Source organism: Pantherophis guttatus, chromosome 4 (assembly GCF_059756535.1).
Source record: "Pantherophis guttatus breed Tessera chromosome 4, ASM5975653v1, whole genome shotgun sequence".
In the NCBI taxonomy this organism is placed as follows: Eukaryota; Metazoa; Chordata; class Lepidosauria; order Squamata; family Colubridae; genus Pantherophis; species Pantherophis guttatus.
The window spans coordinates 5,879,509-5,951,597 of NC_142066.1; the positions used below are offsets into that span (position 1 = coordinate 5,879,509).

At 44.0% G+C, this 72,089-nt stretch overlaps 2 gene segments (V, D, J or C); both read left to right on the plus strand.

Annotated features, from left to right (window-relative positions):
* Positions 1-6,833: 6,833 nt before the first annotated feature.
* LOC148113617 (immunoglobulin heavy constant epsilon-like) lies at positions 6,834-17,764 on the plus strand. The segment is given in 3 exon segments: positions 6,834-7,016; positions 15,755-16,084; positions 17,409-17,764. Coding segments are annotated over 3 exon segments (594 nt in total).
* Positions 17,765-47,976: 30,212 nt separating this feature from the next.
* On the plus strand, positions 47,977-59,378 carry LOC117659247 (immunoglobulin heavy constant epsilon-like). The segment is given in 3 exon segments: positions 47,977-48,159; positions 57,352-57,681; positions 59,023-59,378. Coding segments are annotated over 3 exon segments (594 nt in total).
* The last annotated feature ends 12,711 nt before the right edge of the window (positions 59,379-72,089 follow it).

The following is a 72,089-nucleotide window of genomic DNA, read 5'->3' on the forward strand; positions in this document are numbered from 1 at the left end:
GCTCACGAGGGCTGTGGGTGGCCCTCCTGAGCTCTGTTTTCACCGACAGAGGGATGCAGAAGGCTGTCGCAGCTGAAAACGGAGTTTGAAAGGGCCAGGGGCAGCACACCCAAACTCCATTTTTCCTGGCAGAGGGTTGCAGGAGGCCATTGCAGCCAAAAATAGAGCTCAGGAGCTTGTTTTTGCTGGGAGACTGCTCGGGCCACCACAGGTGCCCCCGACACGAGTGATGTCAAAGTGGCCACACCCACCCTGACCACATCCACCCCGGTCCCCCAAGATCAAAATCAACCCTGATGCAGCCTTCCATGAAATCGAGTTCTAGGAAGAAGACACAAAAGATGTACTCAGATGATACACTGACTGATTGATTATGTATTGTATGTTTGTTTGTTTATAAAATAAAAAACAACTTTTATATATATATATAAAATGAAATCGAGTTTGAAACCCCTGGTCTAAGACATCCAATCAGTATTATGCCAACAGCAGGTTGACCATCACTAAACAGGAATGGAATTCTGGAGATCCCTTCACTTGCCTGGTGAGCCATGAAGCCTTGCCCTACCACTCAATTCAGAAGACTATAAGTAAGAACATGGGTAAAGTAAGAACATAGTAAGTAAGAACATGGGTTAACCATTTGTGGTTGACCTCCCCTTCGCCTTCTCTGACACCAACAACATTTGCTTCTAACGGTCAACCTAATTTCTTTTGTGAAACCTTAATTCGGTCTGTTCCCACCAGTGCCTGTTTCCTCTGCTTATTTGTTGTAGCGCGGGAATAACGAGAGGCCCAAACAAGCTAGTGACAACAGCTCTTTAATTCAGGGTGAGACTTCAGCAAAGAAACACAGGCAACAATCCTCCTTATATACAGTTCTGAAATAACCGTTAACCAATCACAAGTATTCCTGCATTTGAATTTCCCGCACAAAATAGATACATACATAACACCCCTCCATTCCCAGAAGGCACTTATCCTATCTATTTACATATTTACATACAAAATCATGCAGGTGACCAGGGCATGACTTCACTCTGGTAGACCTGCGCAGTTCAGTTGTAGGCGAGGTGTCGAGCTGGTCAGAGGGACCTCTCATCTCTCCTGGCTCCGCCAATGGAACCTCCTGGATTTCTCCAGAGGTGTGGCCATCCCCGGCTGGGAGTGTCGACTCGTTGGGGCTGCTCTGGAACTCAGGCTTACCCGATGAGTAATCCGGGTTACTCGGGCTTGAGATAGCTGTTTCAGGGAAACTTTGGAAGTTAGGGCTAACAATATCTGGACTAGTACAGGCTTCACTATTCAAATGTTTACGCAATTGATCTATGTGCCTTCTCCAAATTTTGCCTTGCCCTACGTCCACTGTGTATGATTTCGGGCCAGTGATTCCAACAATAATTCCCCCTATCCACAGCGGACCGCTAGCATAATTCCTTGCAAATACCGGGGTCCCGATTTGGAATTGTCTTAATCCTCCCTCTTCCCCCTTAAAATTATCTGTGGAATAGTTCGGATGTAAGCAATCAAGAGTGCACCTGAGTTTACGGCCCATTAAAAGCTCAGCTGGGCTGCGCCCCGTGGCAGTGCACGGGGTTGCATGCTGTATTGCTAAGAATTGATCAACCCTAGCTTGCCAGTCCCCTGCATCGAGTCGGGACAGGGCTTCTTTGGTCATTCGTATGAATCTCTCTACAAGGCCATTAGAAGCCGGATGGAATGGAGCAGATAATGCATATCTTATTCCTAACTCGGCCAGGTAGCCTTCAAACTGAGTTGCCGTGAATTGGGGCCCGTTATCTGATACCAGAATGTCTGGCAACCTGTGGGTAGCGAATAGCTTTCTGAGGACCTTGATTACTGCCTCGGAAGTGGTTGATGGCATTAGGGCTATTTCCAGCCATTTGGAAAAGGCGTCAACAATTATTAGAAAATTCTGGCCGTGGAAAGGCCCTGCAAAATCTATATGAATCCTCCCCCATGGGCCTTTAGGTTTTTCCCATTCCCTAATGGGAGCTACAGGAGGATTGGGGCTGGATTCCTGGCAAGGCCTGCACTTTCCCACCCACTCTGTGACATCTCAGTCAAGTTGTGGCCACCACACATAACTTCGAGCCAAACTCTTCATTCTGACAATACCAGGGTGCCCCTCATGTAGCAATTCCTATACCCGATACCTTAACCGGGAGGGGATAACCATCCTATTGCCCCACAATAAACAGCCCCCCAACATAGACAACTCATTCTTTTTGTTAAAGAACACTTGAAAATCCCCACTGTCCACCTTAGTTGGCCATCCCCTCATGACCCAGCCCATAACAGTGTCTTTGGCAGAAGCCCTTGCCACCTCGCCAAACGAGAGGGGACCCAGGGACACAACATTGATTAACAATACAGGGGCTTCTGGAGTCGGATTTTCCAATAGATTGGGCAAGGGGCATCGGCTGAGGGTGTCAGCATGGCCCAGAGTCTGGCCCGGTCGGTGGATTAGTCTATATGAGTAAGCGGCCAGGAAAATAGACCACCTGGTCATCCGGGAGGAGAGAGTGGCCAGGGTAGGTTTGTCACCAGCCAAAAGTCCCAACAATGGCTGATGGTCCGTTATAAGTTCAAAAGTCCAGCCAAACAAATATTCGTGAATTTTTTTGACTCCCGCCACAGCTGCTAAGGCTTCCCTGTCCAGCTGGCTATAATTTTGTTCTGCAGTGGACAGGGTACTAGAGTAATAGGCAATGAGCGCCTCTAATCCATTCGGTAGTCTATGGCTCAACACAGCGCCCACTCCAAAAGGGGACGCATCGCAGACAAGTACAAGCGGCAATTCCGAGTTGTATTGGATAAGGAAACTGTCTTCAGACAAAAGTTTTTTAGCAGCCTTAAATGCGGCCACTTCAGTTTTGCCCCAAACCCAAGGAACGTTTTTTCCTAGCTGTCTTTGTAATGGTTCCGCAATGGTGGCTTTGTCTTTGAGAAACATGGTGTAAAAGTTTAGAAGTCCAAGGAAGACCTGCAGTTCAGCCTTCGACTTTGTTGTGGGTGCATTTTGGATGGCCCTTACTTTGCTTTCTGTGGGGTGAATGCCTGTGCCGTCAATTCGGTAGCCCCAAAATTCTACGGAGGGTACCACAATTTTACATTTGGACTTCTTGAGCTTAAGTCTCGCCTCTCTAAACTTGGTGAGCACTTGTCTAACTCTGTTTCCAAGCTGCGCCTCATTCTGGCCACTAATGAGGACATCGTCAAAATAGGGTACAACCCCCGGGAGTCCTTGTAGTAGGCGCTCCATAGTGCTTTGGAAAAGCCCTGGTGCAATGCTAACCCCAAACTGCAGTCTAGTGCATTTGAACGCACCTCTGTGCGTTACTATAGTTTGTGATTCTGCCGTAGCGTCATCTACTGGCAGCTACTGGTATGCCTGCGCAAGGTCTAATTTAGCAAATATCTTGCAAGGGCCCAGGGAGTGAAGTAGATGGTGGACGATCAGAACTGGATAGGCGCTCTGCTGCAATGCCTTATTAATCGTGCATTTATAACCAGCGCAGATTCTGATTCATCCATCTGACTTTACTGGCGTGACTATTGGGGTTTACCACCTAGCGTCATCTACAGGAACTAACACCCCTTGTTTGATCAGTTTGTCAAGTTCTGTGTCTATTTTTGGTTTTAGGGCAAATGGTACTCGTCTTGCCTTTAACCTAATCTGGGCTACATTAGGGTCTAAATTAAAAGAAATAGGGGTCCCCACGTACTTGCCTAGCGTCTCTTCAAAAACTTCCTGGAACTCATGCAGGAGGCTTTCCTTTAGAGATGGTCCGCCGAGGCTGTGGACACCCGTGGAGCCCATGCCGAGGGCTCGAAACCAGGCTAGGCCCAGGAGGCTTGGTAGCGACTTGCTTATGATGGCCAGGGGAAGCTCTTTCTGGAACTCGCTGTAGGTGACCCGAAACATGCCTATGCCTTCCACAGGAACTCGGTTCCCTTCGTAGTCAAGAAGGTGAACACGTTGCCATGAAAGCTGGTTTCTCTGGAACTTCGGTAGAAGCGATTTAAGCGTTGCCCAGGACATGATTGACAGGGCAGACCCGGTGTCGATTTCCATGTCGCATGGTCTCCCTTCAATTTATACTCTCGTGTAGACCTGTTCCTTTACAGACTTGCTGGCTTGGCCGATTCTCGTGCTGTAGGTTTCTCACTTTTGATTCTCACGCTGTTTTCTCACGCCGCCATCTCTGGTTGGCCGATTTGAACGCGTCGGTTTTGGTTGGTCGTGATAGTCACGTGACTTGTTATTTCGAGGAAATTGAGCTCTACAGACTCTAGCCAAATGGCCCTTCTTTTCACAGCACCTTCAAATGGCGTCTCGGTATTTGCAGGACTATCTCTCGTGATTTCCACTGCAACTCGAGCAGTTCTCACGGCGATGACTTTGCTCGCCCTTCTTCTTGTCCGTGTGGAAGACGTCCTCATCTGACTCTTCCTCCGTGCTGGTCTGCGCCTCCTTTCGATGAACAGGGGCTGACTTCGGGCCTTCTTTGCTCGGCTGTGGATGTTGTAGCGCTTCGGAAGCCTTAGTGGACGCTTCGTGTGCTCTAGCTTCATTGAGCGCGCCGGCTAATGTCAAATCTGGCTTCGGGAGTAAGCGCCTCTGTAATCGAGTGTCTCTCACGCCACAAAACAACTGTTTGAGGAATGCTTCATCTAGATCCCGGTAGTTGCAATGCGTTGTGGCTTTTCGAAGGGCAGCCACATATGTGCTGACCGGTTCTCCTTCTGTTTGTTGCCAGAGGTCGTAGCGTTGTACAAACTTAGAAGGAACGGGAGAGTCGTGAGCTCTCAGGTTTGCTTGTAGGATGTCCCAGGGGACCGTCTGAACTGCAGTTGGCTCGCAGAGGGACTCGGCCATCTCAAAAACGTCTGGCCCTCAGTGGCTCAAGAAGAGGGCTCTTTTTCGGTTTGCAGAGAGTCCTTGCATCTCACTTGCTTCCAGGGAACACTCGAATCTGGTCAGGTACGATCCCCACTTCTCTCGGGTTGGATCGAAGGGTTTTGGCGGGACGTAGGCAGACATCGCAGTATGTCTCCGTAGTCCGCTCGTCACCCTGGCTGAAAGTCAGAGCTCTTTTTTATTTGCTTCTTGTGGCCTCATTCCCATTCTCGTCGCCAATGTTGTAGCACGGGAATAACGAGAGGCCCAAGCAAGCTAGTGACAACAGTTCTTTAATTCAGGGTGAGACTTCAGCAAAGAAACACAGGCAACAGCCCTCCTTATATACAGTTCTGAAATAACCGTTAACCAATCACAAGTATTCCTGCATTTGAATTTCCCGCACAAAATAGATACATATATAACATTATTATTGATACTTGATAAATATTTTACAATAAAACATTTTCCCAAAAACAAAAACAAAATCTGGCTTATTGTGAGAACTAATGATGATGCACGGACTACATTGGAATTTCTGACTTCCTCTGGCATCTCTATTCCTTAAGAGCTGTGGTGGCGCAGTGGTTCGAGTGCTGTACTGCAGCCTCTGGGAGGGCGAAAACAGCCTCCCCAGGCTCTGGAGGCCCTCTGGAGGCTAGAAACAGGCCCATTTCCGGACTTCCTGAACTTTTGGTAGGTCTGTTTTTGCCCTCCCTGAGCCTCTGCGCACACCCTGCTCTTACCTGCATCCAAAACTGGCTGTGTGGGGACTCCCTGGAGTGCGTGGCAGGGTGGGTAGGGCAGGATATTTGGGGGTTCTCCAAACTGCACAGAATTTTAGCCAGAGGTTCTCCCGAACCCCTGAGAACCCTCAGCAGCCCACCCCTGCACCCATCTCAGCAAATGAATCTGGGCAGATCACCGTTCTGAGAATACAACAAAATGGAGTTGATCATGTTTCTGTATGAATCCCACAGAAGGCCAATGGATTTAGCTGAGTTATTCATGGATACTCCAAATTAGCCTCACTGCAGCCCTGTGATGTGAGAAATGAATGGACATAGATGCATCTCCTCCAACCTGATGAGCTTCAGGCTTCAGTGTAGATTTGAACCCATCACGTTCAAGGACAATGATCCTTTACTGTCTGCTCCGTATCCACTTTCCTCTATTCTTAAATGCCCTTCTCTGTAGGTTGCCCACTTAGCCTAAGAGCAAAAAGTCAAAGTATTTGCAATAGTTCCACTTTCTCCCATTCCTACTTGCCCCCACCAGCTCGGCTCCCAATCAAAAACTTCTGTTCACAAATTAAAGCCATTGCATCATGTCCAGAATGTGTTGAGTAGAATTGTTTCAGGAAGGACAAAGAGGTCAGGTCTGTAAAAGGGGATTATTCATTTCTCAACACAAATGATGTTTACCGATAAATATCTGCAGCACATCACATCTTCTCTCTGAATCGCACACTGTACTTTTGTTCTGTCACTAAGGCCCTCAGGCCAAATGTCTCCAGGAAGAAGCAAGACACGAAGGAGGAGACACGTTTGTTTTGCTGGCACAACTTAACAGTTGACGTGTCGCTATTTCATGTATTAATGATCATTTAACAAAATGGCCCAGAGGAATTTCCCAATCTTCTCTTCTGCTTTGTGCTCCCTGGATAGATGACCTTCAGATGACCTACGTGGAGGTTTAGGTGAAACAGAAATCAGAGTGTCAGCAGTTGCCAACATTGGGTGGCATGTGGCCACTCAAGTCAATATTGTTCCGGGATCAACCTTAGTCAAATGGGATTGGAGGAGAACCAAATGAATAGGGCCAATGAGGAAACAGAACCAACAGCATGTGACGCCAAGACTCTCTTCGGATTATGTTTAAATTCCCCCCTCTGAGTCAGCTTGCTCACTTTCTCCTGAAGCTCTGGACAGGTGCTTGGAAGCTCAATTCTCTCATCTTGCTGGAATTGTATAACTGCACAAGGACCCTTTGTGAGACTTCAGTCTGACTTTCACAATGGGGTCCACCATCTACTTTCTCCTGTTGGGGTTCGTCTTCCCTGGACACAGCGTCCCTCTGAGCCCTCAAAAAGGTGAGTTCTCCCCTCTTTCTTTGCACTTTCTTTGGTTGAGTATGGAGATTTTTTTCCTTAGGATTAGAGGTTTCTCAACAATTCTTTTTCTTTCATATATATATGTGTGTGTGTGTCTGTATACACCTCTGTCTGGTTGACAATCTTAACTGGGGCTTCTTTTTGGGGTAGGGCTTATATTACAAGCATCCTGAAAAATCATGCTAGGACAGTGCTCACCTCTGTTTTAAAGCCGAAGAGCCAGTGCTGTCCGAAGACGTCTCCGTAGTCATGTGGCCAGCATGACTAAATGCCAAAGGCCCACGGAACGCTGTTAGCTTTCCACCAAAGGTGGTCCCTATTTTTCTACTTGTATTTTTTACGTGCTTTCGAACTGCTAGGTTGGCAGAAGCTGGGACATTTAATGGGAGCTGACCCCATTACGTGGCACTAGGGATTCAAACCGCTGAACTGCCGACCTTTCGATTGACAAACTCAGCATCTTAGCCACTGAGCCACCACATCCCTTACACACACACACACACACACACACACACACACACACACACATTGTCAGCGTTTCAGAAAATCCCAACTCCAAGTAAAGACATGGAAGCAAGGATTTTCCAAAGTTCTTTTTACTAGAATAGATAAACTGGCACATCGGAAGTGTGGAAAGGAGGTTGGCACCTTCTTTCATATGTGGTGGTCCTGCTCAGAGACAAAAAGTTCTGGACAAAAATACGAACTTAGCTGTGGGAAATAGTGGAAGAAGATATAAAATTATCTCCAGAAATTTTCTTACTAGGAATGATGGGAGATGGACTCTCTAAGGACAAGACACAATTGATTACACATATTATAACAGTGGCCAGATTAACTTTTGCAAAATACTGGAAAGATAAACAAATACCTCCAGAGATGACAATAATAAATAAAATGTTGGAATGTGCAGAAATGGCAAAATTAACCAGTATGCTTAAAGATGATGAGAATTCAAAATTTAAGGCAGTATGGGAAAGGTGGTATAAATGGTGGAATAATAGAACAAGACTATAAGGATATGCCTATTTCTAATAATGATAGATTTGAAGATACTTGTTGTGTATATACTGTATATATGTAATCGCACAATACCTCAGATGTTACCTGAGATTTGATATTTTCTTTTTAAAAAAACCTTTTTTTAAAAAATCAATAAAGTATATTTAAAAAAAAAAAGATAAACTGGCACATCTGGGAAAACCCGAATCTGAAAGGTCTGGGTTTTCCCTCAGTAAATCAAAAAACCCCAAACCATCCCCTCACTCCTCAGTCGATCACATGCTCCAATCAACATCCATCCCATCTCGACTCAGCACTCCGACCACTCCTTCTCCAGATGCCGGATCACCTTAACCAACAGGAAGAATGCTATTATGTCTACAGTCAACCCCTCTACTAAATCCTCCTTCTTACTTTCCCAGACAAGAGAAGGTGGCAGCCTGGAAGCTTCCCACCTAATATGGCTTCCAAAGCTGACATATATACAAACACACACACACATATCTATACATATCTATACATACATTTACATTTACATTTACATTTACATTTACATTTACATTTACATATACATATACATATACATATACATATACATATACATATACATATACATATACATATACATATACATATACATATACATATCTATTTTCTTACTTCTTTGTAGGATTTATGTGTGTTTTTCCTCTAGCCAGGAAAAACCTGCGGATCAAATCTCACCGTCTCAAGGTTGACTCAGCCTTCCATTCTTCCTAGGTGGATAAAATGAGGACCCAGATTGCTGGGGGCAATATGCTATTTAGTATACTGTCTTTGTTGTAAGCCGCCCAGAGTCCTCGGAGAGTGGGCAGCATAGAAATTCGAAAAATAAACAAATAAACAAATAAATAAATACATACATATACGTACGTACGTACGTACGTACATACATACCAGTGGTGGGTTCCTCCTGGTTCGGTCCGGTTCGGCCGAGCCGGTAGCGGTGACGATATGACGTCACCGAACCGGTTTTCCCCCCCGCCCTCCCCTCCACCCCCACCCATGTTATTCTTACTTTTTATTTGGTCCCACCCCCAATCTATTGCTGCCTCCTGAGTCCCAGCTGATGACTAGAGGGAAAAAAACTGTTTAAACTCTTGCTATGGGGCTTCAAAGGGCCGTCCTACAGCTGATCAGTGTTAAAAGCAAACAAATGAGTCAGGTCGTAAGTGCGAGGACCTTCCAGAAATGACTCTGACCAGCTAGCCATGCCTACCTAGTCACATGACCTCCAAGCCACACCCACAAAATAAGCCACGCCCACAGAACCGGTAGTAAAAAAATTTAGAACCCACCCCTGATACATACATACATACATACATACATATATTGCGAACTATCCTAAAAATACGAATTCCAGGTGTAGCCATAAAAGAAGAGACAGACATCGCGATCTCTGGAACTTAAAATATATTAACCACTGACCTTTCGTTAGCCTCTGCTAACAATGTTAGAGTGTAAAAACTACCATTGAGGAGATATTAGCCATTATACATCATTGATCAATTTGGCCATTGTGCCCGTGATCGGCTCATCTACCCGCCTCCCACCTATAATTAACTCTGTCGGTTTTACTTCAGGCATGTTAATCGATGGAGGCTTAGCTGCTGTTGCTTCCTCCCCTTATTGTGCACCGCTTGGGTTGCCCATCCCTAGGGAATAACGCTGAGCTGGCAGCTATTGCGTTAATGGCATTCTATTCTATTCTATTCTATTCTATTCTATTCTATTCTATTCTATTCTATTCTATTCTATTCTATTCTATTCTATTCTATTCTATTCTATTCTCTGCTCTGCTCTGCTCTGCTCTGCTCTGCTCTGCTCTGCTCTGCTCTATTCTACTCCAATTCCAGTTGACGAATATACTCTGACATTCTCTTCACTAGACTAGCCAGGCCCACTTCCTGCAACCATTCATCGTATGTTTTAGCCTCCGGTCCCCTCATCATCCTGGTTGTTCTTCTCTGCACTCTTTCTAGAGCCTCAACATCTTTTTTTATAGCGTGGTGACCAAAACTGGATGCAGTACTTTAGGTGTGATTTTACTAAGGCTTTATAGAGTAGTGTTAGTACCTCACTATCACAGTTGTTGAGGTTGAAGGAAAACGCAAATGATGGAACTGCATGGTTCAGAATTAGAAAGATGCCAATTTGGAAATAACTTATTTTCCAAAGCTCCAGAAGGCAAGAGAAGAAACAATGGATGGAAACTCATCAAGGAGAGAAGCAACCTGGAATTGAGGAGAACCTTTCCTTCCAATTCAATTTCAATTAATGAAGATTTACAGATTAACAGAGTTGGAAGGGACCTTGTAGGTCATCTAGGCCAACCCTCCCACCCAAGCCGGAGACCTTACACCCTTTCTTACAGATGGCAGTCCAATTTCTTCTTGGAAGCCTCCATTGATGAAGCTCTCACAACATCCAGAGGCAACTTCTGTTCCATCGGTTGATTGTTCTCCCTGTCAGAAAATTCCTAGGTTGAATCTCTCCTTGTTCAGTTTCCATCCATTATTCCTTGTCTGGCCTTCAGGTGCCTTGGGAAATAGCTTGACCCCTTCCTCTCTGGGGCAGCCCCTTAAATATTGGAACACTGCTATCATACCCATAGTGCGCGCGCTCACATTTGCGAACCAGTAGCGAAGGTAAGTGATTACCATCTCTGCCTCGAGGACCGACCGGTTTGATCGCCTTGCAGTCCAAGGGACTCGCAGGAGTCTTCTCCAGCACCAGAGTTCAAAGGCCTCAATTCTTTGGCGCTCAGCCTTCCTTATGGTCCAACTTTCACAGCCATCCATTGCAACTGGGAAAATCATAGCCTTGACTCTACACACTTATGATGGCAGGGTGATGACTCTGATTTTTATTGTGCTGTCTAGATTTGCCATAGCTTTCCTCCCCAGGAGCAAGCGTCTTTTAATTTCTTGGCTGCAGTCCCCATCTACGGTGATCTTGGATCCCAGGAAAATAAAACCTGTCACTACTTCCATTTCTTCCCCATGTATTTGCCAGGAATTGAGAGGGCCGGGTGCCATGATCTTAGTTTTTTTTAATGTTGAGTTTCAAGCCAAATTCAAATTCAAATCTTTATTGTCAGTGCACAACATATGTACAATGAGATTGGTCGAGCTCCCTCAGTGCGCCCCCCCCTCAACACAATACAGCTCACAGTGAAGACAGAAAACCCCTAACCCAATAAATCATATTAACAAAACACCCAGTCCTATTGCACCAGTGTGAACATGTTACACATTGCATCGGCCCTGCAGTCCATCATACTACGTAGTTATGATGCTATTTCTCATTCAGGAGTCCGACAGCCCACGGATAAAAACTGTTCTTCAGCCTGTTTGTGCGGCTACCTATGCTTCTATATCTCCTTCCCGATGATAGGAGGGTAAAGAATTGCCGACTAGGGTGAGAGTCTTCCCAGCTTTTGCACTCTCCTTCTTCACCCACATCAAGAGGCTCTTTAGTTCCTCTTCACTTTCTGCCATTAGAGTGGTATCATCTGCATATCTGAGGTTGTTGATATCTTATTTATTTATTTATTAATTAATTAATTTATTTATTTTATTTCTATACCGCCCTTCTCCTGAAGGACTCAGGGCGGTGTACAGACTAATTAAAAACACAAAGACAGACAAAATTTAAAAATAATTAAAATTATTAAATAATAGGCCCAATTTATAAAACCCTGAATTTAAAATCCCATTTAAAACCAATTAAAATCTTTATATTGATAGCCCAGCCTGGCGGAACAATATGGTTTTGAGGGCACAGCGAAATACACGGAGATCAGAGATTTTGCGAATTTCTGGGGGGAGATCATTCCACAGGGCTGGGGCTCTCACAGAGAAGGCCCTCCCCCTGGGTGTCGCCATCTGACATAATTTGGCCGATGTCACCCTGAGGAGACCCTCTCTCTGGGAGCAGACTGGCCGATGGGAGGCTACTGGTGGCAGAAGATGGTCTCGAAGGTATCCAGGTCCAATGCCATGGAGCGCTTTAAAGGTGGTAACCAACACCTTGAATCGCACCCGGAAGACCACTGGGAGCCAGTGCAGCTCACACAGGAGGGGTGTCACATGGGCGCAACGAGTTGTGCCCATAACCACCCGTGCGGCCGCATTCTGGACCAGTTGGAGCCTCCGGGTGCTTTTCAAGGGGAGCCCCATGTAGAGAGCATTACAATAGTCCAACCGGGAGGTAACAAGGGCATGAGTGACCGTGCGCAGGGCGTCCCGGTCCAGAAAGGGCTGCAACTGGCGAATCAGGCGAACCTGATAAAAGGCCCCCCTGGCCACGGCTGTCATATGCTCTTCTAAAGACAGCCGTGCATCCAGGAGGACACCCAGATTGTGAGCCCTCTCTGTGGGGGGGCAAAGATTCACCCCCAATAGTCAGCGATGGCACCTGCTGACTATATCGGGGTGCCGGAAGCCACAGCCACTCAGTCTTGGAGGGGTTGAGTCTGAGCCTATTTTTCCCATCCAAACCCGCACGGCCTCCAGGCAGCGAGACATCACATCAAGGGCATCGTGGGGTGGTCTGGGGTGGAGATGTACAGCTGAGTATCATCAGCGTACAGATGGACTCTCACCCCAAAACCACGGATGATCTCACCCAGCGGCTTCACATAAATGTTGAACAGAAGGGGCGAGAGGACCGACCCCTGCGGCACTCCCCATGCAAGGCGCCTTGAAGTCAACCTCTGCCCCCCTGTCAACACGAACTGCGAATGGTCTGAGAGGAAGGAGGAGAACCACCGCAAAACGGTGCCCCATATCTTAATGAATCTTAATTTCATCTTGTGATTTATCTAGCCCCGCCTTTCTCACGATGTCCTCTGCATATAAGTTAAATAGGCAGGGCGACAGTATACAAGCCTTGCCGAACTCCTTTCCCAATTTTGAACCAATCAGTGGTTCTGTGTCCAGTTCTCACTGTTGCTTCTTGATCCGCATATAGGTTTCTCATTGTCTCTAATCATGGATATTTCTTTTGTTCTCTCTCTCTCTCTCTCTTTTAACATTTTATTTATACATTTGTTTTTAACATACGTAAGTGCTTAGCAAACAGTGTATTATCTGGGTCAATTTCCTTATACATAATCATGATTTCCAATTTCCAATTTCTCCCTCCTGTTGTCTAACCATTGATTAAACAAATCCCATGTTAAAAAGTATCTTCTTTATCCTTTATCTTTAATGTCAACCTATCCATTTCTGCACAATCTAGTATTTTTTAAAATTATATTTTCTTCTGTAGGCGTTTCCTCATTTTTCCCAAAGTGGTGCAAATGCAATTCTCGTGGCTGTTCTCCCTCTTGATGGCCTGTGCCTAATTTATGTTTTAGAATTTTAAAATTTATAATTGATATATCCACAGGTCCCCAATATCAAGAGTACATTTTTTCCCCTACCCAAAAACAGCATGTAAGGGATAAAAGAACCTCACACTGCACTACATTCATCAGGTTCTTAGCTACACCCCAAGGTGCTTTTTCAAGAGGTGGCTGGACTTTCTGGTTTTTCTTTGAAGACATTTTGCTTCTCATCCAAGAAGCTTCTTTGGCTCTGAAGAAACTTATTGGATGAGCCGAAGAAGCTTCTTGGATGAGAAGTGAAACATACAGAGAGAGATACAGAGAGAGGGTGAGAGAGAGGGAGGCGGGAGAGAGATAGAGGGGGAGAGAGAGGGGAAGATAGAGAGGGAGAGGGGGAGAGAGATACACAGGGGGAGAGGAAGAGGGGGAAAGAGAGATACAGAGAGAGGGGGAGAGAGGGGGAGAAAGAGGGAGAGGAGGAGAGATATACAGAGAGATACACAGAGAGAGGGGAAGATAGAGAGGGAGAGGGGTTGAGAGAGTCATAGAGAGATATGGAGAGAGGGTGAGAGTGGGGAGAGAGAGACAGAGAGGGGGAGAGAGAGGGGAAGATAGAAAGGGAGAGGGGGAGAGAGACAGAGAGATACAGAGAGAGAAGGGGGAGAGAGAGGGGAAGATAAGAGGGAGAGGGGGAGGGGAAGATAGAGAGGGAGAGGGGGAGAGAGAGGGAGAGATACAGAGAGAGACGGGGAGAGAGAGGGGAAGATAGAGAGGGAGAGGGGGAAAGAGAGTTACAGAAAGAGAGACAGGGAGAGGGGGAGAAAGAGAGACATAGATACAGAGAGAGAGGGGGGAGAGAAAAGGGTTTTGTGGTTCCTGGTTCTCTGCCCTAATGACCGGCTGGGTAGGCATGGCTGGGGGTGTCATCATGTGACTGGTGGAAATGTGTGATGTCGAGTTGGCCACGCCCACCCAGGTTTTGTGGCGCCCAGTGTTTTTTTTTCCCCTGTGGGAAATGGGTCCAAATGGCTCTTTGAGTGTTTAAGGTTGCAGACCCCTGCTCGAAGCTGACGATCTAATAATCTTTGTTCCATTGCCAAAGAGAAAATGCCTTCAACATTTAAGTGTGGCCGCCCCAAGCAGCAGTTACGGTTAAACACAATAAAGAATGTGCGCTAAATATTCTCCTGACTCCTTTTCCTTTTCTTTCCCGCCGTTCAAATAGAAAGCCAAGCACCCCTTCTCTCTACATCCTCCCACCTCCAGCAGAACAACTGAATTTGCAAGAAGTACTCAGTCTCACATGCCTCATTGAAGGTTTTGATCCTAGAGACATCTTTGTGAAATGGCTCCAGAATGGGCAACCGGTCAGTGAATCAACATACCACACTGGCCCACCCAATTTACAGTCCAACACACCTGAACAGTATTTTGCCTATAGCAGGTTGACCATTAGCAAGCGGGAATGGAATACTGGCGATATCTTCTCTTGCCAGGTGGCCCATGAAGCCTTACCATTCCACGTCAATCAGAAGACCATTTGCTGTTCTTCTGCCCCACTGATGCCTGACTCCGAAGGTAGCTGACAACTGTCAGATGGCCCTGGCCCCATCTCTGCCTCTGATGTAGAGCACTCATCAGAGCCTTCCCTAGACTCCAAGACTGGCCCATGTTCCTCCCCAACCTCCTCACTGTCTGAATCTGCTGCCAGATCCGCTGGCCACTGGCGGGCCACAACATGTTCAACTCCTCTTCAGCTTCTTGGATGAGAAGTGAAACCTTTTCAAAGAAAAACCAAAAAGTCCAGTTGCCTCTTGAAAAAGCACCTTTGGGGCAAATTGTTCCACTGATTTAATTGTTCTAACTGTCAGGAAATTTCTCCTTAGTTCTAAGCTGCTTCTCTCCTTGATTAGTTTCCACCCATTGCTTCTTCGCCTGCCCTCAGGTGCTTTGGAGAATAGCTTGACTCCCTCTTCTTTGTGGCAACCCCTGAGATATTGGAACCCTGCTATCATGTCTCCCCTAGTCCTTCTTTTCATTAAACTAGACATACCCAGTTCCTGCAACTGTTCTTCATATGTTTTAGCCTCCAGTCCCCTCATCATCTTTGTCGCTCTTCTCTGCACTCTTTCTAGAGTCTCCACATCTTTTTTACATTGTTGTGACCAAAACTGCATGCCATATTCCAAATGTGGCCTTACCAAGGCCTTATAAAATAGTATTAACACATCATCTGATTTACTAAACTCAAAAGCAGCTCCAGTATAGATCAGATCAAGAGCCTGTTGGGTGGGGAAGAAATGAGAGTTGACTAAGGAACTGACATTAATTTTTTTCTCCTTAGGTGGAAGCGATTGTCCCTCTGGAGATATTAATGTATATATTCTGCCTCCAACATCAAGAGTCTTGTACATTGATAGAAATAGCAAGATCAGCTGTGTTGTGAACAATCTGCAAAATGTACAGGGGTTGAAAATTACCTGGTCTCAGGAGAAGAATGGACACCTGAATCCTGATCCAATTGAAACGAGAGAAGAACCAAATGGTACCTACACTGTTGAGAGTAGACTCGGCGTCTACTCTCACGACTGGGAATCGGGAGAGGTTTTCACCTGTGTGGTGGAACATCCATCCTTTGTTACCCCTGTCACAAAGACAATTTCCGAGACCAGAGGTAAGGAGGAAATTACATTGTTCTCCCTCAGGGGACTAATGGACTTGTTTTCATTTGTGCCAAGATGTTGTAGGACAATCTCTGTAACATATGGTGTGTGATGCAAGCTTGGAGACATGAAGAGGGCTGGCATGTTGTGTCCGGCCAACAGATCTGGCAGCAGTTTTGGAGGGTGAGGAGGTTGGGGAGGAACATGGGCCAGTCCTGGAGTCTGGGGAGGGCTCTGATGAGGGCTCTGCATCAAAGGCAAAGAGGGGGCCAGGGCCATATACCAGTTATCAGCTGCCTTCGGAGTCAGACATCAGTGAGGCAGATGAACAGCTGGAGCCTGTTCCCAGTGTGCTCATGAGCAGAGCTGCCAGGAGAAGGGAACAGCTAAGGAACAAGGGTTGACTTGGGAGTAAGGCCACAGGTGGACGATGAATGGCCCCTCCCAGAGGGAATAAAAGAGGAGCGAAAGGGGAGTGGAGTTTGCAGGAGACAATTAGTTCATTCCTGCATTCTTGCCAAGTGTTGTGGCATCTGAAAGGTATCGGCCTGGCCACTCTCCAAGCCTGATAAAGGTCAGTAATTGTGAACTGTATTGAAAGACTGTGGGAGAAGAAAGACTTTGCTGGAGAGGAATTCAGTGTAAATGAAAAAATAAGAGGGTTTTATCGGGACGAGTCCTTGGCTTCGTGCTGCCGGGAAAGCCTAGGTCAGAACATGGCAGCAACAATCCAGAATATTTATTTATTTATTTATTTATTTATTTATTTATTTATTTATTTATTTATTAGTTCAATTTATATGCCACCCTTCTCCGGAAACTCAGGGCAGCTTACAATGCGTTAAGCAATAGCCTTCATACTTTTGTATATACCTGCTTTTGCCCCCCTCCCCCAAGCGGTGTTCTTTTTTATACAAAGTCAGCTTACTGCCCCCACAATCCAGCTCCTCATTTTACCTACCTTGGAAGGATGGAAGGCTGAGTCAACCTTGAGCCTGGTGAGATTTGAACTCACAGTAATTGCAGGCAGCTGGCAGCTAAGTGCTACTTTAATAGCACTTTAATCCGCTGCTCCACCAAGGCCTCTTGGTGGACAGATTAGTACACCAAGGATGTTGGATGGATTAGTACACCAGGATAACAAACTTCACAATTGGCTTTGCATCAGTGTGGGCCTCTAGTCATAGAATGGCCCCGCAAACCATGGTTTTGTGGTATAAGTGAACAATGGCTAAAAGAATCATAGTTTAACAAGAGAGGTCAACCATTCATTGATGCCACTAATTTGTCCTATTTTCTAACATTGTTGTGTTTCTTTCCTTAAACTTTACCAAGGCAAGCGCAGTGCACCCAAGGTCTTTGTCTTCCCTCCTCACCGAGATGAGCTCAACCCAGGCACAACGGTGTCTCTTATCTGCAGGGTAACTGGTTTTTACCCAACTGGATCTGAGCAACATATCCCCAGGGCTGACTGGGAAACCGGTGACTTCATTTGTGTGATGTCCACAAAGCCCTCCCCATGAAGTTCACCCAGAGGAACATCTCAAAAACCCAGGGTAAAAAATGAACCAGCTGCTCCGTTTCAATCCATCCTAGATTTGCCTCTAGCACTGTCAGACCAAACTGTTCATGATTTCCCAGCTCACCCATTTCACATCTGGATGAATAAAAAGCAACCCATCTCAGAAATACCTCAGATTCTGTTCTTTTCTCCTTAGGGGTGAGATCTAGAAGGGGGAAAGGGGACAATCTGTCTGAAAAAAAAAGAGTCAAGGTTTAAGGCTGGTTTATTGTATTGGTCAGTTGGCTGGTTGGTTGTTTCGTTGTTTGGTTGTTTGGTTGGTTGGTTGTTGTGATTTCTACAGCTGCCCATCTCAGCAAATGAATCTGGCCGAGTCACTGTTTTGATAATCCAACAAAATGACATCCATCATGTTTCTGTATGAATCCAATGGATACAGTGGTGGGTTGCTACTGGTTCTCCCTGGTTTGGGAGAGCTGGTAGCGGAAATCTTGATAGGAGAGCAAACCGGTTCACTCTAAACGTTAGCTGAGCCCTCCCGCCCACCTGTGCACTATACCTACTTTTATTCCTTTGTTTTTAGCTCAGTTGTAAGGCGTGGGAGAGTGGATTGCCATGCCTCAGCTGATTTTTTGCTCAATGCGCTTGCGCGAAGCACAAGTTTGGCAATCGCTAACCGGTGGTAAAACTGATTAGAACCCACCACTGCATGGATTTAGCTGGGTTAGGGGGAGGTACCCCAAATTAGCCTCACTGCAACTCTGTGCTGTGAGAAAAGAATGGAATAGAGGTATCTCCTCCAACCTGGTGAGCTTCAGGGTTCAGTGTAGATTTGAACCCACCACGTTCAAGGACAATGATCCTTTACTGTCTGCTCCATATCCACTTTCCTCTATTCTTAAATGCCCTTCTCTGTAAGTTGTCCATTTAGCCCAACAGCAAAGAGTCCAAGTAGCCAAATACATGTAATTGTAATTACGTACTGAAAAATGTTCCATCATTGCAGATCCAGCTATGTCCCTTGGCCAAGTTCATCTTAGTCACAGTTTCTCCATGGACCAATCAGTTGGGGCAAAGTGACACTGTTCTCTGCAGGTCTATAATCTACACTTAATTTCAATATCAAGCATTCATTTTGTTGTTGTTGTTAGTTGCGAAATCGTGTCCAACCCATCGCGACCCCATGGACAACATTCCTCCAGGCCTTCCTGGAGGATTCATATCTAATACAAAAAAAAAAACAAAAAACAAAAAACAAAAAACAAAAAAACAAAAAAAAACCCCAAAAACAAACAAACCCAGAGAATGCTCCAGACAGAATCTCAATAAGCTATTATAATATACAGATGCTATGATCCAGTCTAAAAAAAATAAATAAATAGAAACATCACACTCCAATAAGGTCCAGTAAGGGGGAGTTCTAAAGGCTCAACTGTATCAGGGATTGCTCTGAATTTGCCAAATAGTTGATACAACAAGTAGTAAATATAAAATCAAGGGAGAGAGAGAGGGAATAAATGTTTAATTCAAGTTACTGAACAAGGAGGTTGAGTAATAAGGGAAAATAGATCACAATGGGCATTCAACTCTCAAGATATCCACATTCAGAAAAGCTACATGGTAGAGAAACAATTGTTCTCCAGAAATACTTCCAAAACTTACCTGATGATCAGGACAAATTAAAATAACAAAAAGCAATCCCATTGGTTCTTAAAACGTTCTATCAAAATTCACTGATGGGTTATTCAAAATTCCATAGGAGAGGATGCAATCTGTATTAACACAAAAAGGAGACCTTGCCTCAAAACTTTGACATTTCAGATGTCATTTCAAGACAGAATAACAGAGTTGGAAGGGACCTTGGAGGTCTTCTAGCCCAACCACCTGCCCAAGCAGGAGACTCTATGCCATTTCAGACAAATGGTCATCCAATCTCTTTTCAAAAGCCTGCAGTGATGGAGCACCCACAATCTCTACAGGCAAACCATTCCACTGATTAATTGTTCTCATTGTCAAGAAATTTCTCCTTAGTTCTAGGTTTCTTCTCTCTTTTTTTATTTTCAACCATTGCTTCATGTTTTGCCTTCTGGTGCTTTGGAAAATAGATTGTCCCCTTCTTCTTTGTGGCAGCCCCTCAAATATTGGGACACTGTTACCATGTCACCTCTAGTCCTTCTTTTCACTAGCCTAGACATACCCAGTTCCTGCAACCATGTTTTAGTCTCCAGTCCCCTAATCAATGCAGAGACGAGAAAGAGATATTATCCAACATTCAAGAACAAAACAACTGTAGCTTGTTCACTAATCTAAGAAATAGTTCTAAATATATTCCCCCTAGATTTCCTTGGGATCAAAATTTTAACAGAAAATATTCTCTCACCCAGTTCATACACTATTCACCAAAGTCTGGCTCTGCACATGCTTAGATGTTTGCCAGCTGTCGCAGTACTTCATTCAAACACTGCTCCTGCACAAAATCTTATTCCGGCTGCCCCAGCTTCAAAGTGGTCATTTTTAATGGCTGCCGCACCTGCTGCTTGTTCAAAGAACTGCCTCCAACCTTTCGACGAACTTGCCCATTCCTCTTGATCATCCGAGGCACCTCCCATTCTTCACCCTCCCTACAGGACAGTTCCAGTCCAAAGACCCACCGACAGCAGTTTGTCTGATTGGATTTTCGTGAAGCTTTTGGAACCTGCTATTTTCCAGCCCGTCTCACCGCAACGCTTCCGGTTTCTCTGACAATACCGTTCCACACAAACAGCTGAAAAAACATATAAATATACAAAGACAGTTTTTTTCCTCCTCCAGAAAGAAGAAAATGAAACTAGACAAGTTAACAGTTTTGAAATGCAATGATAATATCACTCAATTATAAAATTATAATACAAAATAAAATAATTACAATTTGCTCATGGTAAATAAATTAGTACATAAATTAGAATAATAAATAAAATATAAAAAGAAAACTTGAGGCGAAGGAAAGGCCAATACCATCTAAAGAATGGAAGGTGTGATTTCTCATTGTGGTGGTGGTGGTGGTGGTGATGATGATGATGATGATGATGATACTTGGTTGATTATCTAGGATGCTGGCAGCAACCCGTATCAACCATTAGCACCAGTCAATACTATTTGTGACACATTTTTAAATGTTCAGTTGACTGAGTTTCATGTTTAATGAATAAAAGTTGGTAATAATAATAATAATAATAATAATACCCGTATCAACTGTCAGTGCTAGTCAATAATATTTGTGATACATTTTTAAATATTCATTTGACTGAATCTCATGTTTAATGAATAAAAATATAATAATAATAATATATTTTGAGAAGATACTTGGTTGATAGCTAGGATGCTGGCAGATAGTTCCCAATTTACAACAATGTATTTAGCAACTGCTCAAAGTTACCATAGTGCTCGAAAAAGTGGCTTATGAATGGTCCTCGCAATTCAACTGTCGCAGCGTCCTCACAGTCACATGATCAAAATTTGGTTGCTTGGCAACAGGCATGTATTTATGATGGTTGCAGCATCCCAGGGTCATGTGATCAACTTTCGCGATCTTCCCAGCTGGCTTCTGACCAGCAAAGTCAGTGGGGGAGGCTGCATTTGTTTAACCACCGTGTGACTTCCTTACCTGCATTGATTCGATTAACAGCCATGGCAAAAAAAAAAAAACCAGTCATAAAATCAGCCATCACCCAAGCTCTAGAAAAATCGGATCACAAACCCAAACTCTGGCTCAGATATGTAGACGACACCTTCATAATCTGGCCACATGGGAAAGAAAAACTGGACAACTTCCTCACACACCTCAACAGCCTACACCCCAAAATGCAGTTCACCATGGAAACAGAAGCTAACAACCAACTTCCCTTCCTGGATGCCAGACCACAGCTGCATCATTAGCCACTTTAAATTCCTCCAATCCATACATGAAGCAAACTGACACCCACCATGATGATGTGGCACGACCATGAACGCGAAGCCAAACAACAGCAATGCAGCTCACCAGCTCAAATCCCCCTGCAACTCAGACTAACATGAGCACAACCAAGCCCCCACCTAAACAGAACACACTCCCAGTCAATCAGACCACAGCCAACCCTCATCCAATCAGAGCACAGCCAAACCCCCAACCAATCAGAACACACCTCCACCCAATCAGAACACAGCCAAGCCCCCACCCAATGAGTTCACACCCCCACTAGCAATTAAAAAGAAGAAACAGCTGCGATCTCACATTGCTCCTAGAAGCAGAAGCTGAAAACACCAGCCTGAAGATGACGAATGAGACTTCGTTGAAACGTCACCAAGACACTTCCAATTTTACATGGGAGAAAACCCGAATAACCAAAGACCTATAAATATATATATATATATATATATAAATATAAATAAAATGTCTGACAGGTCTGAAAGTGATGAATAGAGATTTCATCCCACCATGGCCATTTTAACATCTTTCAACATAGGAAAAAACCCTGATTGCAAAAATATCGCACATTTATACCTATGAATCAAAAGAAATAAATATTTGACCTCTACAGGGAGGAGTCACAAAATATGGGTGTGTCTGGCTGAAGAGGTCTAAAAAGGCCGAAATAGTGCTATCCCAGTCTCCCATAAGTCACAGAAGAAACAACATAAAATGTCTGACAGGTCTGAAAGTGATGAATAGAGATTTCATCCCACCATGGTAATTTTAACATCTTTCAACATAGGAAAAAACCCTGATTGCAAAAATATCGCACATTTATACCTATGAATCAAAAGAAATAAATATTTGACCTCTACAGGGAGGAGTCACAAAATATGGGTGTGTCTGGCTGAAGAGGTCTAAAAAGGCCGAAATAGTGCTATCCCAGTCTCCCATAAGTCACAGAAGAAACAACATAAAATGTCTGACAGGTCTGAAAGTGATGAATAGAGATTTCATCCCACCATGGCCATTTTAACATCTTTCAACATAGGAAAAAACCCTGATTGCAAAAATATCGCACATTTATACCTATGAATCAAAAGAAATAAATATTTGACCTCTACAGGGAGGAGTCACAAAATATGGGTGTGTCTGGCTGAAGAGGTCTAAAAAGGCCGAAATAGTGCTATCCCAGTCTCCCATAAGTCACAGAAGAAACAACATAAAATGTCTGACAGGTCTGAAAGTGATGAATAGAGATTTCATCCCACCATGGCCATTTTAACATCTTTCAACATAGGAAAAAACCCTGATTGCAAAAATATCGCACATTTATACCTATGAATCAAAAGAAATAAATATTTGACCTCTACAGGGAGGAGTCACAAAATATGGGTGTGTCTGGCTGAAGAGGTCTAAAAAGGCCGAAATAGTGCTATCCCAGTCTCCCATAAGTCACAGAAGAAACAACATAAAATGTCTGACAGGTCTGAAAGTGATGAATAGAGATTTCATCCCACCATGGCCATTTTAACATCTTTCAACATAGGAAAAAACCCTGATTGCAAAAATATCGCACATTTATACCTATGAATCAAAAGAAATAAATATTTGACCTCTACAGGGAGGAGTCACAAAATATGGGTGTGTCTTTCTTCTAGCCAGGTTTTCCCTACGTAGCCAAGGTTTTTTTGTAGCTCCAGCTCAGTAGAATCACATCTACTCGGTTCTGGGCTTTTTTCCTTTCTGACACCTAGCAAGCTCTAACTGCTAGGTGGGAGACCTAAATAGATCCATTTCTAGCTCATTAGCTGTCATCAGTAGGCCACACCCATGAAAATTGATACTGTACCTTTACAGGGAGGATACATAAGACATGGGTGTGGCCTACTGATGTGGCCTAGAGCTGTCCCTACTTTCCCTTCTGTTCCTTGGGTCGGGGGAGTCTCTGCGCCTGTATCTGTTGTCTGATGGGGATCTATCGGGGGAAGCAGGAAGTAATGATGACTGGGCGGGTGGGCAGTCGCGCTACCATCGCTACCGGTTCTCCGAACCACCAGCCATCATTGCTACCGGATCAGCTGACCCGGTCCAAACCGGAAGCATTTCACCCCTGATATAAAAGTAAAGGTAAATGTTCCCTTCGCACATTGGCACAAAATCCATGCCCGTAGTTATCTGAAAAGGAGTCAACCCAGTACTGCTGTGTATTGCATTATTATAAGCCACTTCTGCGAACGGTAGTATGTCCGCCCAGTTTTCTTGTTGATAATTTACATAACACCTAATGTATTGTTCCACCATTGAGTTCAACTTCTCAGCCGATCCATTAGTCAATGGGTGGAAAGCTGAGCTAAGCCCAAGGGACGACCCAATCGACCGTAGGAACTCTCTCTAGAACTTAGCGGTAAATGGACCCCATGATCTGATATTATTCTCCTTGGAACCCCATGTAGCCAGTAGATATGTTTCACAAACAGCTTTGCCAGTTTCTTGGCCGTCGCAGGCAGTGAAGTGTGCTTACTTGGAGAATAAATCAATGACAGTCCAGATCATCTTGTTCCCCTCACTGTCAGGGAGCTCAACTATGAAGTCCATTGCAATCTCCTCCCAGGGCTTGTTGGGTTTGGCCACAGTCTGGAGTAACCCGGGGGGGGGGGGGGGGCTTCCCTGGTCTGGACTTCATGATGGCACAGGTGGTGCAGCGTCTTACATAATCTTCCACATCAGCTTTCATTTTTGGCCACCAGAATTGTCTCCTAGTCAAATGGAGAGTTTTTTAAAAGTCCAAAGTGGCCGCCTAGTCGAGAATCATGACTCTTCTTTAGCACCAAGAGTCACATGCTGCGGGGCACATAAATCTTACTCCCTTCCATGCCAACCCTTCTCTTAGGGTCAGATCTGCCTGGTTTCCCTTGAACCAGGAATCAGTCGAGAGCAGCGCTTTTAGCTCTGCTGTTAACTTGTCTTCAGGGAGGTTGGAACCATGGTGCGTTTGCCCTCTGGTGCGAGCTTGGGTGGCTGGCTGAGTTTCCGAGATCATGGCATGAACTATCTCTTCCCGTTGGCTGTCAAATTGGGGCTTACGGGAGAGAGCATCAGCTAAAAGGTTCCCCCCCCCCCCCCGGAATGTACTTAGGTTCCAAAAATAAACAGCCCAAATTTATTATTTATTATTTATTTATTAGTTCAATTTCTATGCCGCCTTTCTCCAGAGACTCAGGGCAGCTTACAATGCATTAAAAAAAATAATTAAAAATTAAAACATTAAAACCCATTCACACCAAATCCCCTCCGAGGTCCACTGAGTTTTGTCAACAAGACCGGTGGTCCAGTTTCAGGGCTTGCAAGGAGAAGTGTCACGAGTGTTTCCAGGATTGCTGTGGCTATCTGCCTACTCACAAACAGTATGGTTTTAATCAAGCCATCTGCTGTTGGCAATTACCTGCAAGCCTTCCCCGCCCTAGTTAATTGCAGGTTGACTCCCTATATAAGCAAGGACCTTTTGCTTGCAACCCGGGCCTAGTCTGATCTAGGCCTAAATGCACAGCTCCTGCACGAAGCTTGTTGCAACGCCGCAGATGGGAGAAGAATGCAGATAAGGACTCCAGACGCCGCTACAGAGAGACTCCCACGGATGCTTGCCTTTTGCTGTTTTGTAGCATGCAAGCTATCATCGGGACTGCTGTTGCTGGACCTTCTTCCTCCCACAAGCTTCAAGCAATGTTTGCTGTTTGAACTGTTTTTACTTCAGGTGACTTTCAGCTGTGAAGCTCGTGCTGCTCCCATTATGATTGCCTTGATGATGTATCGACGCCGAAGCTGCTTACCTTTATGCTAGCTTTATTCTTTTGTGAACCGTTTCGGTATTGTGGAGAGGGATCTAGGGAGATAGCCTTGTTTCACATACCCAGATAAGACTTTGTTTTTAATGTGTTTTCTTAAAGACATAGTGCTTTTTAAATGTTTTAAAGTAAATTATATTTTTACACAAGACGCCTCTGTCAGAATCATTTCAGTCTCAGTGTGTTTACTCATGAGCTGGTTCACGGTCCAGGGTACCCCTCAACCCCATTTCGTCACAGTTGGTAGCAGAGGATGGTTTAACGAACTTACGCTCATGTGGTAACGCGCTAGACTGAATGTCTGCAGTTGAATAGATGTTGACTAGGGCAGCAGCAGCAGCATAAAGTATGAAATCACAAACTGGACTGTCTGGGGCTCAGGCCAAAAATGTTTTGGCTGAAAACCCCCAAACTCTAATAGATTTAGAGAATAGTGGAGCTATAAGTTTTGGAGCAGAGGCCTCAACTTCTGAAGGGCCTAAGATAGTGAATAAACCATCATCACCAAAAGAGGTAGAGACTGGAAGAACGCCACTTCAGGTCTTGAAAACAAATACAGAGGTGGATGATGAGTTTAGGAAGGCAATCCTTCAGTTTTTAGGTTTGCCCACAGTAAGTCAGAACCCGACTGCTGATTCTAGTGAATTATTAAAGAATTCAGCCGTGAAAGGAAAGAAGATCGAAGTCCTACAAAACACCGGATCGGTAAGAGACTTTCAATCTTTTCCTAAAACCCCCACCTCAGACCATAAGTGGGTAATGGGGGATAACAGACTGCCTGATTCAAATGTTCCTGCTTCTTTGTTAAACCAGCATGGCCAAGTTGACATTGCGCCACCTGCTGTTGAAGCCATCATAGATCAGGCTATAAAGACTTTAGCTCCCTTGATGACATCAGTGACTTCTGCTAAAAATTTAAGAGGCTCTCATGTTGAGCGTAAGGTTGCAAGTGTGATAGAGACTTTGGCAACCATTTTAGGCGATGGTTTGCAGGCACCATCGGCTCAACAAATAGGAGCTGCACATCCCAAAGCCCCCCTGATGTCTGCGACTAATTCAGCGCACGCCACGAGTGGGATATATCCATCCGTGACGACATCGACATCCAGGACGGTTCCGGAGGCTACCTCAACTGAAAATAGGAATTTGGGAGCGCGTCCAAAAATTCCTAGAGATGTGCACCAGAGAGGACCCTCGAGTTTTTGTGATCAAGCCAGGATGAGTTTTGCATCCGCACAACGTGAAGTTTTAATCCCTCCCATTGGGGAGGAACGATCGTCAGAATGCCAGATGGAAGACACTGTGCTGTGTGCTTCCATTCCAATGCCTTATTGCCCGTTCCAGGACGGACCACATTTTGAACATCAATTAATGTCTATTTCCATGTTTAATAATGTACAGGTCCTTCCTCCTAATTTTAAAAGTTTAAGTGTGGGTGGAGGAAATTTTAAGGAATGGGTTAAAAGTATTCAAGTAATTTTAATGAAAGAAAATGTTTTATCGTTGCTGTTAAAACCCCCACCTAGACCATGGTCCTTAGAAGTTGATATTTTACACCATAAGGCCTTTTGTATTTTATTGATGTCCATTAACCCTGCACTATATCCCAGTATACCTAGTAACCTGACCGTAACAGAAGTTTGGGTGAAACTACATAAGCTATTTTGTTCAAAAAGCTCCCATGTTACAAACAGAGTTTATAGGGAGTTCTATTCCGCAAAGTTGAAGGCGGGAGTAGATATTAATGAACACTTATGTGAGTTAAACAGGTTAAGGCAGGAATTGATGTTGAGGGGGGAAACAGTGTCTGAACAAACCCTCATTACTGTTATACTCAATTCCCTTGACCCTAGCTGGGATAATTTTATATCGCAACTGGATAATGTTAGTTGTAATAACTTATCTTTAGAAGTGTTATCTGGCAGACTGATCGCTGAAGATAACTTGCGAAAATGCAGGGCGGCTTTTCACAAAAAGGAAAAACCTTTAAGAAGGCCCGATAGTTCAGATAGAGCATATACTATCGGAGAATGCTTCAATTGTGGTTCAAGAGAACATTATAGAAGGGATTGCCCACAAAATGTGAATGCTAGGGCATGTTTAAAGGCACCTTCTGATAATAAATGTAAAAGGAGGCCATTGCCTCCTGGTAGAAAGCCAAGTATAGTTGTTCCTAACCACAGAAGGGGTAAAAAGCCAAATGGAGGCAACAAAGGGAACAATCCCAGGTTTAATGATAGCTCTGTAGGTATAGTGGAAACTACTGAGTCAGAGCTTACAAGGGAACAGCAAGAGCAACTATGGTTAATGGACAGTGGAGCCAGTAACCATGTTGTCAGTGACCGAAGGTTGTTTGCTAATATGAGAAGGCATCAATCCATGGTCAAAGTTGCAAACGGTAAAAAGGTGAATGTTGTTGGCATTGGAGATGTTTATATCCCTGGGATAGGGAAGATTCACGGAGCATTGTATGTACCAGAGATAGATCATAATCTGCTAAGCCTGATGAGGATATGTGAGAACCCTAGAATGGAGATTCTGTTCTCAGGTGGAACAGCTGTGATCAAAAACAACAAATGTGTGATTGGGGAGGTTTTGAAGATAGGTGGCTTGCCTTATTATTTCCCCAATACGAATGCTGAGTCCTGTAGCGATAGCAATTATACTATCTCGTTTGGTAGTAACAATGAATCACAGTTAGAACTAGGTGATGAGGATCAAGACTTTCACCAGAGGAAGCCTTGTAAAGACAAATGTAAAGTTAATAAAAAGTTTTTAAATTTTAACTTAGAGTCAGATAGTAGGAAACCTGAAAATGCTAATGCAATTGCTACAGGTGAGCCGCTACATAATGAATGTGCTCACTTGATGCATCGTAGATTAGGTCATGTGAGTTTTCCTACAGTGAAGAAGGTAACCGAACACTCAAGGGGAACCAAGATCAATGACTGTAACACATTCCTAGACTGTTCAATTTGTAGGAGTGCAAAGTTGAAGGCGAAATCTGCGCCCGAGAAGTCTCAGAGGTACTCTGAACACCCATTTCAGCTCGTCCACATGGATTTGGTGGGTCCATTCGCACCTTCCGTGGGTAAGAGACGGTACTTTCTTACCATAGTAGACGACCATAGCAGATTTGGATTCGTTTTTCCCCTAATGTCCAAGAGTGAAACGTTGACTAAGTTTAAGGAATTTTGTAACTTAGTCCAGAACCAGCACCAGGTCAGAGTTAAGAAGATCTTAACTGACAGGGGGACTGAATTTAATTCCAGGCAGTTCTCCAGCTGGTTGAAGAGTAAGGGTATAGTCCACTTACGCACCGCGCCTTACTCTAAGTTTCAAAATGGCGTTGCAGAACAGCGCAGCGATGTATTACAAACAATGATGCGGTGCGCCCTAGAGGATTCCGGACTAGACTTCGCGTACTGGGTAGAAGCAATTAGATACGCGAACTACACCTTGAACCGAGTGTGGTCTAGCGTGGTGCAGAAGACCCCATACGAGGTGCTATACGGCCATAAGCCTAGCTTGGCACACCTCCATGTTTTCGGGGTGATGGCCGATGTTCATGTCCCGAAGGAGCTCAGGAGAAAGGGAGACCCAATCTCTGTTAAACTGAGATTTGTTGGTTATGAGCAGGGCTCCAAGGCATTTAGGTTTGCCTACCCTAACGGGAAATTAATGATATCAAGGTCTGCCACTTTTCACGAAGGGGCCAACTGGAGTAAGATCCATGCCAATGAGATTCTTACTCGGAACCCTTCCCGTAGTCGTCATAGGCAATCGGAGGATGTATCGGAAAACCTACCCGAGGATAGGGATACATCTGGTTCTGGGAAGCGTGCATCCCAGGCACCCTTGAAAGGGGTATTGAAGCGCAAGATGGGGGTAGCCAGGAAGGATAGGCGCCCAGCTTCTGAGACGCATAGTGATAGTCACGAGGTAGATGACTCATCGGACGACTCTGATGTAAGTGACTCTCCAAAAGGCAGACCAGTTAGGGTTACCAGGGGCAATAAGCCTAAGAGGTACGACGACTTTGTTACCTCAGTCGACCAGGTTTTGGCCACCCCTCAGAGATATGAGGATGTGTTGGCCTTACCTGACCATGAACGACAGAAGTGGCTGGCCGCCATGGATACAGAATTAGACAGCCTGAGAAGGCTCGATGTATTCATGCCAACAAGATTGCCCAAGGACAAGAGGGTGATCGGCACCAGGTGGCTTTTCAAGCAAAAGCCCATTGAAGGTGGGGGCTTTATCTATAAGGCGAGACTAGTGGCGCAGGGATTTTCGCAGAGATTCCCTGACGATTATGAGGACACCTTCTCACCCACGGTGCGCCCTGAGAGCGTGAGAACAGCTCTCACCATCGCTACCATGCGAGGCGAACATGTATATCAGTTCGATATTCAGACCGCGTACCTGCACGCCCAGTTAGACAAAGAGCTGTACGTGAGGATTCCTCAGGGAGTAAGCCATCAGGAAGACGATGTGTGGTTGTTGAACAAGAGCCTATATGGCTTAAAACAATCTGGTAAGCGATGGTACGAGTGTCTCACAAAAAGCCTGAGAGAGATGGGCTTTTTACCATCGTCGGCTGACGAGTGTGTTTTTGTCAAGGAAGATCAGGGCATTAGGGAAACAGTACTGTTGTACGTCGATGACATACTATATATTTGTAGATCAGAGAACAGGCTTAAGAAGTTCTCTGAGGGCCTAAGTAAGAGTTTCGCCCTAAAACCATTAGGTCACATTAGCAAATTTTTAGGGGTGCAATTCGTAAAAACCGAGAAGGGGTTTCGGCTCTCTCAGGAAGATAAGATTCAGGAATTGCTTAAAAAGTGTAGCATGGCAGAGGCGAAGCCATGCGATACCCCTATGGCAACAGACTTCCTTAAGAATATGTACACTGAGAGTACGGAGTTTGAGGATAAGACCCTTTACAAGTCCGTGATTGGGTCATTGTTGTACATTGCAAATTGGACTAGACCGGACATCAGTCTAAGTGTAAATGTGTTATCTAGACATTCTGAACATCCCACACAGTACCATTGGAGCGGAATCAAACGACTCCTGAGATATTTAAAAGGTACTGTGAACTATTCATTGTTATTGGAACCAGAAGCAACTAGAGAATTAAGATTGAGTTGTTTTTCGGATGCCGATTGGGCAGGGGATGTTAGATCTAGAAAAAGTACCTCGGGGTACATTGTATACCTAAATAGTAGCCCCGTGTATTGGTACTCTGGGAAGCAGAAGTTAATTGCAACCTCCACAGCAGAAGCTGAGTATGTGAGTTTGTCCAAAGCTTCCAATAACCTAGTTTGGTTTGATGATCTTCTGGTAAGCTTATGGAGGCAGCCCATGCAACCTATAAAAGTCTATGAGGATAACATGGCTGCCATTAACATATCGGAAGCCGATGCTGTAGGCCAGAGATCGCGCCATATTGATATACAAAACAAACATGTGAGGCAATTGGTGAAAACAGGTTTCATTAAGACTGTGTATTGTGAAACCAAGGAACAGGTAGCGGACGTATTTACCAAACCGCTGCCCCGTGACCAACACCTCTATCTTCTGGGAAAAATGTCGATGGCTATGTGAATGTACTTACCATTGATGTATATATGTACCCAATGTAGAATGTATGTTTGTTAACCAGTCAAATAGCCGCAGAGAAGGGGATTGTCACGAGTGTTTCCAGGATTGCTGTGGCTATCTGCCTACTCACAAACAGTATGGTTTTAATCAAGCCATCTGCTGTTGGCAATTACCTGCAAGCCTTCCCCGCCCTAGTTAATTGCAGGTTGACTCCCTATATAAGCAAGGACCTTTTGCTTGCTACCCGGGCCTAGTCTGATCTAGGCCTAAATGCACAGCTCCTGCACGAAGCTTGTTGCAACGCCGCAGATGGGAGAAGAATGCAGATAAGGACTCCAGACGCCGCTACAGAGAGACTCCCACGGATGCTTGCCTTTTGCTGTTTTGTAGCACGCAAGCTATCATCGGGACTGCTGTTGCTGGACCTTCTTCCTCCCACAAGCTTCAAGCAATGTTTGCTGTTTGAACTGTTTTTACTTCAGGTGACTTTCAGCTGTGAAGCTCATGCTGCTCCCATTATGATTGCCTTGATGATGTATCGACGCCGAAGCTGCTTACCTTCATGCTAGCTTTATTCTTTTGTGAACCGTTTCGGTATTGTGGAGAGGGATCTAGGGAGATAGCCTTGTTTCACATACCCAGATAAGACTTTGTTTTTAATGTGTTTTCTTAAAGACATAGTGCTTTTTAAATGTTTTAAAGTAAATTATATTTTTACACAAGACGCCTCTGTCAGAATCATTTCAGTCTCAGTGTGTTTACTCATGAGCTGGTTCACGGTCCGGGGTACCCCTCAACCCCATTTCGTCACAAGAAGTCACAGGAATTGTCCAAGCCAGGAATACAGGGAGTAGTTTTCAGCAAAGCCAGAAACCAGCAAGCTCCAGACTAACCTTCCAGGCAATGGCCAATTAGCCCACCCAACAGATAACTGGCTGCTTCAAACACAAACATAAACACTTTTACACAACTGAATTAAATCCACGAGATGCAGAGTTCCAGAAACACAAACAACCATCTGGCCACGACCCACACACATTGCTTCCAGCAACGCCTCCCTCGGCCTGCTGTGCTAAACAGCCTCTCCCTTTGCAACCCGTTAAGAGGGGTAGAGCAGTGGTGGGATCCTGCCAGTTTAACAACCGGTTTGGTGATCGCATGCTTCACGCGTGCCCGTGCCTGCACAGTTTTACGAAAACTTACCTTCCGCCTTACTGCTGCGAAGTAACACAGCTGAGATGCGGCAATCCGCTCTGCCACGCGAATCAGCTGAGAAGATATAGGTCAGTAAAGTGCAGGGGCAGGCAGGTGGGCCCGCCTGATCGTCGGAGCTACTGGTTAGCCTGAACCAGTCCAAACCGGTAGAATCCCACCCCTAGGGCAGAGCCTTTTCCCAAGGGTGAAATGTAAAATTTGTTACTACCGGTTCTGTGGGCGTGGCTTGGTGGTGGTGGGGTAATGTGACTGGGTGGGCGTGGCCAACTTTTTTTTTTAAACTTTTCAAAGCATTTTTTCTAATGCTTTCAAAAGCCTCTGCTGATCAGGCAACTCAGCTGGGATCGTCAGAGACTTTTCAAAGCATTTTTTTTACCACCTCTTCGGCCAAGAGGTTGCAGAAAAAAATGCTTTGAAAAGCCTCTGACGATCCCAGCTGAGCCACACAATCATCAGAGGCATTTTTTTTACTTTTAAAAGTATTTTTTCGTCGGAAGAGGTTGTAGAAAAAATGCTTTTAAAAGTAAAAAAAAAAGCCTCTGATGATCGAGGGGCTCACCTGGGCTTGATGGTGGTGGTGGTGGGGGGGGGGCGCAGGGATTTTTGCTACCAGTTCTCCAAACCACCAGCCACCATTGCTACCGGATCGGGTGACCCAGTCTGAACAGGGAGCATTTCACCCCTGCCTTTTCCCCATCTCTCTACCCTGTGCAGGCTAGCATCCACCAAGGCTGGCAGCTCCTCCCCCTCTTCCTCATCTTCCAAGTGTGGTCTTATTAAAACAACAGAGTTGGAAGGAACCTTGGAGGTCTTCTAGAATCTAGTCCAACCCACTGCTGAGGCAGGGAACCCTACACCACTACAAAGTGGTACTAACTCTGCACTTGATCTTGATTCTATGGTTCTAGTAATAAATCAGTAAAATCCTGGCCATTTTACGAAATGCTGCCCATAGTTTACTCTGCCATCTTAGGCTTCATGCCAAATGCCTCAAGGGAGAAGCATGAAGTCAAATAGATGTACTTGTTGTGTTTGTACAACTATTCTCTATTATGAATTATTATTTAGCAAAAGGATGCAGGAACATTTCCCAATCTTGGTGTTCCTCCAACTAAATGACTTTCAGAAGATGACCTTGGCCAGTGTTATTTCCAAATTGGCATCTTTCTAATTCTGTACCATGCAGTTCCATCATTTGTGTTTTCCTTCAACCTCAACAACTGTGATAGTGAGGTACTAACACCACTCTATAAAGCCTTAGTAAGATCACACCTAGAGTACAGCATCCAGTTTTGGTCACCACGCTATAAAAAAGATGTTGAGACTCTAAAAAGGGTGCAGAGAAGAGCTACCAAGATGATTAGGGGACTGGAGGCTAAAACATATGATGAACGGTTGCAGGAAGCAGGCATGGCTAGTCTGGTGAAGAGAAGGACCAGAGGAGACACGATAGCAGTGTTCCAATATTTGAGGGGCTGCCACAGGGGCTGCCATTTCTCTCCCTCCATACATCTTTCATGTTTATTTCCTCTATCATCTTGAAGAAAGATTTTGGTAATGTCTTTCTATTATGTCTTGTTGCTTTATGTGTTTTATAGTCCAAGCTTTCATTCACAATTCCATTAAAATCTCCCATCATACATATATTATCATATTCCATTTCAATTATTTTATTATGTAATTTTCTATAAAAGTCTCTTTGATTGTCATTTGGAGCATATATTGCTACTAGAAGAATTTTCATATTATTATCAATTAATTCCACCATCAGGATTCTACCTTCTTCGTCTGCATATTTTTGCTCCGCCAGTATTGCATTTTTAATATATAAAGCAACTCTTCTCTTTTTAGTTTGTGATAGTGATAGAAAAGTTCTTCCAAGTTTTGGTTGTATCAATAGTTGTTCATGCTATTTTTTAATATGCACTTCTTGTAAACAAATTATGTCAAATTTTAGTTTCTCTAATTTATGAAATACTTTCCTTCTTTTAATAGCTGAATTTAGTCCATTTACATTTATTGAAATTAATTTCCTTTCTTCCATGTTCATATTTTATATGTAGGTTTTGTTGTTCTAGTTGATCTTACTTCACATTGTTCCTTATATTCCACAACCCCACCGACAGCTCCTTCTGTTGATTCAAGAATTGCCAGTTCTTCTTCTGTGAATGTAATTGGATTACATTCACAGTACTTGCATTACTACTTCTTTTTCTTTAAGAAATTCATCGTAAAAAGCTCTTGCTTTCTCAATTGTATTCAATCTATATCTTTGGAGCTGCCATGTGAGAGTTAATTCTTCTGGGACCAGCCATCTATAGTTAACTCCTTTTTGAATCAGGATTTTTGTCAAGAATTGGTATTCTCTTCTCAGCTCTCTAATCTTTATTGGTATTTGTTTCAAGACAGCCACTTCTTTTTCCTTGTACTTCAGGGTTTTTTCTCTAGCTGCCTGAAGTATTTGTGTTTTAATCGATTTCTTGATCAATCTTATGTGTACTTCTCTTGGCAGTTTGTTGCACATAGCATATCTGGTATAAACTCGATAAATTTCGTCGACCCCATCCATCACCTTCTCTTTAATAATTTCTAGTGCCTCAGGCAGCATATTAATCATAATATCCACCCAATTTTCTCCTTTTTCTTCCTCCACATTTTGTAATCTCAAATAAAATTCTGCTTTATCCATCTCCCATCCAATAAAACCACTTGTTTTTTGTTCAACCTCTCCCAGTCTATTCTCTATTTCTTTTATTTTTTCCTCCTTTTGATCATCTCTCTTCTCTAGTTTTGACATTCTTTCTTCATATTTTGACATTGTTTGCCGAATACTGACCACTTTTTCATCCATTTTTTGAACTTTCTCATCTGTCTTAAGTAGTTGTTGTTCCATTCTTAAAACTCTTTGAAAAATCATTTGTAGTGATGGGTCATTCTCTTTCTCCTTCTCTTGCTGCAACATTGCTTGTATAGATCATTTTCCTCCAGATGGTGATGAAGAAGGCATGGAGGCAGCAACTCCCACTGTTGCTACTTTTGAATATCCAGCCAAAGCAATGTCCAGGAAAAAAAAACAAAGTTTTAAAAAGAAAAGGCCAAACAAATAAAAAAGGGAGGAAAAATCAATAAAAAGCCAAATTCTTCAGGTTCTTTCAAACCCTAATCCTTTAAGTGGATACAAAAAGGAGGAAGAAGAGGGTAGAAAAAACAAAAAGGAAAAAAAGAAAAAAAAGATATGTAGAAGTATAACCAAGAGCTGACAAAACAAAAACAAAAAAAGAATAAAAAATAGTGTATAAAATCTACTTAAATATCTTCACGCTCTTGAATGCCTTAATCCAATATGATTATTTAAAAATCCCAAAACAATGAAAATGAAAAGTATAGGGAGAAAACAGAAACACCAAGAAAAAATAGTCCTTCAGGCACATTTATATCCGAAAGGCATTCAGAGAGTGATTTCTTAGAAGCCAGAGATTGAAAGAAAAAAGAAGAGAGCAAGTAGCAGCTCAAAAGAAAACAAAAGCCAACAATGATATTTTAAGACTCCTACTCCAACTAAGTTCAAGGAAAACACCTGTATAAACAATACAAGTAGTCCACTTTCTCAGATGTTCTCCATTCTTATCAGCGTGACTGTACAGAGTCCCTTATATTTTGGCTACTGAGCTGTTACTTAAAAAAACATGGAAACAAAATATTTTTTCCAGTAGGTGGAAGTACACTCTCCTAGCTTCCCTATTTTAAATATTTTATTATTTTAAAGTCTAGGTCTTTTCCGTTTAAAATTAATACAAAATTACAAAAGGAGAAAGAGAAAAAGGAAAGAAAGAGAAAAAAAGTGTCCATCTAAGCAGTCAAACCAAACTCTTCAATTGTTTTCTTTTAAAAAGGCAGAGTTTAAAAAATTAGCAATGCTAATCTTCTCACTTCAGTCCAGTCCTGGGTTATAGTGAAAGTGAGACACTTAAGTCTTTCAAATTAGATAATTAGGTGTTAAAAGAAAAACTTTTCCCAGGTCATTTTGCCGCTTCTCCTCTCTTACTCTCTATCTCCAGCTTCAAAATCTTTTTCCTTTAGGGTGTTCTTTGTATCATTTAAAGAAGTAAAGATTCTCTCACCAAGCCGATTCACTGTCTTTCCTTCCTCTTTTCCTGAAACTGCCCCAGCCTCGGCAGCCCCATGGCTGCTGCTCTGCTGCCAGAAAAAGAGCTTTCCTGGATCAACCAGGGACTTTGCGATGTCCCTGGGATCCACAGGATGTGCTCTCCACTACCACACCTAAAACTAGACTGTGGGGTCCGAGATGGACCGTCCAGCAGTGGAGTTATCAGCAGGAATTCTGGAGCCCCAGAAATTCCCGTCGTCTCGCAGAGGCATCAGCTTCCAGTCTCCATCCATTGTTTCTTGTCTTGCCTTCTGGAGTTTTGGAAAATAAGTTATTTCCAAATTTGCATCTTTCTAATTCTGTACCATGCAGTTCCATCATTTGTGTTTTCCTTCAACCTCAACAACTGTGATAGTGAGGTACTAACACCACTCTTAGTAAGTCTTATTAAGTCTTAGTAAGACTTAGTAAGATCACATCTAGAGTACTGCATCCAGTTTTGGTCACCATGCTATAAAAAAACGATGTTGAGGCTCTAGAAAGAGTGCAGAGAAGAACAACCAGGATGATGAGGGGGCTGGAGGCTAAAACATACGATGAACGGTTGCAGGAAGTGGGCATGGCTAGTTTAGTGAAGAGAATGTCAGAGTATATTCATCAACTGGAATAGGACATAGTAACAAAGTCAGTCAATTGGGAGCTGAGACAGACTGGAGACAGGGCATGTCTTAGTCTGCAGCTTCTGAGTCTGTGCAGAGAAAAAATGAAACTAGTCTCTCTACTGCTGTACTCTGTGTGTGAATATGTCTGCTGATCTGAGTTGAAGAATCAATTATTGGTATTGTAAATACTTTATGTGTTATTATGAATATAAAAAAGTTAATGAACCCAGCTGATTCAGTTATCTGTGTCTGCTTCTGGATTTGATTTTGTTACAAACTCTAACAGACAAGGACCAGGGGAGACAAGGTTGTTGTCAGCCCTGGAGGACACCTTTTTCTTGGATTCTTCAGGGCTGCGACAAACAAAACCTTTGTCAGACCAATTCTCAAATACAGCTCATCTGCCTGGAATCCACACTGTACATTGGACATTAATACGATTAAGCGGGTCCAGAGGTACTTCACAAGAAGAATACTCCACTCCTCTAATCAATATAATTCCCTGTGTCACCAGACTTGAAATTTTGGACAATCTTGGAAATCTTTGGAAATCTTGGATAATCTAGAACTGTGTCGCCTGTGGCCTGATCTACGCACAGTACACAAAATTATCTGCTACAACATCTTACCTGTCAACGACTTCTTCAGCTTCAACCTCAATAATACATGGGCAAACAATCGGTACAAACTCAAGGTAAACCCCTCCAAACTCAATTGCAGAAAATACGACTTCAGCAACAGAGCGGTCAACGCCTGGAATGGCGACCTGAGTCCATTGTTATATTCTCTAACCCTCACAGCTTCAACCTCAAACTGTCTACCGTGGACCTCATCCCATTCCTAAGAGGTCCGTAAAGGGGGCGTGCATAAGAGCACCATCGTGCCTACTGTCCCTGTCCTACTGTCCCCATTTATTTGTTTTCATTTCTTTCGTTCATATCCATGTTTATATTTACACCTGCTATCTTGTACATGTTTGACAAACTAATAAATACAAATACATTTAGTGCTGTGGAAAACTGGGAGGGAGGATTGCATGGAGTAGCAGGGATATATAGTCAAAACAACATTCCTTTCTCAGAGAATCAAGGACATTCGGCCTGCACCTGGAGTGGCGTGACTGGGAGGCATCTCCAGTTGGGACGGTGCATTGATTGGACCATAAGATGGACATGTGGGTGCAGAGGAAGGGACTTGGACTTTCTTTTGGGTGGGGAAAACCTGGAAGCTTTCAGATTCGGGTTTTCCCAGATGTTCCAATATGACATCTCCAATAAAATGGAATTATGAAGAACTGCTGGCCTTGAAGTCTTCTTTCATTGGGGGTGTTACTTGGAACCCTGACATTAATCCGAATCTCCTTTAAAATGTTTACCAGCTCCCTGACCTCTGGGATGCTTTTTGGGTCCTGAGCCCTGAATGCTGACCCGACACTGGGCAGTGCGAAGACACAGGGAAGATGGAGGAGAAAACTGTGATCACAGAGGGAGCCACAGGAGCTGGTTCAATGGTCTATGTTGAGACCTTCTATACCCTTTCTGAAGCTGTGATGAAGGCAGAAGACGTTCCCAAAGGGGAACGCTGACAGGGAGCCCCACCCAAAGAGCCAGTGCCATGGCAAGCCGCTCAACTGGATCCCTCACTATGGAGTAAAGTTGCGGGAACTGCGCTGCCCCAAGAGTTGCTGACCAGGGCGATGCTGTGGGAACAGCAGATGGGGGTGAGCAGAGTGGGACCGACCCTTATTTCATTGGGGATGTTACTTGGAACCCTGACAGTTGTTCTATATCGATCTGTGTTGAACAGATTTTTTTCCAGGAAGGAGAAATGGGGACAGTTCAATTAAAGGGAATTATTCAGCTGTCAAGAGGAGTGATATTTGCAGCTGACTGTCTAAAACCAAATCCTGGCCATTTTACGAAATGCTGCCCATAGTTTACTCTGCCATCTTAGGCTTCATGCCAAATGCCTCAAGGGAGAAGCATGAAGTCAAATAGATGTACCTGTTGTGTTTGTACAACTATTCTCTATTATGAATTATTATTTAGCAAAAGGATGCAGGAACATTTCCCAATCTTGGTGTTCCTCCAACTAAATGACTTTCAGAAGATGACCTTGGCTAGCATTATTTCCAAATTGGCATCTTTCTAATTCTGAACCATGCAGTTCCATCATTTGTGTTTTCCTTCAACCTCAACAACTGTGATAGTGAGGTACTAACACTACTCTATAAAGCCTTAGTAAGATCACACCTAGAGTACAGCATCCAGTTTTGGTCACCACGCTATAAAAAAGATGTTGAGACTCTAAAAAGGGTGCAGAGAAGAGCTACCAAAGTGATGAGGGGACTGGAGGCTAAAACATACTACGAACGGTTGCAGGAACTGGGCCTGGCTAGTGTAGTGAAGAGAAGGACCAGGGAAGACATGAGAGCAGTCTTCCAATATTTGAGGGGCTTCCCCAGAGAAGAAGGGGTCAAGCTATTTTCCAAGGCACCTGAAGGCCAGACAAGGAATAATGGAGAGATTCAACCTAGAAATAAGGAGAAATTTTCTGACAGTGGGACCAATCAACCAATGGAACAGAACAGTGGTGGGTTTCAAATTTTTTTACTACTGGCTTGGTGGGTGTGGCATGGCTTGGTGGGTGTGGCTTGGTGGGCATGGCAGGGGAAGGATATTGTAAAATCTCCTTAAAATCCTGGAACCAGAGAAAGCTGGGCCCTTAACACGCAGTCAGGCTGCAGCTAGGATAATGAAGCAGGACCCACAACTTCTGAACTGATAGTAAAGGCCGGAAGATGACACGGTAGAGAGCTTGTCGAAATGTTGCCAAACCTTTAAAGTGTTGGTTAGGATTTTAGCCAGAGTTTTAAAAGAACTTACAAAGTGTTTTGTTGGGATATTGGAGGATTTTGAGCTGAGAACTTAGCCAGGATTTTAAGCATTTTAACTAACAGATTTTTAATGATGCCGGAAAACACCCGAGATTTTAACTTTTTATATATACATATATACATATATACATATATACATATATACATATATACATATATACATATATACATATATACATATATACATATATACATATATACATATATACATATATACATATATACATATATACATATATACATATATACATATATGGCGAACTATCCTAAAAATACATGTATTGTCAGATGTAAAAACTACTATTGAGGAGATATTCGCCTTTATACATCAATATGGCCATTGTGTGCATGATTGGCTCATACACTGCATCCCACCTATAATTAACTCTGTCGTTTTTACTTCAGGCATGTTAATCGATGGAGGCTTAGCTGCTGTTGCTTCCTCCCCTTATCGTGCACCACTGAACAAATCTGCATGTGCAAAGGTTTTCAAAGCCTGGTTTTCCAACAATAACTCCATCAATAGCAGTGGTGAAATTCAAATTTTTTTACTGCCGGTTCTGTGGATGTGGCTTGGTGGGCGTGGTGTGGTGTGGCTTGGTGGGTGTGGCAGGGGAAGGATACTGCAAAATCTCCATTCTTAACCAACTTCAGGGGAAGGATACTGCAAGAGTCTTCTGCACATATCCAGAAGGTAAAAAACCAGGACGTAATGATGTCCCAGTGGGTGGGCATAGCCTCCCGCTGCCGGCGCTACCCGTTCAGTGAACTGGATTTCACTGCTGGGTTAGGGACCCCTGGTCTAAGCTAATGAACTAATCTATGACAAAGAGAAATTTAAGTGTGGTCACAGTTAAACATGATAAAGAATCTGTACTAAATATTCTCCTCACTCCTTTTCTTTTTCTTTTCACATTGTTCATATGGAAAATCAAAAGCTCTCTTTGTCTACATCCTTCTACCTCCAGCAGAACAGCTGAATTTGAGGAATGGGTACATCATCAGAGCCCTCCTAGAAGGTTTCTTTCCACTTATGCAATGGCTCCAGAACAAGCAGCTAATGAATGAATCAGCATACGTCACTGGTCACCCATCTTAGAGTCTAAGGCAGGGGTGTCAAACTCAAGACCATAAGGTGCTTAGATCTGGCCTGCGGGGCCACCCTGGAAACAGCAAAGAACCGGTCCATGCTGCCTCTGCCAGTGAAAATGGGGGTTGGGAGGGCCGCAGGTGGTCCTCCCAAGCTCCGTTTTCACTGGCAGAGGATTGCAGGAGTCTGTTGCAGCTGAAAATGAAGCTCACGAGGGCTGTGGGTGGCCCTCCTGAGCTCTGTTTTCACTGACAGAGGGATGCAGAAGGCTGTCGCAGCTGAAAACGGAGTTTGAAAGGGCCAGGGGCAGCACACCCAAACTCCATTTTTCCTGGCAGAGGGTTGCAGGAGGCCATTGCAGCCAAAAATAGAGCTCAGGAGCTTGTTTCTGCTGGGAGACCGCTCGGGCCACCACAGGTGCCCCCGACACGAGTGATGTCAAAGTGGCCACACCCACCCTGACCACATCCACCCCGGTCCCCCAAGATCAAAAACAACCCTGATGCAGCCCTCCATGAAATCGAGTTCTAGGAAGAAGACACAAAAGATGTACTCAGATGATACACTGACTGATTGATTATGTATTGTATGTTTGTTTATAAAATAAAAAACAACTTTTATATATATATAAAATGAAATCGAGTTTGACACCCCGGTCTAAAACATCCAATCAGTATTATGCCGACAGCAGGTTGACCATCAGTAAACAGGAATCGAGTTCTGGAGATCCCTTCACTTGCCTGGTGAGCCATGAAGCCTTGCCCTACCACTCAATTCAGAAGACTATAAGTACGAACATGGGTAAAGTAAGAACATAGTAAGTAAGAACATGGGTTAACCATTTGTGGTTGACCTCCCCTTCGCCTTCTCTGACACCAACAACATTTGCTTCTAACGGTCAACCTAATTTCTTTTGTGAAACCTTAATTCGGTCTGTTCCCACCAGTGCCTGTTTCCTCTGCTTATTTGTTGTAGCGCGGGAATAACGAGAGGCCCAAACAAGCTAGTGACAACAGCTCTTTAATTCAGGGTGAGACTTCAGCAAAGAAACACAGGCAACAGTCCTCCTTATATACAGTTCTGAAATAACCGTTAACCAATCACAAGTATTCCTGCATTTGAATTTCCCGCACAAAATAGATACATACATAACACCCCTCCATTCCCAGAAGGCACTTATCCTATCTATTTACATATTTACATACAAAATCACGCAGGTGACCAGGGCATGACTTCACTCTGGTAGACCTGCGCAGTTCAGTTGTAGGCGAGGCGTCGAGCCGGTCAGAGGGACCTCTCATCTCTCCTGGCTCTGCCAATGGAACCTCCTGGATTTCTCCAGAGGTGTGGCCATCCCTGGCTGGGAGTGTCGACTCGTTGGGGCAGCTCTGGAACTCAGGCTTACCCGATGAGTAATTCGGGTTACTCGGGCTTGAGATAGCTGTTTCAGGGAAACTTTGGAAGTTAGGGCTAACAATATCTGGACTAGTACAGGCTTCACTATTCAAATGTTTACGCAATTGATCTATGTGCCTTCTCCAAATTTTGCCTTGCCCTACGTCCACTGTGTATGATTTCGGGCCAGTGATTCCAACAATAATTCCCCCTATCCACAGCGGACCGCTAGCATAATTCCTTGCAAATACCGGGGTCCCGATTTGGAATTGTCTTAATCCTCCCTCTTCCCCCTTAAAATTATCTGTGGAATAGTTCGGATGTAAGCGATCAAGAGTGCACCTGAGTTTACGGCCCATTAAAAGCTCAGCTGGGCTGCGCCCCGTGGCAGTGCACGGGGTTGCATGCTGTATTGCTAAGAATTGATCAACCCTAGCTTGCCAGTCCCCTGCATCGAGTCGGGACAGGGCTTCTTTGGTCATTCGTATGAATCTCTCTACAAGGCCATTAGAAGCCGGATGGAATGGAGCAGATAATGCATATCTTATTCCTAACTCGGCCAGGTAGCCTTCAAACTGAGTTGCCGTGAATTGGGGCCCGTTATCTGATACCAGAGTGTCTGGCAACCTGTGGGTAGCGAATAGCTTTCTGAGGACCTTGATTACTGCCTCGGAAGTGGTTGATGGCATTAGGGCTATTTCCAGCCATTTGGAAAAGGCGTCAACAATTATTAGAAAATTCTGGCCGTGGAAAGGCCCTGCAAAATCTATATGAATCCTCCCCCATGGGCCTTTAGGTTTTTCCCATTCCCTAATGGGAGCTACAGGAGGATTGGGGCTGGATTCCTGGCAAGGCCTGCACTTTCCCACCCACTCTGTGACATTTCAGTCAAGTTGTGGCCACCACACAACTCCGAGCCAGACTCTTCATTCTGACAATACCAGGGTGCCCCTCATGTAGCAATTCCAATACCCAATACCTTAACCGGGAGGGGATAACCATCCTATTGCCCCACAATAAACAGCCCCCCAACATAGACAACTCATTCTTTTTGTTAAAGAACACTTGAAAATCCCCACTGTCCACCTTAGTTGGCCATCCCCTCATGACCCAGCCCATAACAGTGTCTTTGGCAGAAGCCCTTGCCACCTCGCCAAACGAGAGGGGACCCAGGGACACAACATTGATTAACAATACAGGGGCTTCTGGAGTCGGATTTTCCAATAGATTGGGCAAGGGGCATCGGCTGAGGGTGTCAGCATGGCCCAGAGTCTGGCCCGGTCGGTGGATTAGTCTATATGAGTAAGCGGCCAGGAAAATAGACCACCTGGTCATCCGGGGGGAGAGAGTGGCCAGGGTAGGTTTGTCACCAGCCAAAAGTCCCAACAATGGCTGATGGTCCGTTATAAGTTCAAAAGTCCAGCCAAACAAATATTCGTGAATTTTTTTGACTCCCGCCACAGCTGCTAAGGCTTCCCTGTCCAGCTGGCTATAATTTTGTTCTGCAGTGGACAGAGTACAAGAGTAATAGGCAATGAGCGCCTCTAATCCGTTCGGTAGTCTATGGCTCAACACAGCGCCCACTCCAAAAGGGGACGCATCGCAGACAAGTACAAGCGGCAATTCCGAGTTGTATTGGATAAGGAAACTGTCTTCAGACAAAAGTTTTTTAGCAGCCTTAAATGCGGCCACTTCAGTTTTGCCCCAAACCCAAGGAACGTTTTTTCCTAGCTGTCTTTGTAATGGTTCCGCAATGGTGGCTTTGTCTTTGAGAAACATGGTGTAAAAGTTTAGAAGTCCAAGGAAGACCTGCAGTTCAGCCTTCGACTTTGTTGTGGGTGCATTTTGGATGGCCCTTACTTTGCTTTCTGTGGGGTGAATGCCTGTGCCGTCAATTCGGTAGCCCCAAAATTCTATGGAGGGTACCACAATTTTACATTTGGACTTCTTGAGCTTAAGTCTCGCCTCTCTAAACTTGGTGAGCACTTGTCTAACTCTGTTTCCAAGCTGCGCCTCATTCTGGCCACTAATGAGGACATCGTCAAAATAGGGTACAACCCCCGGGAGTCCTTGTAGTAGGCGCTCCATAGTGCTTTGGAAAAGCCCTGGTGCAATGCTAACCCCAAACTGCAGTCTAGTGCATTTGAACGCACCTCTGTGCGTTACTATAGTTTGTGATTCTGCCGTAGCGTCATCTACCGGCAGCTACTGGTACGCCTGCGCAAGGTCTAACTTAGCAAATATCTTGCAAGGGCCCAGGGAGTGAAGTAGATGGTGGACGATCAGAACTGGATAGGCGCTCTGCTGCAATGCCTTATTAATCGTGCATTTATAACCAGCGCAGATTCTGATTGATCCGTCTGACTTTACTGGCGTGACTATTGGGGTTTACCACCTAGCGTGATCTACAGGAACTAACACCCCTTGTTTGATCAGTTTGTCAAGTTCTGTGTCTATTTTTGGTTTTAGGGCAAATGGTACTCGTCTTGCCTTTAACCTAATCTGGGCTACATTAGGGTCTAAATTAAAAGAAATAGGGGTCCCCACGTACTTGCCTAGCGTCTCTTCAAAAACTTCCTGGAACTCGTGCAGGAGGCTTTCCTTTAGAGATGGTCCGCCGAGGCTGTGGACACCCGTGGAGCCCATGCCGAGGGCTCGAAACCAGGCTAGGCCCAGGAGGCTTGGTAGCGACTTGCTTATGATGGCCAGAGGAAGCTCTTTCTGGAACTCGCTGTAGGTGACCCGAAACATGCCTATGCCTTCCACAGGAACTCGGTTCCCTTGGTAGTCAAGAAGGCGAACTCGTTGCCATGAAAGCTGGTTTCTCTGGAACTTCGGTAAAAGCGATTTAAGCGTTGCCCAGGACATGATTGACAGGGCAGACCCGGTGTCGATTTCCATGTCGCATGGTCTCCCTTCAATTTCTACTCTCGTGTAGACCTGTTCCTTTACAGACTTGCTGGCTTGGCCGATTCTCGTGCTGTAGGTTTCTCACTTTTGATTCTCACACTGTTTTCTCACGCCGCCATCTCTGGTTGGCCGATTTGAACGCGTCAGTTCTGGTTGGTCGTGATAGTCACGTGACTTGTTATTTCGAGGAAATTGAGCTCTACAGACTCTAGCCAAATGGCCCTTCTTTTCACAGCACCTTCAAATGGCGTCTCGGTATTTGCAGGACTATCTCTCGTGATTTCCACTGCAACTCGAGCAGTTCTCACGGCGATGACTTTGCTCGCTCTTCTTTTTGTCCGTGTGGAAGACGTCCTCATCTGACTCTTCCTCCGTGCTGGTCTGCGCCTCCTTTTGATGAACAGGGGCTGACTTCGGGCCTTCTTTGCTCGGCTGTGGACGTTGTAGCTCTTCGGAAGCCTTAGTGGATGCTTCGTGTGCTCTAGCTTCATTGAGCGCGCTGGCTAATGTCAAATCTGGCTTCGCGAGTAAGCGCCTCTGTAATCGAGTGTCTCTCACACCACAAATCAACTGTTTGAGGAATGCTTCATCTAGATCCCGGTAGTTGCAATGCGTTGTGGCTTTTCGAAGGGCAGCCACATATGTGCTGACCGGTTCTCCTTCTCTTTGTTGCCGGAGCTTGTAGTGTTGTACAAACTTAGAAGGAACGGGAGCGTAGTGAGCTCTCAGGTTTGCTTGTAGGATGTCCCAGGGGACCGTCTGAACTGGAGTTGGCTCGCAGAGGGACTCGGCCATCTCAAAAACGTCTGGCCCTCAGTGGCTCAAGAAGAGGGCTCTTTTTCGGTTTGCAGAGAGTCCTTGCATCTCACTTGCTTCCAGGGAGCACTCGAATCTGGTCAGGTACGACCCCCACTTCTCTCGGGTTGGATCGAAGGGTTTTGGCGGGATGTAGGCAGACATCGCAGTATGTCTCCGTAGTCCGCTCGTCACCCTGGCTGAAAGTCAGAGCTCTTTTTGATTTGTTTCTTGTGGCCTCATTCCCATTCTCGTCGCCAATGTTGTAGCACGGGAATAACGAGAGGCCCAAGCAACCTAGTGACAACAGTTCTTTAATTCAGGGTTAGGCTTCAACAAAGAAACACAGGCAACAGCCCTCCTTATATACAGTTCTGAAATAACCGTTAACCAATCACAAGTATTCCTGCATTTGAATTTCCCGCACAAAATAGATACATACATAACATTATTATTGATACTTGATAAATATTTTACAATAAAACATTTTTCCAAAAACAAAAACAAAATCTGGCTTATTGTGAGAACTAATGATGATGCATGGACTATATTGGAATTTCTGACTTCCTCTGGCATCTCTATTCCTTAAGAGCTGTGGTGGCGCAGTGGTTCGAGTGCTGTACTGCAGCCTCTGGGAGGGCGAAAACAGCCTCCCCAGGCTCTGGAGGCCCTCTGGAGGCTAGAAACAGGCCCATTTCCGGACTTCCTGAACTTTTGGTAGGTCTGTTTTTGCCCTCCCTGAGCCTCTGCGCACACCCTGCTCTTACCTGCATCCAAAACTGGCTGTGTGGGGACACCCTGGAGTGCGTGGCAGGGTGGGTAGGGCAGGATATTTGGGGGTTCTCCAAACTGCACAGAATTTTAGCCAGAGGTTCTCCCGAACCCCTGAGAACCCTCAGCAGCCCACCCCTGCACCCATCTCAGCAAATGAATCTGGGCAGATCACCGTTCTGAGAATACAACAAAATGGAGTTGATCATGTTTCTGTATGAATCCCACAGAAGGCCAATGGATTTAGCTGAGTTATTCATGGATACTCCAAATTAGCCTCACTGCAGCCCTGTGATGTGAGAAATGAATGGACATAGATGCATCTCCTCCAACCTGATGAGCTTCAGGCTTCAGTGTAGATTTGAACCCATCACGTTCAAGGACAATGATCCTTTACTGTCTGGTCCGTATCCACTTTCCTCTATTCTTAAATGCCCTTCTCTGTAGGTTGCCCACTTAGCCTAAGAGCAAAAAGTCAAAGTATTTGCAATAGTTCCACTTTCTCCCATTCCTACTTGCCCCCACCAGCTCGGCTCCCAATCAAAAACTTCTGTTCACAAATTAAAGCCATTGCATCATGTCCAGAATGTGTTGAGTAGAATTGTTTCAGGAAGGACAAAGAGGTCAGGTCTGTAAAAGGGGATTATTCATTTCTCAACACAAATGATGTTTACCGATAAATATCTGCAGCACATCACATCTTCTCTCTGAATCGCACACTGTACTTTTGTTCTGTCACTAAGGCCCTCAGGCAAAATGTCTCCAGGAAGAAGCAAGACACGAAGGAGGAGACACGTTTGTTTTGCTGGCACAACTTAACAGTTGACGTGTCCCTATTTCATGTATTAATGATCATTTAACAAAATGGCCCAGAGGAATTTCCCAATCTTCTCTTCTGCTTTGTGCTCCCTGGATAGATGACCTTCAGATGACCTACGTGGAGGTTTAGGTGAAACAGAAATCAGAGTGTCAGCAGTTGCCAACATTGGGTGGCATGTGGCCACTCAAGTCAATATTGTTCCGGGATCAACCTTAGTCAAATGGGATTGGAGGAGAACCAAATGAATAGGGCCAATGAGGAAACAGAACCAACAGCATGTGACGCCAAGACTCTCTTCGGATTATGTTTAAATTCCCCCCTCTGAGTCAGCTTGCTCACTTTCTCCTGAAGCTCTGGACAGGTGCTTGGAAGCTCAATTCTCTCATCTTGCTGGAATTGTATAACTGCACAAGGACCCTTTGTGAGACTTCAGTCTGACTTTCACAATGGGGTCCACCATCTACTTTCTCCTGTTGGGGTTCGTCTTCCCTGGACACAGCGTCCCTTTGAGCCCTCAAAAAGGTGAGTTCTCCCCTCTTTCTTTGCACTTTCTTTGGTTGAGTATGGAGATTTTTTTCCTTAGGATTAGAGGTTTCTCAACAATTCTTTTTCTTTCATATATATATGTGTGTGTGTCTCTGTATACACCTCTGTCTGGTTGACAATCTTAACTGGGGCTTCTTTTTGGGGTAGGGCTTATATTACAAGCATCCTGAAAAATCATGCTAGGACAGTGCTCACCTCTGTTTTAAAGCCGAAGAGCCAGTGCTGTCCGAAGACGTCTCCGTAGTCATGTGGCCAGCATGACTAAATGCCAAAGGCCCACGGAACGCTGTTAGCTTTCCACCAAAGGTGGTCCCTATTTTTCTACTTGTATTTTTTACGTGCTTTCGAACTGCTAGGTTGGCAGAAGCTGGGACATTTAATGGGAGCTGACCCCATTACGTGGCACTAGGGATTCAAACCGCTGAACTACCGACCTTTCGATTGACAAACTCAGCATCTTACCCACTGAGCCACCACATCCCTTACACACACACACACACACACACACACACACACACACACACACACACATTGTCAGCGTTTCAGAAAATCCCAACTCCAAGTAAAGACATGGAAGCAAGGATTTTCCAAAGTTCTTTTTACTAGAATAGATAAACTGGCACATCGGAAGTGTGGAAAGGAGGTTGGCACCTTCTTTCATATGTGGTGGTCCTGCTCAGAGACAAAAAAGTTCTGGACAAAAATACGAACTTGGCTGCGGGAAATAGTGGAAGAAGATATAAAATTATCTCCAGAAATTTTCTTACTAGGAATGATGGGAGATGGACTCTCTAAGGACAAGACACAATTGATTACACATATTATAACAGCGGCCAGATTAACTTTTGCAAAATACTGGAAAGATAAACAAATACCTCCAGAGATGACAATAATAAATAAAATTTTGGAATGTGCAGAAATGGCAAAATTAACCAGTATGCTTAAAGATGATGAGAATTCAAAATTTAAGGCAGTATGGGAAAGGTGGTATAAATGGTGGAATAATAGAACAAGACTATAAGGATATGCCTATTTCTAATAATGATAGATTTGAAGATACTTGTTGTGTATATACTGTATATATGTAATCGCACAATACCTCAGATGTTACCTGAGATTTGATATTTTCTTTTTAAAAAAACCTTTTTTTAAAAAATCAATAAAGTATATTTTAAAAAAAAAAGATAAACTGGCACATCTGGGAAAACCCGAATCTGAAAGGTCTGGGTTTTCCCTCAGTAAATCAAAAAACCCCAAACCATCCCCTCACTCCTCAGTCGATCACATGCTCCAATCAACATCCATCCCATCTCGACTCAGCACTCCAACCACTCCTTCTCCAGATGCCGGATCACCTTAACCAACAGGAAGAATGCTATTATGTCTACAGTCAACCCCTCTACTAAATCCTCCTTCTTACTTTCCCAGACAAGAGAAGGTGGCAGCCTGGAAGCTTCCCACCTAATATGGCTTCCAAAGCTGACATATATACAAACACACACACACATATCTATACATATCTATACATACATTTACATTTACATTTACATTTACATTTACATTTACATTTACATATACATATACATATACATATACATATACATATACATATACGTATACGTATACATATACATATACGTATACATATACATATCTATTTTCTTACTTCTTTGTAGGATTTATGTGTGTTTTTCCTCTAGCCAGGAAAAACCTGTGGATCAAATCTCACCGTCTCAAGGTTGACTCAGCCTTCCATTCTTCCTAGGTGGATAAAATGAGGACCCAGATTGCTGGGGGCAATATGCTATTTAGTATACTGTCTTTGTTGTAAGCCGCCCAGAGTCCTCGGAGAGTGGGCAGCATAGAAATTCGAAAAATAAACAAATAAACAAATAAATAAATACATACATATACGTACGTACGTACGTACGTACGTACATACATACCAGTGGTGGGTTCCTCCTGGTTCGGTCCGGTTCGGCCGAGCCGGTAGCGGTGATGATATGACGTCACCGAACCGGTTCTCCCCCCCGCCCTCCCCTCCACCCCCACCCATGTTATTCTTACTTTTTATTTGGTCCCACCCCCAATCTATTGCTGCCTCCTGAGTCCCAGCTGATGACTAGAGGGAAAAAAACTGTTTAAACTCTTGCTATGGGGCTTCAAAGGGCCGTCCTACAGCTGATCAGTGTTAAAAGCAAACAAATGAGTCAGGTCGTAAGTGCGAGGACCTTCCAGAAATGACTCTGACCAGCTAGCCATGCCTACCTAGTCACATGACCTCCAAGCCACACCCACAAAATAAGCCACGCCCACAGAACCGGTAGTAAAAAAATTTAGAACCCACCCCTGATACATACATACATACATACATATATTGCGAACTATCCTAAAAATACGAATTCCAGGTGTAGCCATAAAAGAAGAGACAGACATCGCGATCTCTGGAACTTAAAATATATTAACCACTGACCTTTCGTTAGCCTCTGCTAACAATGTTAGAGTGTAAAAACTACCATTGAGGAGATATTAGCCATTATACATCATTGATCAATTTGGCCATTGTGCCCGTGATCGGCTCATCTACCCGCCTCCCACCTATAATTAACTCTGTCGGTTTTACTTCAGGCATGTTAATCGATGGAGGCTTAGCTGCTGTTGCTTCCTCCCCTTATTGTGCACCACTTGGGTTGCCCATCCCTAGGGAATAACGCTGAGCTGGCAGCTATTGCGTTAATGGCATTCTATTCTATTCTATTCTATTCTATTCTATTCTATTCTATTCTATTCTATTCTATTCTATTCTATTCTATTCTATTCTATTCTATGCTCTGCTCTGCTCTGCTCTGCTCTGCTCTGCTCTGCTCTGCTCTGCTCTGCTCTGCTCTATTCTACTCCAATTCCAGTTGACGAATATACTCTGACATTCTCTTCACTAGACTAGCCAGGCCCACTTCCTGCAACCATTCATCGTATGTTTTAGCCTCCGGTCCCCTCATCATCCTGGTTGCTTTTCTCTGCACTCTTTCTAGAGCCTCAACATCTTTTTTTATAGCGTGGTGACCAAAACTGGATGCAGTACTTTAGGTGTGATTTTACTAAGGCTTTATAGAGTAGTGTTAGTACCTCACTATCACAGTTGTTGAGGTTGAAGGAAAACGCAAATGATGGAACTGCATGGTTCAGAATTAGAAAGATGCCAATTTGGAAATAACTTATTTTCCAAAGCTCCAGAAGGCAAGAGAAGAAACAATGGATGGAAACTCATCAAGGAGAGAAGCAACCTGGAATTGAGGAGAACCTTTCCTTCCAATTCAATTTCAATTAATGAAGATTAACAGAGTTGGAAGGGACCTTGTAGGTCATCTAGTCCAACCTCCCACCCAAGCAGGAGACCTTACACCCTTTCTTACAGATGGCAGTCCAATTTCTTCTTGGAAGCCTCCATTGATGAAGCTCTCACAACATCCAGAGGCAACTTCTGTTCCATCGGTTGATTGTTCTCCCTGTCAGAAAATTCCTAGGTTGAATCTCTCCTTGTTCAGTTTCCATCCATTATTCCTTGTCTGGCCTTCAGGTGCCTTGGGAAATAGCTTGACCCCTTCCTCTCTGGGGCAGCCCCTTAAATATTGGAACACTGCTATCATACCCATAGTGCGCGCGCTCACATTTGCGAACCAGTAGCGAAGGTAAGTGATTACCATCTCTGCCTCGAGGACCGACCGGTTTGATCGCCTTGCAGTCCAAGGGACTCGCAGGAGTCTTCTCCAGCACCAGAGTTCAAAGGCCTCAATTCTTTGGCGCTCAGCCTTCCTTATGGTCCAACTTTCACAGCCATCCATTGCAACTGGGAAAATCATAGCCTTGACTCTACACACTTATGATGGCAGGGTGATGACTCTGATTTTTATTGTGCTGTCTAGATTTGCCATAGCTTTCCTCCCCAGGAGCAAGCGTCTTTTAATTTCTTGGCTGCAGTCCCCATCTACGGTGATCTTGGATCCCAGGAAAATAAAACCTGTCACTACTTCCATTTCTTCCCCATGTATTTGCCAGGAATTGAGAGGGCCGGGTGCCATGATCTTAGTTTTTTTTAATGTTGAGTTTCAAGCCAAATTCAAATTCAAATCTTTATTGTCAGTGCACAACATATGTACAATGAGATTGGTCGAGCTCCCTCAGTGCGCCCCCCCCTCAACACAATACAGCTCACAGTGAAGACAGAAAACCCCTAACCCAATAAATCATATTAACAAAACACCCAGTCCTATTGCACCAGTGTGAACATGTTACACATTGCATCGGCCCTGCAGTCCATCATACTACGTAGTTATGATGCTATTTCTCATTCAGGAGTCCGACAGCCCACGGATAAAAACTGTTCTTCAGCCTGTTTGTGCGGCTACCTATGCTTCTATATCTCCTTCCCGATGATAGGAGGGTAAAGAATTGCCGACTAGGGTGAGAGTCTTCCCAGCTTTTGCACTCTCCTTCTTCACCCACATCAAGAGGCTCTTTAGTTCCTCTTCACTTTCTGCCATTAGAGTGGTATCATCTGCATATCTGAGGTTGTTGATATCTTATTTATTAATTAATTAATTAATTAATTTATTTATTTTATTTCTATACCGCCCTTCTCCTGAAGGACTCAGGGCGGTGTACAGACTAATTAAAAACACAAAGACAGACAAAATTTAAAAATAATTAAAATTATTAAATAATAGGCCCAATTTATAAAACCCTGAATTTAAAATCCCATTTAAAACCAATTAAAATCTTTATATTGATAGCCCAGCCTGGCGGAACAATATGGTTTTGAGGGCACAGCGAAATACACGGAGATCAGAGATTTTGCGAATTTCTGGGGGGAGTTCATTCCACAGGGCTGGGGCTCCCACAGAGAAGGCCCTCCCCCTGGGTGTCGCCATCTGACATAATTTGGCCGATGTCACCCTGAGGAGACCCTCTCTCTGGGAGCAGACTGGCCGATGGGAGGCTACTGGTGGCAGAAGATGGTCTCGAAGGTATCCAGGTCCAATGCCATGGAGCGCTTTAAAGGTGGTAACCAACACCTTGAATCGCACCCGGAAGACCACTGGGAGCCAGTGCAGCTCACACAGGAGGGGTGTCACATGGGCGCAACGAGTTGTGCCCATAACCACCCGTGCGGCCGCATTCTGGACCAGTTGGAGCCTCCGGGTGCTTTTCAAGGGGAGCCCCATGTAGAGAGCATTACAATAGTCCAACCGGGAGGTAACAAGGGCATGAGTGACCGTGCGCAGGGCGTCCCGGTCCAGAAAGGGCTGCAACTGGCGAATCAGGCGAACCTGATAAAAGGCCCCCCTGGCCACGGCCGTCATATGCTCTTCTAAAGACAGCCGTGCATCCAGGAGGACACTCAGATTGTGAGCCCTCTCTGTGGGGGGGCAAAGATTCACCCCCAATAGTCAGCGATGGCACCTGCTGACTATATCGGGGTGCCGGAAGCCACAGCCACTCAGTCTTGGAGGGGTTGAGTCTGAGCCTATTTTTCCCATCCAAACCCGCACGGCCTCCAGGCAGCGAGACATCACATCAAGGGCATCGTGGGGTGGTCTGGGGTGGAGATGTACAGCTGAGTATCATCAGCGTACAGATGGACTCTCACCCCAAAACCACGGATGATCTCACCCAGCGGCTTCACCTAAATGTTGAACAGAAGAGGCGAGAGGACCGACCCCTGTGGCACTCCCCATGCAAGGCGCCTTGAAGTCGACCTCTGCCCCCCTGTCAACACGAACTGCGAACGGTCTGAGAGGAAGGAGGAGAACCACCGCAAAACGGTGCCCCATATCTTAATGAATCTTAATTTCATCTTGTGATTTATCTAGCCCCGCCTTTCTCACGATGTGCTCTGCATATAAGTTAAATAGGCAGGGCGACAGTATACAAGCCTTGCTGAAATCCTTTCCCAATTTTGAACCAATCAGTGGTTCTGTGTCCAGTTCTCACTGTTGCTTCTTGATCCGCATATAGGTTTCTCATTGTCTCTAATCATGGATATTTCTTTTGTTATCTCTCTCTCTCTCTTTTAACATTTTATTTATACATTTGTTTTTAACATACGTAAGTGCTTAGCAAACAGTGTATTATCTGGGTCAATTTCCTTATACATAATCATGATTTCCAATTTCTAATTTCTCCTTCCTGTTGTCTAACCATTGATTAAACAAATCCCATGTTAAAAAGTATCTTCTTTATCCTTTATCTTTAATGTCAACCTATCCATTTCTGCACAATCTAGTATTTTTTAAAATTATATTTTCTTCTGTAGGCGTTTCCTCATTTTTCCCAAAGTGGTGCAAATGCAATTCTCGTGGCTGTTCTCCCTCTTGATGGCCTGTGCCTAATTTATGTTTTAGAATTTTAAAATTTATAATTGATATATCCACAGGTCCCCAATATCAAGAGTACATTTTTTCCCCTACCCAAAAACAGCATGTAAGGGATAAAAGAACCTCACACTGCACTACATTCATCAGGTTCTTAGCTACACCCCAAGGTGCTTTTTCAAGAGGTGGCTGGACTTTCTGGTTTTTCTTTGAAGACATTTTGCTTCTCATCCAAGAAGCTTCTTTGGCTCTGAAGAAACTTATTGGATGAGCCGAAGAAGCTTCTTGGATGAGAAATGAAACATACAGAGAGAGATACAGAGAGAGGGTGAGAGAGAGGGAGGGGGGAGAGAGATAGAGGGGGAGAGAGAGGGGAAGATAGAGAGGGAGAGGGGGAGAGAGATACACAGGGGGAGAGGAAGAGGGGGAGAGAGAGATACAGAGAGAGGGGGAGAGAGGGGGAGAAAGAGGGAGAGGAGGAGAGATATACAGAGAGATACACAGAGAGAGGGGAAGATAGAGAGGGAGAGGGGTTGAGAGAGACATAGAGAGATATGGAGAGAGGGTGAGAGTGGGGAGAGAGAGACAGAGAGGGGAAGAGAGAGGGGAAGATAGAAAGGGAGAGGGGGGAGAGAGACAGAGAGATACAGAGAGAGAAGGGGGAGAGAGAGGGGAAGATAGAGAGGGAGAGGGGGAGATAGAGGGAGAGGGGGAGAGAGACAGAGAGATACAGAGAGAGAGGGGGAGAGAGAGGGGAAGATAGAGAGGGAGAGGGGGAAAGAGAGTTACAGAAAGAGAGACAGGGAGAGGGGGAGAAAGAGAGACATAGATACAGAGAGAGAGGGGGGGGGAGAGAAAAGGGTTTTGTGGTTCCTGGTTCTCTGCCCTAATGACCGGCTGGGTAGGCATGGCTGGGGGTGTCATCATGTGACTGGTGGAAATGTGTGATGTCGAGTTGGCCACGCCCACCCAGGTTTTGTGGCGCCCAGTGTTTTTTTTTCCCCTGTGGGAAATGGGTCCAAATGGCTCTTTGAGTGTTTAAGGTTGCAGACCCCTGCTCGAAGCTGACGATCTAATAATCTTTGTTCCATTGCCAAAGAGAAAATGCCTTCAACATTTAAGTGTGGCCGCCCCAAGCAGCAGTTATGGTTAAACACAATAAAGAATGTGCGCTAAATATTCTCCTGACTCCTTTTCCTTTTCTTTCCCGCCGTTCAAATAGAAAGCCAAGCACCTCTTCTCTCTACATCCTCCCACCTCCAGCAGAACAACTGAATTTGCAAGAAGTACTCAGTCTCACATGCCTCATTGAAGGTTTTGATCCTAGAGACATCTTTGTGAAATGGCTCCAGAATGGGCAACCGGTCAGTGAATCAACATACCACACTGGCCCACCCAATTTACAGTCCAACACACCCGAACAGTATTTTGCCTATAGCAGGTTGACCATTAGCAAGCGGGAATGGAATACTGGCGATATCTTCTCTTGCCAGGTGGCCCATGAAGCCTTACCATTCCACGTCATTCAGAAGACCATTTGCTGTTCTTCTGCCCACTGATGTCTGACTCCGAAGGTAGCTGACAACTGTCAGATGGCCCTGGCCCCATCTCTGCCTCTGATGTAGAGCACTCATCAGAGCCTTCCCTAGACTCCAAGACTGGCCCATGTTCCTCCCCAACCTCCTCACTGTCTGAATCTGTTGCCAGATCCGCTGGCCACTGGCGGGCCACAACATGTTCAATTCCTCTTCAGCTTCTTGGATGAGAAGTGAAACCTTTTCAAAGAAAAACCAAAAAGTCCAGTTGCCTCTTGAAAAAGCACCTTTGGGACAATCATGACCTGGATGACTGAGAATCTCCCTAGACCGGGAGGGGAAACTTTTCTTTCTGGCTCAATTGGAGCCGGTGGTGGCACAGTGGTTAAAATGCAGTATTGCAGGCTTGCTCACTGCTGACTGCCAGGAGTTTGGTCTCCTGACTGGCTCCAGTTTAACTCAACCTTTCATCCCTCGGAGGCCCATAAAGTGAGGACCCAGATGGTTGAGGGCAATATCCTGACTCTGTAAATTGCTTCGAGAGGACCGTTATAGCACTATGAAATGGTATATAAGTTTAAGTGCTATGGCTATTGACTTATATTTAGAATAGAATAACAGAGTTGGAAGGGACCTTGGAGGTCTTCTAGTCCAACCCCCTGCTTAGGCAGGAAACCTTACACCACTTCAGACAAAAGGTTATCTAACGTCTTCTTTAAAACTTCCAGTGTTGGAGCATTCACAACTTCTGGAGGCAAGTTTTTCCACTGATTTAATTGTTCTAACTGTCAGGAAATTTCTCCTTAGTTCTAAGCTGCTTCTCTCCGTGATTAGTTTCCACCCATTGCTTCTTCTCCTGCCCTCAGGTGCTTTGGAGAATAGCTTGACTCCCTCTTCTTTGTGGCAACCCCTGAGATATTGGAACCCTGCTATCATGTCTCCCCAGTCCTTCTTTTCATTAAACTAGACATACCCAGTTCCTGCAACCGTTTCCTATGTTTTAGCCTCCAGTCCTCTCATCATCTTTGTCGCTCTTCTCTGCACTCTTTCTAGAGTCTCCACATCTTTTTTACATCGTTGTGACCAAAACTGCATGCCATATTCCAAATGTGGCCTTACGAAGGCCTTATAAAATAGTATTAACACTTCATGTGATTTACTAAACTCAAAAGCAGCTCCAGTATAGATCAGATCAAGAGCCTGTTGGGTGGGGAAGAAATGAGAGTTGACTAAGGAACTGACATTAATTTTTTTATCCTTAGGTGGAAGCGATTGTCCCTCTGGAGATATTAATGTATATATTCTGCCTCCAACACCAAGAGCCTTGTACATTGATAGAAATAGCAAGATCAGCTGTGTTGTGAACAATCTGCAAAATGAACAGGGGTTGGAAATTACCTGGTCTCGGGAGAAGAATGGACACATGAATCCTGATCCAATTGAAACGAGAGAAGAACCAAATGGTACCTACACTGTTGAGAGTAGACTCGGCGTCTACTCTCACGACTGGGAATCGGGAGAGGTTTTCACCTGTGTGGTGGAACATCCATCCTTTGTTACCCCTGTCACAAAGACAATTTCCGAGACCAGAGGTAAGGAGGAAATTAGATTGTTCTCCCTCAGGGGGACTAATGGACTTGTTTTCATTTGTGCCAAGATGTTGTAGGACAATCTCTGTAACATATGGTGTGTGATGCAAGCTTGGAGACATGAAGAGGGCTGCCATGTTGTGTCCGGCCAACAGATCTGGCAGCAGATTTGGAGGGTGAGGAGGTTGGGGAGGAACATGGGCCAGTCCTGGAGTCTGGGGAGGGCTCTGATGAGGGCTCTGCATCAAAGGCAAAGAGGGGGCCAGGGCCATATACCAGTTATCAGCTGCCTTCGGAGTCAGACATCAGTGAGGCAGATGAACAGCTGGAGCCTGTTCCTAGTGTGCTCATGAGCAGAGCTGCCAGGAGAAGGGAACAGCTAAGGAACAAGGGTTGACTTGGGAGTAAGGCCACAGGTGGACGATGAATGGCCCCTCCCAGAGGGAATAAAAGAGGAGCGAAAGGGGAGTGGAGTTTGCAGGAGACAATTAGTTCATTCCTGCATTCTTGCCAAGTGTTGTGGCATCTGAAAGGTATCGGCCTGGCCACTCTCCAAGCCTGATAAAGGTCAGTAATTGTGAACTGTATTGAAAGACTGTGGGAGAAGAAAGACTTTGCTGGAGAGGAATTCAGTGTAAATGAAAAAATAAGAGGGGTTTATCAAGACGAGTCCTTGGCTTCGTGCTGCCGGGAAAACCTAGGTCAGAACATGGCAGCAACAATCCAGAATATTTATTTATTTATTTATTTATTTATTTGTTTATTTATTTATTTATTTATTTATTTATTTATTTATTAGTTCAATTTATATGCCACCCTTCTCCGGAAACTCAGGGCAGCTTACAATGCGTTAAGCAATAGCCTTCATACTTTTGTATATACCTGCTTTTGCCCCCCTCCCCCAAGCGGTGTTCTTTTTTATACAAAGTCAGCTTATTGCCCCCACAATCCAGCTCCTCATTTTACCTACCTTGGAAGGATGGAAGGCTGAGTCAACCTTGAGCCTGGTGAGATTTGAACTCACAGTAATTGCAGGCAGCTGGCAGCTAAGTGCTACTTTAATAGCACTTTAATCCGCTGCTCCACCAAGGCCTCTTGGTGGACAGATTAGTACACCAAGGATGTTGGATGGATTAGTACACCAGGATAACAAACTTCACAATTGGCTTTGCATCAGTGTGGGCCTCTAGTCATAGAATGGCCCCGCAAACCATGGTTTTGTGGTATAAGTGAACAATGGCTAAAAGAATCATAGTTTAACAAGAGAGGTCAACCATTCATTGATGCCACTAATTTGTCCTATTTTCTAACATTGTTGTGTTTCTTTCCTTAAACTTTACCAAGGCAAGCGCAGTGCACCCAAGGTCTTTGTCTTCCCTCCTCACCGAGATGAGCTCAACCCAGGCACAACGGTGTCTCTTATCTGCAGGGTAACTGGTTTTTACCCAACTGGATCTGAGCAACATATCCCCAGGGCTGACTGGGAAACCGGTGACTTCATTTGTGTGATGTCCACAAAGCCCTCCCCATGAAGTTCACCCAGAGGAACATCTCAAAAACCCAGGGTAAAAAATGAACCAGCTGCTCCGTTTCAATCCATCCTAGATTTGCCTCTAGCACTGTCAGGCCAAACTGTTCATGATTTCCCAGCTCACCCATTTCACATCTGGATGAATAAAAAGCAACCCATCTCAGAAATACCTCAGATTCTGTTCTTTTCCCCTTAGGGGTGAGATCTAGAAGGGGGAAAGGGGACAATCTGTCTGAAAAAAAAGAGTCAAGGTTTAAGGCTGGTTTATTGTATTGGTCCATTGGCTGGCTGGCTGGTTGGTTGGTTGGTTGGTTGATGTAATTTCTACAGCTGCCCATCTCAGCAAATGAATCTGGCCGAGTCACTGTTTTGATAATCCAAAAAAATGACATCCATCATGTTTCTGTATGAATCCAATGGATTCAGTGGTGGGTTGCTACTGGTTCTCCCCGGTTCGGGAGAGCTGGTAGCGGAAATTTTGATAGGAGAGCAAACCGGTTCGCTCCAAACGTTAGCTGAGCCCTCCCGCCCACCTGTGCACTATACCTACTTTTATTCCTTTGTTTTTAGCTCAGCTGTGAGGCGCAGCAGAGTGGATTGCCATGCCTCAGCTGATTTTTTGCTCAATGCGCTTGCGCGAAGCACAAGTTTGGCAATCGCTAACCGGTGGTAAAACTGGTTAGAACCCACCACTGCATGGATTTAGCTGGGTTAGGGGGAGGTACCCCAAATTAGCCTCACTGCAACTCTGTGCTGTGAGAAAAGAATGGAATAGAGGTATCTCCTCCAACCTGGTGAGCTTCAGGGTTCAGTGTAGATTTGAACCCACCACGTTCAAGGACAATGATCCTTTACTGTCTGCTCCATATCCACTTTCCTCTATTCTTAAATGCCCTTCTCTGTAAGTTGTCCATTTAGCCCAACAGCAAAGAGTCCAAGTAGCCAAAATACATGTAATTGTAATTACGTACTGAAAAATGTTCCATCATTGCAGATCCAGCTATGTCCCTTGGCCAAGTTCATCTTAGTCACAGTTTCTCCATGGAGCAATCAGTTGGGGCAAAGTGACACTGTTCTCTGCAGGTCTATAATCTACACTTAATTTCAATATCAAGGATTCATTTTGTTGTTGTTGTTAGTTGTGAAATCGTGTCCAACCCATCGCGACCCCATGGACAACATTCCTCCAGGCCTTCCTGGAGGATTCATATCTAATACAAAAAAACCCCCAGAGAATGCTCAAGGCAGAATCTCAATAAGCTATTATAATGTACAGATGCTATGATCCATTCTAAAAAAAATAAATAAATAGAAACATCACACTCCAATAAGGTCCAATAAGGGAGAGTTCTGAAGGCTCAACTATATCAGGGAATGCTCTGAATTTGCCAAATAGTTGATACAACAAGTAGTAAATATAAAATCAAGGGAGAGAGGGAGGGAATAAATGTTTAATTCAAGTTACTGAACAAGGAGGTTGAGTAATAAGGGAAAATAGATCACAATGGGCATTCAACTCTCAAGATATCCACATTCAGAAATGCAAAGCTACATGGTAGAGAAACAATTGTTCTCCAGAAATACTTCCAAAACTTACCTGATGATCAGGACAAATTAAAATAACAAAAAGCAATCACATTTGTCCTTAAAACGTTCTATCAAAATTCACTGATGGGTTATTCAAAATTCCATAGGAGAGGATACAAAAACACAAAAAGGAGACCTTGCCTCAAAACTTTGACATTTCAGATGTCATTTCAAGACAGAATAACAGAGTTGGAAGGGACCTTGGAGGTCTTCTAGCCCAACCACCTGCCCAAGCAGGAGACTCTATGCCATTTCAGACAAATGGTCATCCAATCTCTTTTCAAAAGCCTGCAGTGATGGAGCACCCACAATCTCTACAGGCAAACCATTCCACTGATTAATTGTTCTCATTGTCAAGAAATTTCTCCTTAGTTCTAGGTTTCTTCTCTCTTTTTTTATTTTCAACCATTGCTTCATGTTTTGCCTTCTGGTGCTTTGGAAAATAGATTGTCCCCCTCTTCTTTGTGGCAGCCCCTCAAATATTGGGACACTGTTACCATGTCACCTCTAGTCCTTCTTTTCACTAGCCTAGACATACCCAGTTCCTGCAACCATGTTTTAGTCTCCAATCCCCTAATCAATGCAGAGACGAGAAAGAGATATTATCCAACACTCAAGAACAAAACAACTGTAGCTTGTTCACTAATCTAAGAAATAGTTCTAAATATATTCCCCCTAGATTTCCTTGGGATCAAAATTTTAACAGAAAATATTCTCTCACCCAGTTCACACACTATTCACCAAAGTCTGGCTCTGCACATGCTTAGATGTTTGCCGGCTGTCGCAGTACTCCATTCAAACACTGCTCCTGCACAAAATCTTATTCCGGCTGCCCCAGCTTCAAAGTGGTCATTTTTAATGGCTGCCGCACCTGCTGCTGGTTCAAAGAACTGCCTCCAACCTTTCGACGAACTTGCCCGTTCCTCTTGATCATCCGAGGCACCTCCCATTCTTCACCCTCCCTACAGGACAGTTCCAGTCCAAAGACCCACCGACAGCAGTTTGTCTGATTGGATTTTCGTGAAGCTTTTGGAACCTGCTATTTTCCAGCCAGTCTCACCGCAACGCTTCCGGTTTCTCTGACAATACCGTTCCACACAAACAGCTGAAAAAACATATAAATATACAAAGACAGTTTTTTTCCTCCTCCAGAAAGAAGAAAATGAAACTAGATAAGTTAACAGTTTTGAAATGCAATGATAATATCACTCAATTATAAAATTATAATACAAAATAAAATAATTACAATTTGCTCATGGTAAATAAATTAGTACATAAATTAGAATAATAAATAAAATATAAAAAGAAAACTTGAGGCGAAGGAAAGGCCAATACCATCTAAAGAATGGAAGGTGTGATTTCTCATTGTGGTGGTGGTGGTGGTGGTGATTGATGATGATGATGATGATGATACTTGGTTGATTATCTAGGATGCTGGCAGCAACCCGTATCAACCATTAGCACCAGTCAATACTATTTGTGACACATTTTTAAATGTTCAGTTGACTGAGTTTCATGTTTAATGAATAAAAGTTGGTAATAATAATAATAATAATAATAATAATACCCGTATCAACTGTCAGTGCTAGTCAATAATATTTGTGATACATTTTTAAATATTCATTTGACTGAATCTCATGTTTAATGAATGAAAATATAATAATAATAATATATTTTGAGAAGATACTTGGTTGATAGCTAGGATGCTGGCAGATAGTTCCCAATTTACAACAATGTATTTAGCAACTGCTCAAAGTTACCATAGTGCTCGAAAAAGTGGCTTATGAATGGTCCTCGCAATTCAACTGTCGCAGCGTCCTCACAGTCACATGATCAAAATTTGGTTGCTTGGCAACAGGCATGTATTTATGATGGTTGCAGCATCCCAGGGTCATGTGATCAACTTTCGCGATCTTCCCAGCTGGCTTCTGACCAGCAAAGTCAGTGGGGGAGGCTGCATTTGTTGAACCACCGTGTGACTTCCTTACCTGCATTGATTCGATTAACAGCCATGGCAAAAAAAAAACAAAAAAAAAAAACCAGTCATAAAATCAGCCATCACCCAAGCTCTAGAAAAATCGGATCACAAACCCAAACTCTGGCTCAGATATGTAGACGACACCTTCATAATCTGGCCACATGGGAAAGAAAAACTGGACAACTTCCTCACACACCTCAACAGCCTACACCCCAAAATGCAGTTCACCATGGAAACAGAAGCTAACAACCAACTTCCCTTCCTGGATGCCAGACCACAGCTGCATCATTAGCCACTTTAAATTCCTCCAATCCATACATGAAGCAAACTGACACCCACCATGATGATGTGGCACGACCACGAACGCGAAGCCAAACAACAGCAATGCAGCTCACCAGCTCAAATCCCCCTGCAACTCAGACTAACACGAGCACAACCAAGCCCCCACCTAAACAGAACACACTCCCAGTCAATCAGACCGCAGCCAACCCTCATCCAATCAGAGCACAGCCAAACCCCCAACCAATCACAACACACCTCCACCCAATCAGAACACAGCCAAGCCCCCACCCAATGAGTTCACACCCCCACTAGCAATTAAAAAGAAGAAACAGCTGCGATCTCACATTGCTCCTAGAAGCAGAAGCTGAAAAAACCCGCCTGAAGATGACGAATGAGACTTCGTTGAAACGTCACCAAGACACTTCCAATTTTACATGGGAGAAAACCCGATTCGTAGGGTTTATGTGTGTTTTTCTTCTAGCCAGGTTTTCCCTACGTAGCCAAGGTTTTTTTGTAGCTCCAGCTCAGTAGAATCACATCTACTCGGTTCTGGGCTTTTTTCCTTTCTGACACCTAGCAAGCTCTAACTGCTAGGTGGGAGACCTAAATAGATCCATTTCTAGCTCATTAGCTGTCATCAGTAGGCCACACCCATGAAAATTGATACTGTACCTTTACAGGGAGGATACATAAGACATGGGTATGGCCTACTGATGTGGCCTTGAGCTGTCCCTACTTTCCCTTCTGTTCCTTGGGTCGGGGGAGTCTCTGCGCCTGTATCTGTTGTCTGATGGGGATCTATCGGGGGAAGCAGGAAGTAATGATGACTGGGCGGGTGGGCAGTCGCGCCACCATCGCTACCGGTTCTCCGAACCACCGGCCATCATTGCTACCGGATCAGCTGACCCGGTCCAAACCGGCAGCATTTCACCCCTGATATAAAAGTAAAGGTAAATGTTCCCCTCGCACATTGGCACAAAATCCATGCCCGTAGTTATCTGAAAAGGAGTCAACCCAGTACTGCTGTGTATTGCATTATTATAAGCCACTTCTGCGAACGGTAGTATGTCCACCCAGTTTTCTTGTTGATAATTTACATAACACCTAATGTATTGTTCCACCATTGAGTTCAACTTCTCAGCCGATCCATTAGTCAATGGGTGGAAAGCTGAGCTAAGCCCAAGGGACGACCCAATCGACCGTAGGAACTCTCTCTAGAACTTAGCGGTAAATGGACCCCATGATCTGATATTATTCTCCTTGGAACCCCATGTAGCCAGTAGATATGTTTCAGAAACAGCTTTGCCAGTTTCTTGGCCGTCGCAGGCAGTGAAGTGTGCTTGCTTGGAGAATAAATCAATGACAGTCCAGATCACCTTGTTCCCCTCACTGTCAGGGAGCTCAACTATGAAGTCCATTGCAATCTCCTCCCAGGGCTTGTTGGGTTTGGCCACAGTCTGGAGTAACCCGGGGGGGGGGCTTCCCTGGTCTGGACTTCATGATGGCACAGGTGGTGCAGCGTCTTACATAATCTTCCACATCAGCTTTCATTTTTGGCCACCAGAATTGTCTCCTAGTCAAATGGAGAGTTTTTTAAAAGTCCAAAGTGGCTGCCTAGTCGAGAATCATGACTCTTCTTTAGCACCAAGAGTCACATGCTGCGGGGCACATAAATCTTACTCCCTTCCATGCCAACCCTTCTCTTAGGGTCAGATCTGCCTGGTTTCTCTTGAACCAGGAATCAGTCGAGAGCACCGCTTTTAGCTCTGCTGTTAACTTGTCTTCAGGGAGGTTGGAACCATGGTGCGTTTGCCCTCTGGTGCGAGCTTGGGCAGCTGGCTGAGTTTCCGAGATCATGGCATGAACTATCTCTTCCCGTTGGCTGTCAAATTGGGGCTTACGGGAGAGAGCATCAGCTAAAAGGTTCCCCCCCCCCCGGAATGTACTTAGGTTCCAAAAATAAACAGCCCAAATTTATTATTTATTATTTATTTATTAGTTCAATTTCTATGCCGCCTTTCTCCAGAGACTCAGGGCAGCTTACAATGCATTAAAAAAAATAATTAAAAATCAAAACATTAAAACCCATTCACACCAAATCCCCTCCGAGGTCCACTGAGTTTTGTCAACAAGACCGGTGGTCCAGTTTCAGGGCTTGCAAGGAGAAGTCACAGGAATTGTCCAAGCCAGGAATACAGGGAGTAGTTTTCAGCAAAGCCAGAAACCAGCAAGCTCCAGATTAACCTTCCAGGCAATGGCCAATTAGCCCACCCAACAGATAACCAGCTGCTTCAAACACAAACATAAACACTTTTACACAACTGAATTAAATCCATGAGATGCAGAGTTCCAGAAACACAAACAACCATCTGGCCATGACCCACACACATTGCTTCCAGCAACGCCTCCCTCGGCCTGCTGTGCTAAACAGCCTCTCCCTTTGCAACCCGTTAAGAGGGGTAGAGCAGTGGTGGGATCCTGCCGGTTTAACAACCAGTTCGGTGATCTCATGCTTCACGCGTGCCCGTGCCTGCACAGTTTTACGAAAACTTACCTTCCGCCTTACTGCTGCGGAGTAACACAGCTGAGGCGCGGCAATCCGCTCTGCCACGCAAATCAGCTGAGAAGATATAGGTCAGTAAAGTGCAGGGGCAGGCAGGTGGGCCCGCCTGATCGTCGGAGCTACTGATTCGCCTGAACCAGTCCAAACCGGTAGAATCCCACCCCTAGGGCAGAGCCTCTTCCCAAGGGTGAAATGTAAAATTTGTTACTACCGGTTTTGTGGGCGTGGCTTGGTGGTGGTGGGGTAATGTGACTGGGTGGGCATCGCCAACTTTTTTAAAAAAAACTTTTCAAAGCATATTTTCTAATGCTTTCAAAAGCCTCTGCCGATCAGGCAACTCAGCTGGGATCGTCAGAGACTTTTCAAAGCATTTTTTTTACAACCTCTTTGGCCAAGAGGTTGCAGAAAGAAATGCTTTGAAAAGCCTCTGACGATCCCAGCTGAGCCAAACAATCGTCAGAGAGGCATTTTTTTTTTACTTTTAAAAGTATTTTTTCGTTGGAAGAGTTTGTAGAAAACATGCTTTTAATAATAATAATAATAAAAAGCCTCTGATGATTGTGCGGCTCAGCTGGGCTTGGTGGTGGTGGTGGGGGGGGGGCGCAGGGATTTTTGCTATCGGTTCTCCGAACCACCAGCTACCATTGCTACCGGATCGCGCGATCCAGTCTGAACCGGGAGCATTTCACCCCTGCCTTTTCCCCATCTCTCTACCCTGCTCAAGCTAGCATCCAGCAAGGCTGGCAGCTCCTCCCCCTCTTCCTCATCTTCCAAGTGTGGTCTTATTAAAACAACAGAGTTGGAAGGGACCTTGGAGATCTTCTAGAATCTAATCCAACCCACTGCTGAGGCAGGGAACCCTACACCACTACAAAGTGGTATTAACTCTGCACTTGATCTTGATTCTATGGTTCTAGTAATAAATCAGTAAAATTGGACCTACCTTTGTGGATCTGGTCGTTTACACCTGTCATTAACCTTTTCAATTAACCAGATGAATGTCAAGCATGAAACCTATCCCAGGGCCCTCTTCTTCCACCCATACCTGTCCCACCATCTTTGCTCCCAATGAAAAACTTCTACTCATAATTTAAAGTTGTTTTATATCCAATGTGTGTTGAGCAGATTTTTTCCAGGAAGGAGGAAAGAGGACAGTTCAATAAAAGGGAATTATTCAGCAGTCAAGAGGAGTGATATTTACAGAAGACATCCTGGTCTTGTTATGAAATGCTGCCCATAGTTTGCTCTGCCATCTTAGGCTTCATGCCAAATGCCTCAAGGGAGAAGCATGAAGTCAAATAGATGTACCTGTTGTGTTTGTACAACTATTCTCTATTATGAATTATTATTTAGCAAAAGGATGCAGGAACATTTCCCAATCTTGGTGTTCCTCCAACTAAATGACTTTCAGAAGATGACCTTGGCCAGCGTTATTTCCAAATTGGCATCTTTCTAATTCTGTACCATGCAATTCCATCATTTGTGTTTTCCTTCAACCTCAACAACTGTGATAGTGAGGTACTAACACCACTCTATAAGGCCTTAGTAAGATCACACCTAGAGTACAGCATCCAGTTTTGGTCACCACGCTATAAAAAAGATGTTGAGACTCTAAAAAGGGTGCCGAGAAGAGCTACCAAGATGATTAGGGGACTGGAGGCTAAAACATATGATGAACGGTTGCAGGAAGCAGGCATGGCTAGTCTGGTGAAGAGAAGGACCAGAGGAGACACGATATCAGTGTTCCAATATTTGAGGGGCTGCCACAGGGGCTGCCATTTCTCTCCCTCCATACATCTTTCATGTTTATTTCCTCTATCATCTTGAAGAAAGATTTTGGTAATGTCTTTCTATTATGTCTTGTTGCTTTATGTGTTTTATAGCCCAAGCTTTCATTCACAATTCCATTAAAATCTCCCATCATACATATATTATCATATTCCATTTCAATTATTTTATTATGTAATTTTCTATAAAAGTCTCTTTGATTGTCATTTGGAGCATATATTGCTACTAGAAGAATTTTCATATTATTATCAATTAATTCCACCATCAGGATTCTACCTTCTTCGTCTGCATATTTTTGCTCCGCCAGTATTGCATTTTTAATATATAAAGCAACTCTTCTCTTTTTACTTTGTGATAGTGATAGAAAAGTTCTTCCAAGTTTTGGTTGTATCAATAGTTGTTCATGTTGTTTTTTAATATGCACTTCTTGTAAACAAATTATGTCAAATTTTAGTTTCTCTAATTTATGAAATACTTTCCTCCTTTAATAGCTGAATTTAGTCCATTTACATTTATTGAAATTAATTTCCTTTCTTCCATGTTCATATTTTATATGTAGGTTTTGTTGTTCTAGTTGATCTTACTTCACATTGTTCCTTATATTCCACAACCCCACCGACAGCTCCTTCTGTTGATTCAAGAATTGCCAGTTCTTCTTCTGTGAATGTAATTGGATTACATTCACAGTACTTGCATTACTACTTCTTTTTCTTTAAGAAATTCATCGTAAAAAGCTCTTGCTTTCTCAATTGTATTCAATCTATATCTTTGGAGCTGCCATGTGAGAGTTAATTCTTCTGGGACCAGCCATCTATAGTTAACTCCTTTTTGAATCAGGATTTTTGTCAAGAATTGGTATTCTCTTCTCAGCTCTCTAATCTTTCTTGGTATTTGTTTCAAGACAGCCACTTCTTTCTCCTTGTACTTCAGGGTTTTTTCTCTAGCTGCCTGAAGTATTTGTGTTTTAATCGATTTCTTGATCAATCTTATGTGTACTTCTCTTGGCAGTTTGTTGCACATAGCATATCTGGTATAAATCGATAAATTTCGTCGACCCCATCCATCACCTTCTCTTTAATAATTTCTAGTGCCTCAGGCAGCATATTAATCATAATATCCACCCAATTTTCTCCTTTTTCTTCCTCCACATTTTGTAATCTCAAATAAAATTCTGCTTTATCCATCTCCCATCCAATAAAACCACTTGTTTCTTCTTCAACCTCTCCCAGTCTATTCTCTATTTCTTTTATTTTTTCCTCCTTTTGATCATCTCTCTTCTCTAGTTTTGACATTCTTTCTTCATATTTTGACATTGTTTGCCGAATACTGACCACTTTTTCATCCATTTTTTGAACTTTCTCATCTGTCTTAAGTAGTTGTTGTTCCATTCTTAAAACTGTTTGAAAAATCATTTGTAGTGATGGGTCATTCTCTTTCTCCTTCTCTTGCTGCAACATTGCTTGTATAGATCATTTTCCTCCAGATGGTGATGAAGAAGGCATGGAGGCAGCAACTCCCACTGTTGCTACTTTTGAATATCCAGCCAAAGCAATGTCCAGGAAAAAAAAACGAAGTTTTAAAAAGAAAAGGCCAAACAAATAAAAAAGGGAGGAAAAATCAATAAAAAGCCAAATTCTTCAGGTTCTTTCAAACCCTAATCCTTTAAGTGGATACAAAAAGGAGGAAGAAGAGGGTAGAAAAAACAAAAAGGAAAAAAAGAAAAAAAAGATATGTAGAAGTATAACCAAGAGCTGACAAAACAAAAACAAAAAAAGAATAAAAAATAGTGTATAAAGTCTACTTAAATATCTTCACGCTCTTGAATGCCTTAATCCAATATGATTATTTAAAAATCCCAAAACAATGAAAATGAAAAGTATAGGGAGAAAACAGAAACACCAAGAAAAAATAGTCCTTCAGGCACATTTATATCCGAAAGGCATTCAGAGAGTGATTTCTTAGAAGCCACAGATTGAAAGAAAAAAGAAGAGAGCAAGTAGCAGCTCAAAAGAAAACAAAAGCCAACAATGATATTTTAAGACTCCTACTCCAACTAAGTTCAAGGAAAACACCTGTATAAACAATACAAGTAGTCCACTTTCTCAGATGTTCTCCACTCTTATCAGCATGACTGTACAGAGTCCCTTATATTTTGGCTACTGAGCTGTTACTTAAAAAAACATGGAAACAAAATATCTTTTCCAGTAGGTGGCAGTACACTCTCCTAGCTTCCCTATTTTAAATATTTTATTATTTTAAAGTCTAGGTCTTTTCCGTTTAAAATTAATACAAAATTACAAAGGGAGAAAGAGAAAAAGGAAAGAAAGAGAAAAAAAGTGTCCATCTAAGCAGTCAAACCAAACTCTTCAATTGTTTTCTTTTAAAAAGGCAGAGTTTAAAAAATTAGCAATGCTAATCTTCTCACTTCAGTCCAGTCCTGGGTTATAGTGAAAGTGAGACACTTAAGTCTTTCAAATTAGATAATTAGGTGTTAAAAGAAAAACTTTTCCCAGGTCATTTCGCCGCTTCTCCTCTCTTACTCTCTATCTCCAGCTTCAAAATCTTTTTCCTTTAGGGTGTTCTTTGTATCATTTAAAGAAGTAAAGATTCTCTCACCAAGCCGATTCGCTGTCTTTCCTTCCTCTTTTCCTGAAACTGCCCCAGCCTCGGCAGCCCCATGGCTGCTGCTCTGCCGCCAGAAAAAGAGCTTTCCTGGATCAACCAGGGACTTTGCGATGTCCCTGGGATCCACAGGATGTGCTCTCCACTACCACACCTAAAACTAGACTGTGGGGTCCGAGATGGACCATCCAGCAGCAGAGTTATCAGCAGGAATTCTGGAGCCCCAGAAATTCCCGTCGTCTCGCAGAGGCATCAGCTTCCAGTCTCCATCCATTGTTTCTTGTCTTGCCTTCTGGAGTTTTGGAAAATAAGTTATTTCCAAATTTGCATCTTTCTAATTCTGTACCATGCAGTTCCATCATTTGTGTTTTCCTTCAACCTCAACAACTGTGATAGTGAGGTACTAACCCCACTCTTAGTAAGTCTTATTAAGTCTTAGTAAGACTTAGTAAGATCACATCTAGAGTACTGCATCCAGTTTTGGTCACCATGCTATAAAAAAAAGATGTTGAGGCTCTAGAAAGAGTGCAGAGAAGAACAACCAGGATGATGAGGGGGCTGGAGGCTAAAACATACGATGAACGGTTGCAGGAAGTGGGCATGGCTAGTCTAGTGAAGAGAATGTCAGAGTATATTCATCAACTGGAATAGGACATAGTAACAAAGTCAGTCAATTGGGAGCTGAGACAGACTGGAGACAGGGCATGTCTTAGTCTGCAGCTTCCGAGTCTGTACAGAGAAAAAATGAAACTAGTCTCTCTACTGCTGTACTCTGTGTGTGAATATGTCTGCTGATCTGAGTTGAAGAATCAATTATTGGTATTGTAAATACTTTATGTGTTATTATGAATATAAAGAAGTTAATGAACCCAGCTGATTCAGTTATCTGTGTCTGCTTCTGGATTTGATTTTGTTACAAACTCTAACAGACAAGGACCAGGGGAGACAAGGTTGTTGTCAGCCCTGGAGGACATCTTTTTCTTGGATTCTTCAGGGCTGCGACAAACAAAACCTTTGTCAGACCAATTCTCAAATACAGCTCATCTGTCTGGAATCCACACTGTACATCGGACATTAATACGATTAAGCGGGTCCAGAGGTACTTCACAAGAAGAATACTCCACTCCTCCAATCAATATAATTCCCTGTGTCACCAGACTTGAAATTTTGGACAATCTTGGAAATCTTTGGAAATCTTGGATAATCTAGAACTGTGTCGCCTGTGGCCTGATCTACGCACAGTACACAAAATTATCTGCTACAACATCTTACCTGTCAACGACTTCTTCAGCTTCAACCTCAATAATACATGGGCAAACAATCGGTACAAACTCAAGGTAAACCCCTCCAAACTTAATTGCAGAAAATACAACTTCAGCAACAGAGCGGTCAACGCCTGGAATGGCGACCTGAGTCCATTGTTATATTCTCTAACCCTCACAGCTTCAACCTCAAACTGTCTACCGTGGACCTCATCCCATTCCTAAGAGGTCCGTAAAGGGGGCGTGCATAAGAGCACCATCGTGCCTACTGTCCCTGTCCTACTGTCCCCATTTATTTGTTTTCATTTCTTTCGTTCATATCCATGTTTATATTTACACCTGCTATCTTGTACATGTTTGACAAACTAATAAATACAAATACATTTAGTGCTGTGGAAAACTGGGAGGGAGGATTGCATGGAGTAGCAGGGATATATAGTCAAAACAACATTCCTTTCTCAGAGAATCAAGGACATTCGGCCTGCACCTGGAGTGGCGTGACTGGGAGGCATCTCCAGTTGGGACGGTGCATTGATTGGACCATAAGATGGACATGTGGGTGCAGAGGAAGGGACTTGGACTTTCTTTTGGGTGGGGAAAACCTGGAAGCTTTCAGATTCGGGTTTTCCCAGATGTTCCAATATGACATCTCCAATAAAATGGAATTATGAAGAACTGCTGGCCTTGAAGTCTTCTTTCATTGGGGGTGTTACTTGGAACCCTGACATTAATCCGAATCTCCTTTAAAATGTTTACCAGCTCCCTGACCTCTGGGATGCTTTTCGGGTCCTGAGCCCT